Source organism: Papaver somniferum, chromosome 1 (assembly GCF_003573695.1).
Source record: "Papaver somniferum cultivar HN1 chromosome 1, ASM357369v1, whole genome shotgun sequence".
NCBI classification, from domain to species: Eukaryota; Viridiplantae; Streptophyta; class Magnoliopsida; order Ranunculales; family Papaveraceae; genus Papaver; species Papaver somniferum.
In genome coordinates, this window is record NC_039358.1 from 84750822 (window position 1) to 84822910 (window position 72089).

Below are 72089 nucleotides of genomic sequence, written 5' to 3' on the forward strand. Positions count from 1 at the left end.
GCATAGGTTATTGGTGGATTCAAGACCTAGTGCCTTACTGTTTTAACCCTTAGCTCATTATCAACATCTTCATGTCACTTATTGCCTCTGTCTCAGTTACTTTTAAGTTATTATTGTTGCTCTTGCTCACCACTGTCTTTGTCACTATATTACTCTTTTACTCACTGTCCTGTTTAGCTACCTTGCTGTTTTGCACCACTGTTACTGTTATAGAATTAGCTTAGGAGGATCTCAACACACACCAAGTCTCTGTGGATCGACCCGTATTTGCACATTAGCTTCAATCGACACCGTGCACTTGCGGTATTAGTTTGTAGGTCTTTTTAGAAACCTACCAAGTTTTTGGCGCCGCTGCCGGGGACTTGGCGTTGTGTGTTGAAGTTTCTTGGCTTGTATCTTAGCTATTCTTGCACTTTCTTAGCTGTACTTGCATTTATCTTTTAGCTTTTTCTCTTGCTGTTCATTTGCATCATCACTACATCTGCATCTTCTCTGCTCTAGTAGCATTTGCATTTTGCATCTTCTTTCCATACTGTTCTGCATCATAACTTGCATCCTTCAATTAATCTTACTGCCTCCTGCATTCACATAATCTCTGCACTCTCAACTGAGCTGAACTGAAACTGCCAACTCCACTACAGTCCAAGCATATTTGCATTCTGCATTTCTGAACTGCACCTGCATCTGGCATCTCAGTTTTTGCATTTGTGCATCTGGCAGCCCCTTATCAGTCCAACTGCCTGCTCACTTTGATATTCAACTGCATCAGTTAACTGACTGCAACTGCAGCTCTTTCATTTGGCCTGAACTGCACCTGCACTGCCACTGCTAACCAAGCAATTTTGCAGTTTTGCATTCCATTCAGCTCCATCTGCAACTGCACAACTGCATTGCAGTTCTTCAATTTTGCTCACTTTGCCTGTCTTTTTTTGTGTACTGATCACACACATTTGAGTGTACAGGTAGCTGGTGCTGTTACTGAGCAAAGGTGTGAGCTGAGGCAGAAATCAGCCAAATATAACCCAGTTTACTGGGTGTGGTAGTCCAAATACCCTGCTGGGCCTGTTGCTGAAGCCTGACCCTGCTTTGCTGATCTGCTGGGCTGGGCTGGACTTGGTGTTGTTGTGTTGAAGTGCTTGTGGTGCTGCTGTTGCTGTGAAGCTGCTGCTGCTATTGTTGTTGTTGCTGCTGCTGTGCTCCTGTTGCTGCTGGTGCTGAGCCTGTGCTGCTGCTGCTGCTTCCTGTTGCTGCTGCCAGCCTCTGGTACTGCTGAACTGTTGCTGTGCTGCTGCCTGCTGCTGTTGTTGTTGTGCTCCTGTTGCTGCTCCCTCCTGCTTGCTGCTGTCTGGTGCTGCTGGTGCAAAGCTGCTGGGCCAGTTAAAAGCTAAGGAAGATCCAAAGCCCAACTGGGCTTTTGCAACCAAACTGAGCAGCTGGGCTGTGCTTAAGCAAGTAAGCCTAAACCCATTAAGAGAACCCAACCTGTGGGCTTCCATTTTTAATTTGTGGGCTTGTAATAATTTTTTCCATTTTTTTGTTGGGCTTGTAATTTAAGTTAACTTTTGGGTTTGTATTTGGGCTTAACTGTGGGATTGTCCCTATCAAAATTTTGGGTTTCAAAAACCCAACAAACAACCTAAACAAGTTTAACTGAACCTACCAACTCAGCTGGGCTTCGTTAGTTTCTGGGCTTGCTGAAGTCGTTAGTGGGCCGTGTACCCAAACTCTAGGCCGAAAATTGGGCTCTGTTGCCCAACAATTTTTCCAAAACCCAACAGTGGGCTTGGCCTTTTATCCCATAAAACCAAAGTTTTCAAAACCCAATAAACCAAAGTGTTTTCTTTTCCAATTAGGTCCAAATTTTCTAAAACCCATTAAAAACCAAATTTCTTTTCAAACCCGATAAAACCAAATGTTACCCATAAAAACCAAATTTTTCCCAAAAATCCAAACCCATTAAAAAACCAAATTTTGGGCTTTGTAACATATTTACTTAGCTTTTGAGCCAAATCATGTCTAGATCTTGGCCTACAGTTGGGGAATACAACAAATCCCTTAGAGAACTTGCGTATGGACATACTCCACGTTATGAACCTCCCATAGACCATGATGTCAATAGTTATAGGAATTATTATGGACATTTTCAAAGTCCCGAGCCTCAATACATGAACCCTAATAACTATTCACACATGCATCATTCACCACAACGTGAAAATGAACAGTTTGCTAGTGCCTCACTCACACAATCATCACTGATCGATCAATTAGAAGCTCGAATCGCAGCTTTAGAAATGCAATCACATGAGGAATCTGTCACATCTAATTTTCTTAGGCAACCTGAAATCTATGCATGTCCCGCATGTGGTAGTTTAGACCACCCTGTTGAGAATTGTCATATTTTGCATAATTTTAGGCAATCTAGAGAAAATCCAAGGTATGAAATGCCCATAAATTGTGAGAATGGTAGTCATTGGGACCATAATCAATCCTTTGAGGGTTGCGATCAATATTTTGTAAACCCTAATGACCATGCACACATGTACCATTCACCACAATTTGAACATGAAGAATTTTGTACTCCCATGAATTTAGACTCCACCACAAAAGCTTTAAGACTCAGTAAGCAAAACTTTGATAGATCTACATCACGAATTCATGCATATTTAGATCAGATTTTGCTTCACCTACAAAATGAGGAAATTCATGAGGAAATGTATGTCCCTAATGAAGTGTCTAGTCCATTCATGTAAATGATGTTGAATATGAACCTAATTTAGAGGAACATGAATCGACTAATGACACCACCACTGTTAATGAGGACCAATATGCATGCTACCATGATGATGATTATGATGATTATGATGATATGTTAGAAGAACATGAAAATATTGTGGAACCTGTTGGTTCAATAACATATGGCTTCTCGCCCTCGACCTTCATGAATGTTGTTTTTTCTAATACTCATTGTAATTCATATGATTTTGATATTGACATGGGATTCGTACAATTATTCTGCGAAGATGAGCATGACATAGGAATAGTTGAATCTTCTGTAGACACTAATGCTAATATGCATGAAAATATATTTGATGTGTCTGATTCTCTACCTAGGTCACATTGTGATATTTCTCCTGATTTGCCGATGCATGAGAATAAATTTGTTGATGATGTTGATGACTCTGATTGTGATCTTGCCAATTTGTTTGATGATTGTGAGCATGTTGTGACACGTGTAGAAGACTTAGGAGATGTTGATGTGATTAGTAATGATGTGCCTATCGTCCTACATAAGTCACAATCTGATGGCCTTCCACCCAACCTAGATTTGGTTTGTACCCATATTGTCAAACCGATTTTTCTGAGAGTCCCTAATCTAGGTTTGGAACTGTGTGCTTCCCAAGTCCTTTTGGACTATTTTGCATCTAAGTATAATATCTTTGAGGAGCCACAGTTGCAATTAGCATGTTTCCCGTCCCTAGCACAATTCACTTTGAGTTAGACCTTGTACATGATGAACCCCCAAAACTGCAAGATTTGTTTCCAAAATTTTATCCATTGAAAAATCCAGGTTTGGGGGTAGCTCATTTTGTTTCACAGTTTCACTTGCGTTTCTTTCCTGTTATATTTGTGTGAAGCTGTTGAAACCTCTACACTTTGTCTTTTGGGTTGATCCTCAACTCTTTAGATTGTTAGTGTATGGTGAATTTTTGTATATAATCCAGTAGATAAAATTTCTTAAAAACCTTTTTGTTCCTTTTGTATATATTTTGCTAATCCAATATGATCTCGGCTGACATATGTTGGATTCTTGCCTTGAATAACGAAGTTCTAATATTGCTTTCGCCGAAATCGGGTATTCTCTTTCCTTTTTCTCTACTCAACATGATCCTCTTCATATGTTGTATTATAATTTTGTTCATATTTTGAAACATTGAGGACAATGTTTAGTTTAGGTTTGGGGGTGAAAAGTAGATACTTTGATAATATGCCATAATTGAAAACAAGAACTCCTTCTTTTTGAAAAAAATGAAAAATGAAAATAAAAATAAAAAATTGAAAAAAAACATAAAAATGGAGCTCATTTACCTTGAAATGTTGACTCTTGTGCAAATATGTAATTATTAGGAGTCTTAGTCTAGATATTTAGGCACCCTGATTCTAGCACAATTCACATAGTGATAAGAAATTTGCACGCGCACGATCTACCAATACATGTATAGCCTCGATCTTCAAGGTGTTTGATAGGAAGTCACGATTTCCAATCACTTTAGAATACTGAACGAAACTTGACTAGCTTGTTCTTTGGTTGGTTGGGATAGAAGGTGGAGGTTACATTAAGAAAGACAACCATCGAATTTAACTGGGTGCATCAAAAAGGGCTACCTCTTGCAAGTGTCATGTAATTTTTTGTTTCTTTTTGTTATTTATAAAAAGTGTTTCCTTAAAAAAAAAAAAAAAAAAAAAAATCAAAAAAAAAATCCAAAAAAAAAAGAAAAAGAAAAAAAGAAGTATTTATCAATTCCATCCTCTCTGTTCCAAAATAAAAGAGAGTAGTCATTGTAAATAAGAGTCATGTAAATAGTCAATTTGTTGATTCATTGTAATAAGCAAGGAAGGGTGTATGCCATTGATGTACAACGCGAGTAATTGTGAAATACCTCCAACTCATTCACAATTCTCGTAAAGTCCGGACAGCTAGCTAGATTTCGACCTTGGTTCTTAGCCTGAGAAACTATCTCTTGGTGATTAGTAGTCATAACATCCGATCTTTCTTTACACATGTGTAGATACACTTACATCTTATCACATGTCTTTATTTGTTATCAGTGCTAGGATTGTGCCTTTGATAGCTAGATTGACATCTCCATTTTGCTGTGAGCTTAAACTGACTTGCACATGTCACATTTGATGGAATCTGAGCTTATATTTTGACCTAGAACTTTGTAGGTACGTTCTAAGCAAACCTTCACGAGACTTCACTCGTCCACTAGGGACACTTAGTGGTTTAAAAGGCTTATTGCATTCGCTAAATGCATTCGAGAGACCAGCGACAGTGGTATAGGTAGGATTTCCTTAGTTTTGTTTTACTTGAGGACAAGTAAAATTCAGGTTTGGGGGTATTTGATGAGTGCTAAAAAGTACATATTTCTATATATTTTTCTTGGCATTTAACTCATCTTTTGTGCATTAATTCTACATTTTATCCCATATTCTGTGTTTTCGTTGTTTTCAAGAATAAATACTTTTCTTAATTAATTTTGCATTTTTAGGTACTAAATAAAGCCTGGTTAACTCACGGAGCGAAAAGAGCAAAGGAACGACAAAGACTCTCGCTAGGAGGAAGCGAAGAATGATGTTTGCAAGAGCCGGATCAACTAGAAGTGGGCTTGAAGAGGAAGAATTGTTCTTAAAGAAGATATGGGCTTGGCATACCCAAGACCCAAAACCCTTACCCAAATCCATTTCTATTATCCATACCCATTTCCATGAGAGCCGTCAGATTGGATCCATCTTGTCATCCAACGGTCGCCTCATCATTGTGCATCAAAATCCGAAGCTCCTGTCAAACACTGTAGTACCTAACTCCATCTGAAGCCGTCAGTTTTGTTGTATCTCATCATCCAACGGTCGTTCCTATCGCGCCGATGGATCATTCCATCACCTTTTCATCCTACACTTTAGCTTCGCTGAGCATCAACCTTTGATACATCCGCCTCACACCCTAGCATCAGAAACCTATACCCTAAACCAAACACACCCTTCTTCCCAAACATCGAGTTCTTCTCCTCCACTCCGTCTGCAGAGAAAACTCTGCCATCTCCATCACCACCATCTCTTCCATCACCACCTCGAGCTTCACCATCCCCATTCTCTCGACCAAATCAGAGCCATCACCATCATCCAGCTCCCTAGTATTTCCCTTTCTTGTTCTTAGCATCAACCCTAGGTGCTACATATAAGAAAGAGAAAATCTAGGGCATCAGTAGACGCAATTGGGAGCAGTTCGAGTTGAGGAGGAGCAGAGGGAACAGCAACAGGGCATGGGTCGAGCAGAATTCACACATGGGTGAGAGAATTTGATTTTCCCCAAATCAATTTAGGGTTTTCAAAATTAGGGTTTTTAGAAATTAGGAATTTGATGTAAGCTATAAATAGAAACTGATGTAGGATGTTAAAAATGTTCTTGGGTCATCCGAGAAACTCCCTAATTGGGTTAATTTGATTTTTCAATCCAATGCATATCTTCTTCTTATCCACTGTTAATGTCTGTTGTGTTAGTGTTCAATGTTTTGTTAATATTTAAGTTTCAAGTATGTTCTGTCATGTGTAGTTAACTTTCTTGTTCTATTTCATTATGTTCTAAATCACTGGTGCTAAGGTTGAGATGAAACCAATGCCACTGCTAGTTAGTTGAAATCATAGATATTGTTCTTGTTGTGCTAGAACTGTTTAGGATAAATTATCCTTCAGGATTGCTTACTCATCTAAGTTTGATCTGCGGTTAGTTTGTTTTGTGAGAGGACAGCTAATACTAGGATTAGATAATTATCTTAGTGATACTAAACCATCCTCCTGAAACAACCCTTTGATGAGCAGCAGGCTTGAACCTTCACTGCCATCTAGATAGTCAGCAAGCCTAGAAGCTCACTGATATCTACACCAGGGACAAGAGTGATATTGAAATTGAGATTGCCTTAGCATAGGTTATTGGTGGATTCAAGACCTAGTGCCTTACTGTTTTAACCCTTAGCTCATTATCAACATCTTCATGTCACTTATTGCCTCTGTCTCAGTTACTTTTAAGTTATTATTGTTGCTCTTGCTCACCACTGTCTTTGTCACTATATTACTCTTTTACTCACTGTCCTGTTTAGCTACCTTGCTGTTTTGCACCACTGTTATTGTTAGAGAATTAGCTTAGGAGGATCTCAACACACACCAAGTCTCTGTGGATCGACCCGTATTTTCACATTAGCTTCAATCGACACCGTGCACTTGCGGTATTAGTTTGTAGGTCTTTTTAGAAACCTACCATGAGCGTGGTGCGCGAAGGCGGAAAAAGGAAAGCTCCGGCAACCGAACAACAAGCCAAGCGTGCGGCTCCAACGCACACAACTTCGTCTCGAAAAGGAACGAGAAAAACTCCTGCGCAAGACGCTGAAGATACAAGCTTCCCATTTCCGATGAGTGAGGTAACGGAACTCTTGGAGGCATGGATTCAGGACGACGCTATCAAGCTGCCCCCTGTCAGGCGCCCACCGACTGAGAAGGACATGACGGACCCCAAGTACTGCCGCTTTCATAGGTTTGTCAATCACCCGACCAAGGACTGCAACAAGTTGAAACAAATCTTCAGAGAAAAAATAGAGGCAGGAGAACTCCAACTGGGGAACAAAGGTGTTCATAGAGATCCTCTTCCCATCATGAGATGCATGATTTCTGGAAACTCTGTTCGCAAGAATGTAAAATCTATGATGGAGCATTTGTGCGAAATCTTATATCTCTCCAAGGCACAACGTCAGGATATATTCGCAGCCCTCAATCATATCGTATCAGGCAGGCGTTTGTATCCAGAAAAGGAAGCTGTCTCGGAACCTCGGTCTTTTCCGGAAGACACCTCCAGCAAGGGAAACTGGGGACTCTTGACCGTCACTCATTTGAAAGACATCAAGTTCGATAGCACATTGATCGATGCAGCCTCCGAATTCAACATCATCATTGTTAAGACTCTGAGGGCTGCAAAAAATTCAAAGCAAGAAGCTACCCGTAGTCCAACCGTTATCATGAGCTCAGAAGAATTCATGGAAGCCTATGGATGCATTGATCTTGACGTCAGAATCGGTGATGCTCCAACACTGGCCAAATTTTACATAGTCAAGGAATGTTCGAATTACGACATGGTCCTGGGACGCCCGTGGATACACGACAACAAAGCAGTGTTGGGGACGCGTCCTTTACCGGTTTCGATACCCGAAAGAATCTCCAACAAGCCGTCTGAACCTGAAGAAGACTGTCTGTTACTGTATCTGCAGCTTACCGGTGTGACGCAACTTCCCGGAGAGAGCCCATCAGCATACATTAAAAGGTTCCGAGAACAAGTAAGTCTCGTCACACAACCCTTTCTGCAACCAATCACTCCTCCTTCTGGTAAGTCCTGGGGACTCGCTCCAACTGACGACCCAACCCTCGCTAGGAGATGTGAATGGGAGGCCGGTCCCTTTAAACGTTTCATCAAGAGTTTAGAAGCTGTCTCGATCAAAGGCGACAAGGCCAAGGACCGGGTATCTGTACAACACCCAAACCCATTTCACATCGGAGATCTGGTGACGAAGACAACTGCGTTCAAGGTTGGGAGCATGACGGTGAGAGTTACCACTCAGCCCGATTCACCCACCGAAAAGGAGGATGAACCATACCTGGTAGCCTATGTTGCCTTAGGCGGCTACTGTAAGATCACCAACGCTGACAAATTGGAAGGCGTGACAGTTCACTCACTGTGGCTCAAACCTTACAGTACTTAAGACGATGTGTTACCATTTTTTCCAGCGTCCTCCATATTTGAAACGTTGTGCTTTTCTTTTTTCCGGCGTATTTCTTCTGCAATTTCCTTTTCGTGTCGTATTTGTAATTCCTCCAGAAAATGATTGCACTGCTTGCATTCATAATTAGGGTTTCCATTTTCAATTTTCAAATTAATCAAAATATTATTTCCATCTAGGAATTTCTTTACCCCTAAAAGAAGAAACAGAATTCTGAGTCAGCCTAAATCATCATTACCCACTAGAGCAGGCCTGGAAGGAAACCCTAAACAAACATTTTGCATTCTCTGGAAGATGTCTGGGAAACAGGATATGTGCAGAAGAATGAAGTCGTTTTGGGCCGTTTACCCCAGCAAGACCAGGGAGATCTCGCGTCAGGAGCATACACAGGTCTGTGGTATTTCATTATGGCATTCTCTTTTTCATTGCAAGAAGAACATATGATCGCACCCTATATGGCCATGTTGGAAGATTTTCATCAAGAAACAGTGTGAAACCCTTATTCAATCAAGCAATCAAAAAAGGACCTTAAACTCAGCCGCCACTGAGTGCAAGGAAAATGTTCGCAAGTTATGGGAATATATTCGGAAAAAAAACAACAGGGAGATCCAGTCATCAATAAGATTGATTGTGTCTTCACCGCCATTAGAACCCGCTTCAACACCATCACTGTGGGTCACTTCCTTCGGAGACTCTTCGTTCTTCTTTTCGGATATTTCTTCAGCAACATTCTCCGCTTCAACATCCTCAGCAGGGACAACCTATGTACCTTCCTCAGAACTCACTGCAACATTGGACATTGTGCCAATCACTTTCAGACGTTCGGGCTCATCTGTGTCGGAATCAAGGATTATTACACCGTCGTGGATTGGATAATCACACTTTGCATCACCTGGAGGCCGTTTGTGTTCAACCCTCTGCCTCTTTAACCGTGCTGCAAACCTCTCAGCTCTCGCGTTCACTGGTACTCGCGACGCTTTATCATACCTCCATTGCTCCTCCACATCGATTGCAGCTGAAAGGGCCCAAATACGTCCCCTGGCAATAAGCAGATGCAGAATGGACATCCCTTGTATAGCACGACCAATTCGCGAAGTGGGAGGTTGATTTTAGCCATCACTTCCTTGTGCGCATTAGCCTCAGGATTTTGACTTCGAAACTTTTTTCTGGAGAAGTTACAGAGTGGTCATCACCAACTGCTTCCATGATGTACTGCAAAAAAGAGGTTACAATTGCATGTCAAAAAAAAAAAAACCATCGTGGTCAATCATAGGATCAGATAAACACGGAGCACTACCTGAGATATCGAAGAAAGCGATTACTTGATAGAAAGAAGGTCCTTGGAGTCTTCTTTATATTTCACGATCCAACAGGATCCCAGGAGAAAAAGGAGTCTTTGCTTCTCACCTATAAAGGCTACTGATCTGGGATAATGATCAACAATACTTATCAGATATACAATGCTTGTCGGACGTGTTTGGGAGAAGCTGCCGTATAATGAGAGTAAGCACACCCAGTCCAAGAAGCGGGCCGAGTTCCGTCCAGGGATATGCGGAGGGAGTCAAAGAAAGTCAAAGAGGCTCGACTAACCAAGTCGTACTCTCTTCCAAACCCTAATTAAGATCGTAGAAGACTGTTGAGGAGGAACGGCTCAACTAGCTCCGGGACGCTTGGGGCATATGACAGTCTTCTCTCACGCAGTAAATATATATTTACTTTAGCTTGGTCATTTCGATATGTAAATTGTCACCATCTCATGCCTACCCCGCAATAGTGTAACCATTGTGTGCTAGGCAGGGGACTTAATGTTGATGGTGGATTTTTGTTTAAGGCTAAAATTGTAAAAGCCGAATTTTAATAGGCTGACATCTTGTAAAGGATAAAGCCATTTGAGTGATGAATACTTCTTCACTTTATTAATTCACCTAGAATGGAGCATGTGGAAACAATCCCTGTGAATTAAGTACACCCAGAACGGAGCATGTAGCAACAATCCCGATTTTCGGTGGATTTATAGCATTATTAAATAATGTTTTATTAGCCTTGTAGTTCCTGTGTTGTTCCCGGGAACCCTCACTGTTGATGCGGCATGAGGACTGAGTGTTGCTTCTAATAGGGTAACACGAATCTCCGAGTGTCAATAGTGAGGCATGCACGAAATGCCCGTACAGGCTATCTCTCGGTATGTTATACTAGCCCGGTTGAGTAAAGTCTCTCGGTGTGTTATACTATCCCGATTGAGCATTCCTCTCGGTGAGTTATACTATCCCGATTGAGTATAATCTGGACTGCCCGTGCCAGTCTCAGAAATAATCATGGCCACGCAGGTTGGCCTCATGATTCGATAGCCTAGACGATCCTCAATAGGAGCAGGCTATCACCACAATGACCACCAGCGGGACCGGTTATGCCCTGGCTAGTCGAATACATACCACGCCCTTCAAATGGACACCGAACGCCAGCCAATAGTTGGATTACAGGTTGTTGTGGAGCATCTAAAAAGGATCGCGCGACAAGGGACGGCCAAACTAGACTTAAAAACAGTCTTGGCCGTCCAACTTCACCGGCACGGTTGGACGACGTAGATTGTTCCAGGTCCGGTCGGACAAGTACCGTGGTGTACACCAACGGGCCCCCTTCCTACTTTCATAATCGATCCTCCCCTGACTTAACCACGGAATGACGTGCGGTTGCCTGAAGTTGGGCCGACGTGAGGCTTAAAGGGTCGCAGGAAATTCCACAAAGGGTCTCAGATTGATCACGACCATCCGACTTCACCAGCATGTTTGGATGGCTTAGATCAGGCTTATGACCATCAGTCAGGTATCACCATGTTCACCACCGGACCAATGTAGGTCCCACGTGGTCGGCCAATCCAAACGAAGAGCATAGCATGCAAATTCTTCCGGCCAAAGCAGCATGCGCGCGACCAACATAAAACCCTAATAAGGGTTTGCGGCATATTACATGTGTCGTAAATCGATCACGAGCGTCCATCTTCGCCAGCCTGGATGAAGGGTGCAGGAATAAGGAGTTCCAGGGAGTATCTACATGATCAGCTTGGTTAGGCAGCCCATGCTAGGAGTTAAATGGCCAATAAGGTGTCATGGTGATTACCATCCGTCACCCTACCACATCATGTGATCGTCCAAGGGAGGTCTTGCATGTGCAACCTCCAAACTACCATTCGAAGATAGCTAAGCATGCATCTGTTTTAAGACGCTAAATCCGCGACTTACTCCATTAAGCCTTAAAACAACGATGCTTCATACACATTGATTCGATGCGTTACATGTATAGAATACACACGATATTTCATGAATATCGACTTCCTAAATAACTTAGTTATTTAACCTAGCACCGTATGCTACCTTCTGTGGGTCCCACGATCCACACAATCGAGACATCAAGCATGTCACAAATTGGGGGATACATACTGGGTTATTGGTCTGCCGGTTTACAGCGTGCAGCGTGCAACACGCCATCACAAGAACGTGTCAGGAAGACATGGACGGTTAGTGATGATGGGAGGAGTGGCTCATACCTGATCGTGTGACAATCACTAACACGACTCCACTTCCTCCACTTCCCACGAGAGACGTGGGTTAGACTCAATGACTTGTATAAATAGGTTCTCCTCCCTATTTTCAAGGTAGACAAGACAGAAACCAAGTGTTGATAAAATTCGTATTCAAACACACAGAGCTGATTGTTTACATCTTGCAAGCCAGTTCAGTATTCTGATACAAGTCATAAACAGCCAACACATTCACAATCTCAACACCTTCTTCGCTTTCCCTCCCTAAGATCAACCCCATCTCCTTCACTTTGTGACCGAAGCAAGTCTGGAACGACCATTTTTTGGTTTAGGCCAGAATTGTACAGATTGATCTCTCGAATCAGAAAGCACTCCCTTGCAGTGCATTTGTTTAGGGTTTAGATTCATTTCTCATCCACACACACCCCAAAATTACCAAAACCAGCAGAAATAGTTTTCACCCATAAACACCCTTAGTTGTTCTTTGTCTTCAATCGATGAACGCCGTGAAGTCTAATGCTCAACTACACTTTCTATCCTAATCCAAGATTTAACTATAAGTAGACTAGAAATCAAGACTTATAGTTTTGGCAACTAAACTTGACAAATGATAGACACATTTTTGTGTCTAATTTTTCCTCAATGTCCGTATTGTTGGAACTCTATTTTTGTACTAATATTGTGTTTTTATGTATTTTTAGGAAATAAACATTTTTGGAAAATTCGGCTCGAAAAGTTGATTTTGGCACCCGGAGGACAAGTGTCATTCGGACTCTCGCTTTTGGATAAGGGGTAACCTAATTACTAAGGGGCACCCCAGGTCACCCCCAAGGCAGTTGTTATTCACACCCCTACTCTGGATAGGGGACTACCAGTTTCTTCCCCATTTGAAACGATTTTGGCGGGAAATTTCTAAACAGTTCTGGCAGAATTTCGATCGTTAAAATGAAGGGGTTATGGGTCGATTCAATGGCTGAAATTTGGTATAGAGATGTGATATAGGTTAAGGAACATAGTATGGGTGACATGATCAATCAAATTTGGCTGGAATTTTCGGTATGATTCACACACCCAAAACAGAACACGTGTACTGTAACACGAGCAAAATTGAAGTTCTTGTGTGCATGGGGGAGTTCTGCTGGCGTTGGAAGAGTGTTGAGGCGTGAATAAGTCGAATGGGAGCGTGCATGAAGCAAGTTGACGTGAGAAAATTCTTTAAATGACAATTATTCTCTATTTTTGGCAGCGAGGAATAATCGAATTAAAGAGAGTATATACGCAATCAATGGTCGGATTTTTGGCCTCAATTCACTATAAATACACGTACAATTGAAGTGAGCCGGGGTGTCGAGAGTTTTGGGAGTCGATAGGAGGGTCAGAGAAGCAGAAATCAAGAGTTTTCAGAACTCTGCTGCTGCTACTGCTGATGATGAAGAACGTGAAGAACACGAAGAGCGGACCTGCCAGAGCAGTCGTTCTTCAACTATAACAGCGACGGCGGAACGTGGGTCGTAGTTTTCCAACGACTACAACACTTAAGAGATATCGTTCTTTGTAACGGGTTATGCAACGATTATAAACGTTGCAAACACCTGATTTTCACCATTTTCTCTCCGTTTCATCATTGTGAACCATTTTTGAGCCATAATAAATTATTTTGAGAGCATTTTTACTATGATGAGTTAATTCCCTCGTAACCAAGGCAATGGAGGAAGCTATTCACGCAACATAAATGGGTAACTATTTCATTTAATTATATAATTCACCTAATCGCTGCTTTTGCAGAGTTTTAAATTGTTTGAATGATTGTCTTAATTATTTGTTATTCAGTTTGATAGGTTATGCTTGGTTTAATCTCTTGATAATCTATGCTTAAGGTTTACAAATAATGTTTGAGAATCTGTATGATTGATAGTGAATTAAAGATAAAAGAGGACTTAAGAATTGAATAGAGTTTTGAAATATTTATCATTCAATTTTGCATAATAGTGGAATCTAGTGTCTTGGTTACCTCTCGCACCCATTGTTAATAATTTTGTATATAATTTTATTAAATCTTTAAATTTATCCTTCACAAGTCCGAGAGTTTGAACCTCATTACTACAACCCACGAAAAATCTTTAATCATTTTGGCGCCGCCGACGTGGATTTGTGCTTAGGTAGAATTTTTAGGTTTTTATTATTTTTTTTACTGTTATTTGTTCCTTTTTACGTTTCTTTTTGTGTCTTTGATTTACAGGTTCGAAGTGGAATACTAAGGACTTGGGAACAAAAAGCTTAAAGCTAAAATCTAAAAGAGAAGAAAAAAAAGACATAATTTTTTTTTTAGGATTTGTAAATAGGCTTTATTTTTCATAATTTTTGTAATTTTTGGACTTTTTTATTTGGACTTTATTCTGGACAATTGGACTTTTTTTTAAAACCTACGGAAGGGTATTATTATTAAAAAAAAGAAAAAAATTTATATAAATTGTGTGCAGGGAAGGACGACGATTACTATATCGTCTCGGCCCCTCGGGTTCGTACATGACATAGGAGTCGTGGCCCGAGTCGACTTCAACGGTTCATCCCCCATCTGGTACGGGAGGTAAGTCCATCGAACACTCGCGAATCTCCTGTCAGCGGGTTTACTGTATTCCTTAAGGTGATTCATTGATTGAGGACGAATTTGGACTGTTTTTAAATTCCTAGTAAAGGGAAAGGCCTGGCCAATACAAGATAAGGGTTCGGATTTCATCACCGCTCCCTTCTTGCCCGCCTTAGGAAAACGAAACCTAACGCGAACCCAAGCTTTAAAATTTGGAATAGAACGAGACAGATAGGGTAACGAGCTTAATAGGAAACTCATTCGAAAAATATTGGTTTCTCTTTAAGCACACTTCAAAGTTCATGATGGTTTCTGTGAGTTGAATGCGTGACTGCGCCGCCTTCTAATGCGGTGAAGCCTTGGGTATCAAAGCTCTACTAAGCTTCCCTCGCCTCGATTCAACTTACATTATATCGGATTGATTCCAGAGGGGTGTGCTCAAATTGTAACGAATTCCTTTTCGAAGGAATATAAGCTGGTCTAGAAAACAATCTAAGTGAAGCCATCATGATTTTTGTTTGCTAGAAATCTTTAGGTTTGTTTTGGTAGAGTCGAGTCGGCCTTGTTTGTGGTTGTGTATAATTCCCTTGCAATTAAGAATGTCGAACTGGTATGATAGAAGCCAATACAATGAGTATCGACCTGAATTTGAATATGGACGTCATCAGTTTTACGACCATGGTGGGAATAGTAGTTGGGAACGCGAACCTTTTCAAGGTTATGGTTCATACCATGGTGAGCCCAATTACTATCCACACGCGAATTGGTCTTACGATCAAGAAAATCAGGAACACTGTAGTACTGGTTACTCGTTTTTGGAAACTAGTCCTGATTATGATATTTCTGAAACTGTTCCATCTCTAGAAGAGACCCAACAACGGATTGAAAGGACGTATAAACGTTTAGTTGCAATGAATAGTTCAAAAGAAGAGTGTACACGATATTCTGATGCTCAGTGAAATTCAGGCACGTCTAGAGGCAGAAAATGAACAGTTGGCTAATGCTGCTCGAAATAATCTAAATTTCCAAAATAGGGTTTCTAATTCTACCCTTGATATCAATAGTGAATATTTGCCTAATTTAGAGGACGAGGTTAGAATTGGTAACACTACTTGTTTTGATAAGGTTCGATCATTTTCATGTTAGTATAGTGATGATTATGATGAGGATAGTATTGATGAAGAACATGAAATATGTAGGCATAGTGATCAGGAATTTGTTACTCCGATTGAGCTTTATAATGATAGTGTTGTTTCTAATACAAATCCAAATAATTTTAATATTATTCACATATTCAAAAGGATGTGGATTTGACTAGAAATACCACCGTTTTAGACGATGTAGTTCATGATCCTTTAGCCTGCAATATGTTGGATAATCCATTATTTGATGTGCCTATCAGTGAATCGGAGGAGGTAACTATGATTAAAACCTTAATTTATGAGCCTTTCTCTGATAATCCTTTATATGATTGTGATGATGGTTTAGAGGAAAGAGTTTACCCTGAGAATACTGTTTTAGAATCTAGCGATTTAGAAACACTAGTCTTAGAAGATGATAAACTCGTAGAAATGAGTGAGGATGAACCCAACTTAGAAGAATCTATTGACCATTTCCAGGAATCTGATGACCTAGAAATTAGGGAAGTTGTGACTAGTCTTTCTAGAGACACAGAAAACTCTAAGTTTGGGGGTGATTATCATTCTCCGTGTGCTTTAACTCTTAGAAAGTACCTTCCTGTAGGACTTGACATTTGTGCCTCAACCATCTTACAAGATTATCTTCATACACGTTTTACCGAACCTAATGATGTCCAGAAAGAAGCTCAGTTGTTAGAAACCCATCCTCTGGTTGATGTGGTTAACCCAGGTTATGATACCAAGATTGACTTTGTTTTCCCACCAAAAACTTTTCAACCAATTGTGGGAACTTTTGATTTTAAGATGTGTCGGTTATTAAGTTTTGAGACTAAACCTAATCACTTTAGGATATTAGGGTCGACACATTTTCTTAAGGAAGACCACCTCTTTCACTGTGGTCAACTATGTAAGTCATATCTGATTGACTTAGAGGATCCGCAATTATTTAGGTTATTACTTCGTGATTCTAAGTTCGTATTTGAGTTTTTACAGACTCTAAGACCTAGTGATTCGGATCCCATCTATGAAGAAACGCAGCCAATGAAAATATTCTATTTAGACCCTTTCATAGAACCTGAACCTGAACCGCAATTAGCGATAGTTTTCAGGAAACTAGGTAAGGGCATGCTTTTCTTGTCCATTTTCTTGGTTCACTGCAGTTTCCTATGGTCAGCTCTATTTGGTTTTGAAGACCCACAGTTATTTCGACTGTTACTTTATGGTTCGAGTTGACCAATCCTTTTCTAAGTCTGGCTGAAGACTTTAAACTTAGCACTTCTTGGGAGGTAACCCAATCTCATGCAACACGGTAATATCCTTCCTTAACTCTTTTGCTTCAAATAGTAACCGTTTCTCCTTGTTCATGCTTTTAATTTCATCTTTAGAACATTGAGGACAATGTTAGATTTAAGTTTGGGGGTATGGGAGAAACTTTTTAGTTGCAATTAGTAAACTCCAGAGCCTAGAAATTTATGCCTATTAAGGTTTGCACTAACCAATCTAAGTGTATGGGAACATCTTGGTTATAAGAGTTGAGGAACCGATCAGATTAGATGGAAACATCGAAAGAGTCTATTCATAAAAGCACAGAGCTCAGGTGTTAGAAATAACATGATAGTTGCACAATATCTCGTTGAGTCCTTTTCATTTCTTTTTTATTTTTTTTCATTTTAAACTATGTTTCTCTAAGTGATTAGGTGGGGCACACGATTCAAGTTGTTACAACTGCTATGGTGAATTAGAGTGACTGAGTTACTAAAAAAAAATGACCGGACCAGTTAGACCAATCGGAATAAGTATTAACACTTGGATAGCAATATGCGTGTGTTCTCCCTGTTTCCGTCGCCTAAGCAAGCGTGGAATGCAGGACCTGTGGGAACTATCATGTAATCTGCTGACAAGAAGCATGCGCTTGGATCAAAAAGATCTATTCATGTCGTTAAGTGAAAAAAATAAAAAAAAATGTTATTGTTCTGTGTAGTCAACTGTTGGTTTCCTTGTATTTGCCAGTTTGTTGATCTAGATTTAAGTTATTGACCACTGGTTCCCTTGTATATGCCAGTTGTGTTGATATTAGTCAGACCAGTATCTCAGTCCATTAGGATAGGTTCATTCTGGCAGTGGCCTTCAGACAGATATGTGAAACATCGATCATTTGGTTAACATCAAAACCATCTACATTTTTCTATTTCCATCTCCTTTTGCTATCCATATGATTAATTTGACTCCGAATATGATGTCCATAGTGCAACTATCTGAGTAGAGCTCTGTCACTTTATATGAATTTTAGTATGCTTGAGTGCAAACTCGTGTACATCAATTGGAATTTCGCATTAGGGTACTTCCTCCTATAGTCAATAAGTATCCCAACCAAAGAAATTCTTTAGTGCCTTCCAAGGTTCTGTATAGATAAGCTAGGGTCTGGATTAATGGTTTTGTGGGCACACCTCTGGTAAACCCTCCCGTGATTAACTCGGTTTTATTTATTTTTTATTAGTTTTGCTCGAGGACTAGCAAATAATAAGTTTGGGGGTATTTGATAGACGCATTTTTGTGTCTAATTTGTCCTCAATGTCCGTATTGTTGGAACTCTATTTTTGTACTAATATTGTGTTTTTATGTATTTTTAGGAAATAAACATTTTTGGAAAATTCGGCTCGAAAAGTTGATTTTGGCACCCGGAGGACAAGTGTCATTCGGACTCTCGCTTTTGGATAAGGGGTAACCTAATTACTAAGGGGCACCCCAGGTCACCCCCAAGGCAGTTGCTATTCACACCCCTACTCTGGATAGGGGACTACCAGTTTCTTCCCCATTTGAAACGATTTTGGCGGGAAATTTCTAAACAGTTCTGGCAGAATTTCGATCGTTAAAATGAAGGGGTTATGGATCGATTCAATGGCTGAAATTTGGTATAGAGATGTGATATAGGTTAAGGAACATAGTATGGGTGACATGATCGATCAAATTTGGCTGGAATTTTCGGTATGATTCACACACCCAAAACAGAGCACGTGTACTGTAACACGAGCAAAATTGAAGTTCTTGTGTGCATGGGGGAGTTCTGCTGGCGTTGGAAGAGTGTTGAGGCGTGAATAAGTCGAATGGGAGCGTGCAGGAAGCAAGTTGACGTGAGAAAATTCTTTAAATGGCAATTATTCTCTATTTTTGGCAGCGAGGAATAATCGAATTAAAGAGAGTATATACGCAATCAATGGTCGGATTTTTGGCCTCAATTCACTATAAATACACGTACAATTGAAGTGAGCCGGGGTGTCGAGAGTTTTGGGAGTCGATAGGAGGGCCAGAGAAGCAGAAATCAAGAGTTTTCAGAACTCTGCTGCTGCTGATGATGATGATGAAGAACGTGAAGAACACGAAGAACGGACCTGCCAGAGCAGTCGTTCTTCAACTATAACAGCGACAGCGGAACGTGGGTCTTAGTTTTCCAACGACTACAACACTTAAGAGATATCGTTCTTTGTAACGGGTTATGCAACGATTATAAACGTTGCAAACACCTGATTTTCACCATTTTCTCTCTGTTTCATCATTGTGAACCATTTTTGAGCCATAATAAATTATTTTGAGAGCATTTTTACTATGATGAGTTAATTCCCTCGTAACCAAGGCAATGGAGGAAGCTATTCACGCAACATAAATGGGTAACTATTTCATTTAATTATATATTTCACCTAATCGCTGCTTTTGCAGAGTTTTAAATTGTTTGAATGATTGTCTTAATTATTTGTTATTCAGTTTGATATGTTATGCTTGGTTTAATCTCTTGATAATCTATGCTTAAGGTTTACAAATAATGTTTGAGAATCTGTATGATTGATAGTGAATTAAAGATAAAAGAGGACTTAAGAATTGAATAGAGTTTTGAAATATTTATCATTCAATTTTGCATAACAGTGGAATCTAGTGTCTTGGTTACCTCTCGCACCCATTGTTAATAATTTTGTATATAATTTTATTAAATATTTAAATTTATCCTTCACAAGTCCGAGAGTTTGAACCTCATTACTACAACCCACGAAAAATCTTTAATCAACAAACAAGCTTGAGATAACAACACTTGCGAGTTCGACCGAGCAGTGCTCTAATAATCTCCCCCTTTGTCAATTTTAGTGACAAAACTATTAATACATATGGAATACAAAATAAATAAACTTTGTAGCTCTCAATCCAAATGCTTGATTTCCTTGGTTCTTCAACATTACTCGAAATATTCGTCACTTCCAAGTACTCCAGTAATTCTGAATGTGTTCAACTCACCATCATAGTTGTTGAAGATCCGCAGCTATAATAATGAGAAAACAATAGCTCTTAATCATTGTTATACAGTGCCATAGTATTATTACACAGTATCAAAGTCTAATTGTATCACAACTTGGACAACAATACTATACTCCTCCTTAGTCAATACTTCATCTCACATGAAAACTACTCCCCCTTACACAATGATCCATAAACCATATGTATTTGTAGTGTGAACTACACATTAATTCTCCCCCCTTATGTCAATATGAATTGGAAAAGGTACGAAAACTAGTGGGATCCTAATGAAATTTCCATAGAGATACTTCATGACCAAAAGAGAACATATCAACTTTTTTTCGATGATTTCACATAATCGAAACTAGTGTATTCATCAAGGAGTTTATATAGATACAAGAAAACTCCTACAATATTCCACAGCCGTACTCCCCATAAAGATTTGGCAATTACGCACAAGTTCAGTTAAGAACTCTTCCCCATATTATGTCATTCTTGAAAGAACAACAAGAGTGACCTTAGTTTCACAAGAAAAGAAGGATTTCTTTGGACATTAACAAATCACATGAAACATGATTTTGTATCCAAAATACTCAATTAAATTAAACACAAGAGAACCCATGATTAATTTAATCGGAAATGCTCACATAAGAGAACTTACGGAGCCGCACAGTACTTACACAAAGATGTGGATCAGGGAAAGACCAATATTGCGGAATATTCAAAGATTCTTTCTATTTTTCATCAATATTTTCATACAGACATGTAATAGACTTAATATTTGTAGACAAAATTTCATCATATCTTCCATCAATATTTGCATAATGACACAATAAGCTTAACTTTTGTTGTCAAAAGTTCAATCTATCTTTTATCAATAAAGACATATGATAGACTTAACTTTTGAGCGAATATGGGACAATCACAGTTCAGGGACGCAAACACACATATCCCATAACAAGTTGCAATATACAAATCCATAAAGATTAATATTGCAAAAATCATCTTCCAAATAAACTTTAGAATTTAAATAAATAAATCTAAAAATATTGTAAGATGAAAATCATTGAAAATAGTTGGGTCTGGCTTCAGAATCCCAATGAAGTTCTCAAGTCGTTAACCTACAGGGTTTTGGAAAAACCTAAGGTTAAAGGAGAATCGACTCTAGTCACAACTAGTATCACACATGACGTGTAGGGTTAGGTTTCCCAGTTGCAAGAGTTCTCCTTTATATAGTCTTCAAATCAGGGTTTGCAATCAATGTTACCTTGGTAACAAAGCATTCAATATTCGTCGTTAGATGAAAACCTGATAAGACTCAAGCTAATATCTTTCAACCATTAGATCGAACTTAGCTCGTTACACACAAATGAAAAGTGACTTCATTTAGATATGAGTAACCGTACCTAAACGTATACACCTTTATTGGCTCAACAATAGTTAACCGAAGTTAGCCATATGAACACTTTCATATCAACCATATTCATCTTAACCATAACTAGTCAAATGACTCAAATGAAACTAGTTCTAGAGTTGTTCAATTGTTTATATTCTCATAGAAGTATACAAGACACAATTGAAGCAAAATCGATTTTGATTCACTCGAATCAAGTCATGAATACTATAGTCACGGTTTGCAAAAGATTGCATTCCTTATTATATAAATGTATTAGTTCATGAACAAACCGATTTTAGAACATAACCCACTCAAGTATGCAAACGGTACACATACCTAGGTGGCCGAACTAAGTTTGGGTTCAGCAATATGTGAACAGGTACGCGTACCACCGAACTCACTAAAGTCCCGGAACTTGAACCCCACGCCAGTACGCATACCGGTATGCGTACTTAGTTCCCGGACCTCTATTCAACCAATCAGTACGCATACGGGTATGCATACCATGGTTCCCAGACTTGGATTACACATATGCAAGTACGCATACTGTGCTTATATCAAATTGTTCCAAACTCTCATTTCAATCATTGAAACATTCTCGGAAGACGACAATAGCTGTCTCGCACAAACTATTAGCTTTAAAGCAATTTTCAAGTGATCGAATGATCAATACGAAACATTCGAAGTCTACATCAAATGACTCTTACAAAATCATGTAAGATGTTACCAGGCGATTTTCACATGATCATCTTTTGACTTTCGTCAAGAATATAAGATGAACTTGGTTAAAGCGAAAGCCTACCAACACATATTTCGAGAAATATGTAAGCGAGTTAAACTCAGCTCGGAATATCAAATGTGTATAATCGAAGTCTATATAGCTATACGACTTTTGTCTCAAATAGGAGATAGAGTAGATAGACTTTTGAGTGATAGATGAGTTCAAGTCACCACATGCCTTTTGTTGATGAATTTCCACAAGCTCCCCTTAATAGTTCTTCATCTTCAACCGATGAACGCCGTGAAGTCTAATGCTCAACTATACTTTCTATCCTAATCTGAGACTTAGCTATAAGTAGACTAGAAATCAAGACTTATAGTTTTGACAACTAAACTTGAAAAACAAGCTTGAGATAGCAACGCTTGCGAGTTCGACCGAGCAGTGCTCTAACAGTAGATTTTAGTGCCTTCATTTATCGTAAAATAATGTGAAAGATATTATAATTCTAGTGAACTTCTTCAAAATTTAAATAACAAGACTTTGCTCTTTCAAGGTTATACCGCACTTGTAGAGGATATGTGTAGGAACTAGATGAATCTTCAAAGGATTCTTCTCGTTTATCATGACACTCATACATTGGATATTGAGATTATTGATCGAATTTCATTGATTCTTCTTTCTAAAAATGAATTGATCATTAAATGACATTTAATGGGTTTGCCGTCTTTAACTATTGTAATACCCTGATATTCGGCAGTGGTTAGCCAAACGGAATATCCGTAATGCTTTGTTCTTTCCTAACACCGAGGTCTTTTCAGCACAATTGGATCCAGAGTTGGCAGAAAACTCTGCAGTTAAGCGTGCTCGGACGGGAGCAATCCTGGGATGGGTGACATCCCGGGAAGTGGCTGCTGGATTACCGCAGCGATTCCCGTTGAGAACCCGACACTGCCGGATGACCCCAGTGGATAAGTGGGGACAATATCGGTGGAGGTAGGGGTCATTACAAATGGTATATGAGCCGACGACGGTTCACCTGCCGCGGGTGAGAAGCTACATTGGACGGGGTTTCTCCAGGTGCTTGTCTCATGAGGGGCAGGGAACGTCGGAGATCTGAGTTTGTGTATATTCCGTATCAGAGGACGGCTCCAATTTAAGGTGGTGGTATTGTAATTCCCTGATATTCGACAGTGGCCAAACGGAATATCAATAACGCTTTGTTCTTTCCTAACACCGAGGCTTGACGGGTTCACTTGACTGAGTTGTGGGAAAAACTTCTCAGTTAAGCGTGCTCGGCCGGGAGTAGTCACGGGATGAGTGACCTCTCGGGAAGCTGCTGCTGGATAACCGCAGTAGTGCCGTTAAAAATCCCACACTGCTGGATAACCCCAATGGGTAAGTGGGAACAATATCAGTGTTAGTTGGGATACAATTAGGGATGGTTTGATTGTGCTCGGGTAGGAGAGTATGCTGGGCCGTTGAGCTAGATACTGGTCTCACAAGAGGCAATGAACGTCTATATTATACCGATGCCTTTCCAGCACAATTGGATCCAGAGTTGGCAGAAAACTCTTCAGTTAAGCGTGCTCGGGCGGGAGCAATCCAGGGATGGGTGACGTCCCGGGAAGTGGCTGCTGGATTACCGCAGCGATACCCGTTGAAAACCCTACAATGCCGGATAACCACAATGGATAAACGGGGACAACATCGGTGGAGGGAGGGGTCATTACAACTATCAAATCTTGATTCATCGTGTGGATATTGAGACTCATAACTATCAAGGTTAGATAATAAAGCTAACATGTCGCGTTATAAAAGATACAGATCTTGATGTTTAGCACCATGATCTTGATATTGAGTACCAATAGGATTATCAAGGATGCCATCACCAAAACTAATAATAATAATTAATTTTTTCTTCAAATTGGTATGAAAATTTGTTCATGCCTAAATGTTTATGGGTCTTTTATATTCCATATCCGTCAGTATTAGGTGGTACTCGTCGATGCGACACATATACAGTCTGTATTGGCAAATACTGATACCCGAAAATACAAATAAGCTGAGGATCTTAAGTATGCATCAAAGAGGGAGGATCCCCTTGCACTTTTATTCTCACACTATCTCACACATTGGACGTCATTTTCGTAAATAAAAACAAAACAGTTACAAGTTTGAAGCTAATATTTTGGGGATATGTTCCTCTTACAAAGCTCTATATTCTCACCAAAAATGAACGTATTCAACATCACCATTGAAAATCAACCGACTTTTAACCACTGAAATTAAGATCGGTAGATGATGGTGTTATACATTTCAGAATGCACCCATTTTCGGTAGGTATGTCGAGCTTTGCAAGAAGAACATATCCCAAAAATTTTAACTTCAAATTCATAACCATTTGATTTTTATTCACAAAAATAACATCTAATATATGAGATAATGTGAGAATAAAAGTGTGAAATGATCCTTCGTATCAGACATATATGGATACAAATTTGATATGGCAGATACGGGTCAAAATCGGCAGAGACGTCAAACCATTCATGGATGTTCTAACCCGGTTAGAAGGAAAGAGAGCCATGTTTTATTCTTGACCCACGTTACGGCTTGGTCGACATAACCACAGTCTCTGTCTGGATCCTCCAGTTCCATCGATTCCAACTCCCGATATTCTTACTGAGTTTTTCATTTCTTCCTGCAGAGTCTTCTTATCGGATGAGAAGTGAAACCCACAAATTTGCAAGTATCAAAACATATAGAAGCAACATTACTTAACAAATTTCATCAACAAAGATTCAGAATCAATCTTACTTCATTGAACAATCACAAAAAAGAGCAGAATAAAAATGTCTACTTTCTGTATTGGAAATCACTATAATGGTTTCCAATATCCTTCACCACTTAAACGATCTTATTCTACTAACTCTAAATCTCTGCCTAAGTCATTAAGCCAGAGGCGATTCCTAGGTCAATCAAATTCCCAATTTGGATCATCTCCCTGGGGAATTGATTATCTGAAATGGCGCAGAAAAGGGTTTCTTGTGAGAACTGAAGAAGAGGAAAAAAATGGTTCATTTTCTTCAACGGATAAGGCTGATGAACAGTATCAGGTATGTGTTATTTTCCCAATTTTAGTGGAAATGAAATGATTCTTTCTTTTTCCAAGGCAAACCTACATAGAGCTCATTTATTGATAAGACAAATGGAAACAGAAAAGAGGGGAGTGAAGAACCTGACATTCAAAAGAAAAAGCTAAGCTATATGTAGGTAGGACATTTATGTCCACCTTCATTACATTTTGGATCATACTAGGTGGTTCAAACTACCTGCAATGAACCCCACTTTGCTAAAATATCTGCACAAGCATTTCCCTATTTGTGGAAACATGAAATTACTTGATTCGTACTGTTCAGTTGATTGATAGTTGCATTTTCTGTAGGAATTGATGCAGAGGTCAAGGACATGTGATCCATTATGTTCAGTTGATGATGTGAGCTCCCAAGATTTTGAAGCGAGTTACCAACCAAAGACTGATTTCTTGAAAGCCTTTGCAATCGTTGGAGCAGCTGCAGCTGGGGCTGTGGCAATTAATCACTCATGGGTTGCCGCCAATCAGGTCCATCCCCATGTTTTGTTTGCCTGAATCGTTATTAGATTGTGCTTTCTTTGATGGATTCCATGCTTATGTGCAGACCTATTGCATAATAGGTTAAGTTTCTCTTTATCGTTGTCCCTTGTTTATCTCCATTGAAGTGCCTAGACATGCAAAAGAACCTGCTGACGTTGGTTTAACTGGAAGTGGTTTCATGGTACAGGACATTGCCATGGCATTGGTATTCGGATTAGGATATGCAGGGATTATCTTTGAGGAATCTTTAGCATTCAATAAGAGTGGAGTTGGGTTATTAATGGCTGTTAGTTTATGGATTATCAGAAGCATCGGGGTAAGATTCATTTTAACTTCTTGAGATTTCAGCTCAACTGGAAAAGTATATGGAAACTTAATACTGGCTATTTTACTTATCGAAAAAATCAGCTACTCTCTTCATTTCTAACCTCTCTAATCTAGAGGTTTTCTTGTTGTTTTATCCCCCCTGTTTATACCGTGTAAACAATTGCTTTTTTCAGTTCTTACTTGTTTGGTTGTGACAATTTGTTGTCTTTTCTGGTATAGGCTCCCTCAACTGATATTGCTGTGAATGAGCTCAGTCATACATGTGCAGAAGTCAGTGAAATAGTATTTTTCTTGCTTGGTGCAATGACCATAGTAGAGATGGTTGATGCTCATCAAGGATTCAAACTGGTTACTGATAATATAACAACTCGAAAGCCACGGACTCTTCTCTGGGTGGTAAGTATCCCTACTAACCATTGACTGATTCTTCTGATTCCTTGTTATGACATGGTGTTACCTCTGTTATTTCTTCCGAGTCATTTGCTCCAAAAGCATATAAGTATAGTGTGAAGTACTTTGTACTGTCAGAGTCCTACATATTATACAGATAAATTGTTCGTTGAAGATGGGTCAATATTACGTGTCCTTCCTTCTTAAAATCCGCAATGTCAAAGAATCACTGCCATATTTGATGGCTCATGTTATAACGTTCTGGTGGCTTCTGATTATCCCAGACATGGTGAAACTGAAATATTGAAGTACTCAAGTACATTATATTTAGACCTGCCTAAGTGTAGATTTATGATATTATATTCTCAATATAACTTATTAATATTTTCATGTGCTTGAAATACATTTGCAACTTACAAGACCTATTTACTCAAGCAACCAGAATTTCCTTCTATCCACTCCATCAGAAGTTAACTTTTGTAAACCAGTCAAGTGGTTACTTTACATTCACCAAATAGTTTAAACTGTTTTTTTTTGGGTGCACGTTACTCCAGAATCAGAATTTACAGATAGGTTAAATAAGCTTACACTTTAGATGGAGTGCTTCAAAAGTCGTGTCAAATTCGCAAAAAAGGAAGGTTTGAGTATAAATATTCACATATAATTCCAAAAGGAAAAAAAAATGTGTTTTTCTTGTCTGTTCCCTTGGACATTTAAATGTTGCTATGCATATCCAGATATGATAACACTATGGGTTCTTGCTGTACATTTCAGGTTGGAATTGTTACCTTTTTTCTAAGCTCAGTCCTTGATAACCTTACATCCACCATTGTGATGGTCTCGTTATTGAGGAAACTAGTGCCTCCGTCAGAATACCGGAAGTATGTCCTAATCGTGTCTTTTGTTTCAGATGTTTCTGGCTGTATTTAACGACATTCTCCATTAGATTATTTCTAAAATTTATATTGTGAATATCATTATGTTTAATTTGACATGTTTGGGTTTTGTGTAACTGAATTAGTAAGTAACATTGGATCCTGACATGACCTGGTTGTCGTTCCCATCACCCATTTATAGAGCCAAGGAACCACTCTACCCTACACAGAGCCAGGCAACCAGCATCATTTCTAATGCCTTGCTATCTACATTTTCCAACAATTAAATGCTCATCGTTTTGAAACTATAAATTGAAGTATGCTGCTAATGGTATTATACTTTGTGGATTTCTTTTGGTATACTGCCATTATCTTAAACGCTTGACCATGCTTTCTGTCAATGTTAAAAGAAAGTTGATAAGGAATACTCTGTCTTTGCGCATTGCATCTTAATGATGGCATTAATTTCCTGCTCAATGTTTTCCTTACCAGCATATTGTTTTTCATTTCTGTTCCTATTGTGGTGGTGGAACTTTTTGGTTGTCCCCTTCCAAATGACACAATATATTTATCATATCATATTGTTCAGATTGATTCTTGTGTAGTAAAGTTAATTAGAAGATGGTGCCTTTTGAAACCCTATCCCAGATGTTAATATCTTGTTTGTCAGGTTTCTTGGAGCTGTTGTTGTGATAGCAGCAAATGCTGGTGGTGCATGGACACCCATTGGTGATGTTACTACAACAATGCTCTGGATTCATGGTCAAATATCCACTTTGCAGACAATGAAGGTATTGTCTTGTCTTTCTTTATTGTATTGGTTTTGATTATCCTGTGATCCTTATTTATACTGTGTTATCACTAATCTTTTTTGAAATAAACCCTATGAATCTGTGGCAGTACCCCAAACAACAAATATATGCTCATGCATCTTCTAGTATCAGTTCTATCTAACTCTAGAATTTCCAATGACTCTCAGGACTTGGTCATTCCCTCTGCTGTATCTTTAGCAGTCCCACTGGCTCTCATGTCCCTTACTAGGTACTTATATTTTTCCTAAAGCTATTTTGGGGCCTCTAACCGGTCAAGTTCATGTTCTGACTGACTTTTTCCTTTTCTGCAGTGAAGTTGAAGGGGAAGGACCTGACACTTCTGATGTATTGGCATCGGAACAGATTGCTCCTCGAGGAAAGCTTGTTTTCTCTTTTGGACTCGGTGCTTTACTATTTGTTCCAGTCTTTAAGGCTGTTACTGGGCTCCCTCCTTATCTGGGTATGCTGTTTGGACTTGGTGTTTTATGGATTTTGACTGACGCTATTCACTATGGGGAGTCTGAAAGGCAGAGATTAAAAGTACCACAAGCTTTATCAAGAATTGATACCCAAGGAGCACTTTTCTTCCTGGGTATCCTTTTGTCCGTGGGAAGGTAAACAATTTTTGACAATTTTCTCTTGCAACCTATTAGATCCAACACAGAATTGAGTGGCATACTGCAGTTTATCGAGTAACTTTAGTTAGATATTTGCACCTACTTCTGCTTAATCTTCTCATATACTAACAAATTCAAATTTTGTATCTTCCCAGCCTAGAGGCTGCTGGGCTTCTACGAGAATTGGCAAATTATCTTGATGCCCATATCCCTAATATCCAGTTGATTGCAAGTGCAATTGGGGTTGTGTCAGCTGTTATAGACAATGTTCCCCTGGTCGCAGCAACAATGGGAATGTACGATCTTTCATCCTACCCACAAGATTCTGAGTTTTGGCAACTGATTGCCTATTGTGCTGGTACTGGTGGATCAATGCTTATCATTGGTTCTGCAGCTGGGGTTGCTTTTATGGGTATGGAGAAAGTGGACTTCTTTTGGTACTTGCGGAAGGTAAATGGAGTTCCTCATTGGTGTTATCTGTTAACCATCTATCATGTTTCTTGTCAACAGACAAAGAAAAAGGAAAAAAGAACAGTGGTGTACTGATCGAGCTTTTCTCTTTTGTGTAGGTGAGCGGATTTGCTCTTGCGGGTTATACGGCAGGTATTGTTGCGTACTTAGCTACTCATAATCTCGACATCTCCCTTCCGACATCTTTAGCCCAGGTTCCTTTCCTTCCCAGTTCATAGGCAAAGCTGTGCTGTTGTTTCTTGGTATTTATTACTTCTTTCCCATCCATACTGCTGAATGGGACGGATCCAAGCTGGCCGTATATCCCAATATTCATTCAGTGAATACAAGGAAGATCAATATATTTGGTGTCAACATTGGCCAAAACCTACCGCTCAGGGCCAATGATTGGGGATACTATTATGCATCAGCAGTGTGTTTTTACAATCAGAACTGCGTAATCCATCTTAAGTTGTACACTGGATCAGATAGATACTGCACTAGATTGACCAGTAAATATACTTGGTAGGTAAGGACTGGTTGTGGTGTAAAAATAGGGAACATCATTTCTTGTACTTCACCTGAATAATCAGCATGGGTTGAATCAACATCCAACCTCAAGTGTTATGTAATAGTAGTGTTATAGTAACGAGTCATGTAGACGATTTTACTGATAAATATCCTCACTAGATAGTTTGTTGTTCTCATTTTCTCAATATGTTGAGATCTTGTTATTTATAGAAATCACAGTTTGACTAAATTCAAATTGTCCATAGCACAGTAGCAATTTAGCACCCATGTCATTCCAGTCTTGAGTCTTAACAGTGTCCACTGTTTACTCTTACTTTCAACGTTGTTTCTTCCACTGTGTAGAGTTCAAATTTACGAAACTAGCGACTTAGCTTTGAAGCACTGCTGCTAATGGGACTACTTTGATGAGCAGTCCTTGTGAGATATGCCTCCGCTAACATCTGTCCTACACGGACTTGAGCTTTAGTTGAGAGGTGTATACCGTCTGGTCCCGGAGGCAGTCCATTAGCATCAACGGTCCAAACATTCGGTAAATCCAGCTCCAGTTGAGCTTTCCTTACAATTGCTTTATATGACCCTTCTGCTGTTGCCAAAGCAACCTGGAAATAAAACAAGACCGGAATTTATTCAGTATCATGATCTTGATTCAACATTTCAACCCGATATTATGGAGTCAGCTCATATTAACTTGAATTGCAATTACCTGAATGAAAGGGAGCATGGGAAGATGAAGATCTTGGCGAAAATTCAGTACGAAATTCTTCAAATTACGTCCATAAGAATCAGCATCTTTTCGACTAACTGTATCACTTTCCCCTTGATACCAAAGAACAGCCCGTATCCTTCCACCTTCCGTTAACGATTTCTGAGAGCGCGTTATGAACATATTATAGAGTTGAGTTCCACGAGCTCACTGACTAATACGAGTTCCACCAATAGCACAAGGAACCAATAGTTCCAATATTTCTGGAATCCTTCTGCCTGAGAGTATTTGCAAATGCCATACCGGGACCAACACCACAAAGCTTATTGACATCGATATCTGCGTGCAGTGGTTCTTGCGCTTTAACCCATTTCCGCTGTGAACTGAATCTGATGATTGACGGGTTTGGTTTACATTCAGTAGGAATAATTCCATCCCAGAAATTATTAGCAAACACGACGCCGCCTTCTCCTACCATATTACTCTGCCCTGCTAGAATAAATATGTTCTTGTCCTGCACCTGCAACAATCTCGATCCATTGGTAACAAATAACTCTGCAGATGATTTGGCTAAGAATCCAGTGTAAGCCAAAAGAAGAAGCAGAAAATGAGAGTACCAAAGAGAGAACATGCTTTCTCTCTTGGAACTAAAAGCTGCAGTAGGTGAAAGTTAAAGAAGTTTCGAGTGATTTAAGTAGTTGGGATGTACGGTCTCTATATAAGAAGTTTGGCTGCATTTGGCTGAAAGCAACATAAATCGGCAGATGGAGGATTTTTATTATTCAGTAGTATAGCAGTATAAAATTGACCTTAGGGGCCAATTATACATGTAATAGTATATGTTAAATTGGTAGCCTGATGCAGCTGGATTTTGGAATGATTCGGAATGCTGACATAGATTCATTATTTTTTTGTTATACTTGATAGAGAAATAAATCAATTGAAAAGGTGAATGAATAATAGCTTGGTGAATCCAGAAGTCTAAACTGAATTGAGGAGAGATGAAGTCGTACAATTCTCTCCCACTGTAAAGAAATTTTTTCTCAAAACCTCCTTTGACTGGTCAAATACCACTACTTGTTCTTCTAAATCACCTTATTTCTTCAAAAAACCGTCTTTTTCTTCTCTGAAACCGCTTAATCTGTTCAACTTTCTTTCTTAGTATTCTCTAGTCTTCTTGGTGGATTACTCAGATCCCCTAGTTCCTCAGTAGTAAATTGTTTCAAAACCCTTGGTCTCTTTCTTTTATTTCTTCTCCCAAGTTTTCTTGATGGTTTTTTGGATCTGTTCATTATTTTGGTTGTCTGTGCTCTGAATAGTGTTTTTGAATTCACTTTTGTTTAGCAAGTTTGATTTCAGTTATTTTCTTCAGTTTTCACATCTTTCTCCTCCCTCTTTTTCGAGTCCTTCTCCTTTCTCTTCTATTTTCTCATGGAGGAAGAGTTGGTGTGCCAGTTACTTAATCAATTGGAGCTCAATCTTAGTTCTCGAGAATCCATTGTCAATCAGTTCCTTAAGATCAATGCTCTTTGTGATCAGGCAGAAAGATTTGTTTCCTCAAGAAAATTGGTTCATGAAGTAGATAACTTTGTTGATGAAAGTACGATTTCCCTTTCTACTTGTGTTGATGAACTTTCAGGGAGTTATAACAGTTTTCCGGTTTCTGAAATTAATCCTACCTATAATCTCCATAAGACGGACTCGATTAATTTCAGCGTTGTCGACGAGAGGGAAAGAATTAAGGTGTCCAGTGATATTAAGATCGGGGTCTCAGGAGATAGTAGTTTGTTTGGCTCTGAGGAAACATCCTGCTCCGTTTCTACTGATTTGGTGATTTATAACAACTCCAATAAAGAGCTCAAAATTATTTCGGTTACTCATCTCTTCAGTTTTCCGACTTATGCTTCTGAGAATACGGAGGGTTACTGTGCTCCGGCTACTGGTGCTAATGAATACGATGACCTAATTCTCGATGAAGTTAGCGACGAGTATTGTCCAGTCAATACACGGTTTGTGAAGAATCAAAGGTTGAGCAAGTCAAGGGTTGGTATAAGTCTTTGGTCGGAACTACTAATGATATTTATCTGTCCGATGTGCCTGACGGAAGCACTCAAACAAGGTATTCTGTTAACCCCTTGCAGTACAATCTTTTAAGGACCCACCCTAACTCTCTCAGGATTTTTGGCATCTTATCTGACAATACAAACACTTATTTTTGTTGTTTTCTTCTCGTGATCTCTAATGTGGTCTGGTCTTCTGCACAAAGGCTATCATTATTGAACTATTATCTCTCTTTTATCCAGCAATATTTTTTCCCATCTCACGTCATTATCTGGGTTGTTGTTTCTTTTGTCATCTTATGGTACCTTCCCGTGTTATCTTGTATGATAATTATACTGTATCGGAATGGTAGCACTTGTAGAAGTAAGGTCACGAGTTCTGTTTTCATAACTCTGATACAAGTTCAGCGGGACCACTATTTATTTGTGCTTGATGTTATGGAAAGGTTTTGTCATTCATTGGGGATAATATCATTGAAGCCTAGTTACATAGCTTATTCTTACGAGGTAGGTAATTTTTGCTGGATGGTTGGTAAATTTATATGTTCAAACATGAAACATTCTCGCCTTGTTTCATACTTGATTGAACCAGGTGATAAGGGTTCAAACACTCAACTTTCTGTGATAACCTACTTAGGTATGATAACCCTTGGCCTAGCTCATCGATGTGTTTACCTTTATGAGACTATTGAAAGAGAAAGAGATTGGCATTTATCTAGAATGCTTTCTCTAAAGACCAGCTATCTAACATATCTGTATGAGGTGGACAAGTCAAATGATCTGCGCGATACTTACTGTAGAGGTGCTGGTTGGTCTCTGAAGATCGGTTTTATCCTTGAAAATGCCTATCGTTATTACCTTTATTGTGCTGACAAAAATGTGGTCATCTATAAACAAATTAGACTTGATCTCTAGTTGTTCTATCGAGAGTGGAAGTGCTTTAGCAGTCTGGCTCTTAGAATGAATGAGGAAATTTGTATTATTATATTGGAGGGTGAAGTTGGTCTATGGTTTTCGCTTTCTGATTCCCTGTGTAGATGCTTGGATGAAGCTTACTACTGGCTAGAAATGTTTCGGAGGTATAAATATTGTGTGCACTCCTGTGGGGATGATAAAGTAAATGAGCAGCACGTTGAAGATTGTTGTGGCTTGGATCAAATTGTAAGGCAGGGACGAACACTTATGTGTACCTTCAGAGCTTTCCACAAGCTAAACATCATTAAGGTTAATTCTTCAAGGCAGATCAAACTAGATTTATATCTGTTCTCTCGGGACTTGAATGGTTTATCTTCCGTTGCTCTTTTAGAGTGCAATACTGACTGTTTGACATCCTTTGAAGATAAGTATGCTGGCTGGGATCTCTTCTCCATGGGTGATTATAGTTCTACTAGAATCTGTAGTCAGTCTACACCTTTGGGAGTTTGGGATGAAAATTCTTATATATGGCATGGGTATGAGGAGTTTTCTAGTACTAGGTACAGTTGGTCTGTTTGGATGTTTATATGGATTCTATTCTCATTCTGGGAGGATTTGGAGGGTCTTTTAGCTATGTACTTCCCCAACAATCAGTCTGGTATCTTAAACACTTGTGATTGTTTACAAGATTTCAGTTTGCACTTTTATTTGATATACCTCCATGTTAGACCTTTAAGCCATTTTACTCATTCGGCGAGGGCTTGGGCAGTAAGTACATATATCTGTTGATGGTCGCAAGGGGATTGCTTGGATGTGGATTGAGTATGTAATTGCATTACTTCTTGGTGTCTTTCTTAGCTACTTGTTTGGTGTTAATTGCAACGTTGTGGTTCTTTCTTCAATTTATCCCGGGGATGATTCTGTTGCTGATGTTTATGTTCTTAGCTGCAATTCTTCGGATTTACAACATTATTATTACTATCATTCTTCTGATGAGAAGCGTGACACTTTTCCTTTAAGCCAGAACTCCTCAGAGGGCTTGGGAGCGGTATGTTGTGCGTCGTTTTCTCTGTGGTGTGCAATCTTTTGTTACCCTCAAGTCGGCCAGGCATTTACCTATCTTGATAGAATTATCGTGTGGTTTGGATTGTTCTCCTACAGTTGGTTTGTAGTGCTGACAATTTGTTTGGTCGTGGATGAAGCCCCCTTAGTCCTTGATGATGTTCCCTATTGTTTAGTAGCAATCTGGAACAGTAGTATCTATCTTTTTATTTCCCTTTGCTGTCTTTTATTTTTCTTATGTTGTTTCTTGCCATTGGCTTGCCTATTTGTACCAGTCTTGTTCTCCTATTTGGCTATCCCCAGCAGTTGAGGTAGACTGTCTGCCTTTTTGAAGGGCTTTGCTTAAAAAAAAATAGCTCAGTGAAGCAACTTCTTGGTTAATTTTACCCTTTTATTGTATTGTTCATCTCTTCATCCTACTTGTATCATAATCCTAAATTACCACCACTTTTTAGTCACGCAGACGTGCCACCATTACCAATGGCCACCAACTATTTTATCTGATTTCAATCCAATTAAAATTGTGAGCTATTGAGTTTTAAATTTGATCGTTAAATTACCTGGCTTGATTGGGGTATATTCAAATTAATTGGGGTTTACCTAATGAGACAAAATCCAGATCATTTTGAAGTAAAACAAGTCACCCCTTAACCTTATATTTTTTAAATGGCTAATATACCATTGTTTAATTAACACTAAAAATTATGATTAAGTTAATTAATTGAGTTTCGATGAATTAATCAAGTAGATTAAAACTTATGAATTTAAGTTAGAACGCGAAATTGGGGGATATAGATTACTTCCCCCAACCCATGGTGTGTGTTAAGGGGTAACTTTTGGGTATGAAAATACCAAAATACCCTTTGCTCAAAATAAAAATTAAAAAACTTAAAATCTAAAAACAAAATCATATCCCCCTTTATCCCACTCCCTTTCAAATTAGAGTTTTCCCCACTCCCTTTCAAACTCTAAATTTTTCCCACTCCCTTTCAAATTCTCTTCCCTTTTAAATTTTCCCCATTTCCCCACTCCCTTGAAAACGATTTTTTTTTGATTTATCATTCGGAAGCGATGAGGACCATGCCGGTAGTGATGAAGACCATGCCGGAAATGATGAAGACCAATGCCGGCATAGATGAAGACCATGCCGGTAGTGATGAAGACCATGCCGGCATAGATGAAGAGCATGCCGGTAGTGATGAAGACCATGTCGGAAATAAAAAAAAATACATCGCCGGAAGTGATGAATATCATGCCGGAATTGATGAAGACCATGCCGGAAAATGGTGCCGGCATACTTGGTAACTAACATTCAATGCCGGAACTGAGTGCCGACATGCTCGATAGAAATTTATCAATGCCGGTAGTCAAGTGAAAGAATTTGAAGTTTCCTGGATACTTTTCATCATGTGCCGGCATAGAAATTTAAGCAACATAATATGACGGCATAGGTACCGGCATGCTCGAGAATTAACTGACTGTGCCGGAATTGGACTGATTAAAACCAAAAAATTTAGGGTTTGAAGATCAAAACCAGAAAATTTTGTAACGAGACTTTGTCTCCCGGGAGGGGTTACGCCCCCCAGACCTCCCCGGATAGTGGCAAACATTTATGAAAATTTCCAACAAATGCCGAAACGGTTTTTTCGGTTGAATACAATGCCGACACCGAGCTATTTCAGCTGCAACAATGGTGGATTCAAAGAAAAAAAAAATTAAATTTTCAACCTCTTAGCAGCAATCCTCTCTTCACAATTTTCCTCCACTTTCACCAAAAAAAGTTTCCTCTCAAATTTTTTTTCCATCTTTCTACTCTCATCTCATTCACCCAAATACAAATACACACTGATCATTTAACAAATACTTAAGATTTTTACTAATTATTAACCACTAAACCTGATTAGTGAGAGGTAGATTAGGATTTAAAAAAAATACTTAGATAAGGGGTGATCCTGATTTGATATTTGGATCCAGTTTTTGTCTTTTTCTTCTATCCCCCAATTAGTTTTTTTATCCCCCAATTTCGCGTTCTTAAGTTATCAAATTTTGTTTTTGATTGAACTCATGTGGGAAGATATTTGATAAAAAAAAATTGTTTTGAGAATTTTTTTTTGCAACGGAAATGAAAACCTACTATCCAAACACTTCTAAAAAGGAGATTGCAAAGCTGATGTGTGAAATCATACTCAAAATTAAATAACAAATCAACACTTTCAGTTCTGAAACTATGAAAAGTCGGCAGGGTCGACGAATGAAGAACATGCCGACTATATCTGGCCGGCAAGGTCTACGGATGAATAACATGCCGACCATATCCGGCCGGCAAGGTCGATGAATGAAGAAGATGCCGACTTTATTATTTTTGACACACAGGAGACTGTTGTAAATGTTTCACTAGTCGGCATCTTATTGATTTTTTACCTTGCCGGCTACCTTATAGTCGGCAAGGTCACAAAAAATACCTTGCCGACTATAGGATTTTTGACATACAGAAAAAGGTGTTACAAATGCATAATTAGTCGGCAAGGTTTTAATTTCATAACCTTGCCGACTAAACTGTAGTCGACAAGGTATAAGGATGAATACCGTGCCGACCCTGTAAATATTACTTTCAGAAACAAAAACTCTTTGAAAAGTCGGCATGTTATTCATCTTATAACCTTGCCGACTAAAAATAAATATGAAAAGTCGGCATGCTCGACAAAAAAATACCATGCCGATTTTGTAACTACAATTCAACAATTTCAAATTTTCTGATCTAATTTGTCATTCAAATAACAAAACAAAGTACTAGAATGAGTTTGAAAGGATTAATCGACAATAAAAAAAATCATAATCGACTATATTTTTTCATTTGAAAATGATGAAATATAGAGTAGGAGAAAGGAATTGATCATTAGATTGATGATGAAGGAGAAGGAAAGAAATTAATAAGGTTTTGATCTAAAACCCAAAAGGGGTGGTTTTGGTTATTATTAGGAGAAGGGTAATTAGGTAACTTTACACATATTAGACATCCCTTAACCCTCTATTATGGTTGGGTACAAAATGGGTATAATCCAATTAATCCGGGTATACCCCAATTTGGCCAGGTTAAAATAGTCTTTTTTCCAAACAACAAATAATTTTAGTTGGGTTGTGGTCGAATAAAGGAGTTGGTGGCAATTGAAAATCATTTGTCCGAGTAATTGCAAGTCTGCAACCACTGGCGGATCATATAATTAAATTAGCTGGTCTGGCTTAAGCAAATTTAAATAGAATTAAGACGAAAACTATAGAAAAGATTAGTAAATTCAGTCTGTGTACCTTTCATCCCACTTGTGCCAGAAAAGAGATAAATAAAAAAATACCGAACCAGAATTCTGCTTTCATGATTTTTGGGAAAACATTCATTACCAAATCTCAACCTGTACTGCATGCTTCATCACCCTTTTGAGGTAAAGAAAACTAGCTTTCAAGATATACATCCATAGACCAACATAACTCATCTGTTTGCCAAGTCATTAAATTTTATAAACCAAAAGAAACAGAATAACAACCAGGAAGGAAACCAAAAAAATAAGCCCAAAGGATATAAAGCACACAACTTAACAGAATCTAAAGTATTTGTTTTCAGGCCACCCCAACCTTGATAAGAAAGGAGGTCTAGTAGAGCTTTCAACCTGTCAACTGGCTAACATAACTCCCTTTTAGCCTGCTTATTTGCAGAGAAATTGGTATCACGGAATCCATATCTGAACTGCAAAGAATAACAACAAACTTATTAATCTAGACTATCTAGCATATACAATGTAAGGCAGACTATCAAAGCAGAAAACACAAATGACTACCTTAAGAGTCAGATTGCAGGAAGATCCTAGTAAACCCATTCACCACTGCTCATTCTAATGCTTCCATAACTGCAATAACTTCTGCAATGAAGTTGGTAGCCACGTCTAAACCACCAGCCTCAGCACCAAAAAAAATCACCGATTTCATTTATGCATAAAAAACCATATCCTGAAAGTCCAGGATTTCCTATAGCAGCTCCGTCACAGCATAGAAGAATAGTACCAGGAGAGGGAAAATTAAAAGAACACTCTACAACACTGATGGCTTAGCACTTTTACAACTAATATCAAAGATATTCAAAATCAGTAAGTCATAGATTGAATTTCACATGTTTCCCTTCATCCTGAATCTGCGGTCACGAGTCAAATGCAAGAATGCAAGACTCTGTTCCTTACCTGAGGAATTGAAGAAGCAATAGCCTCAAATACAACTCTGTTTCTGGTAAACCAAATCTCCACCATCAAACAAAAAATTATACTCTCCAAATCTCCACCATAGACCAACATAAATCCATCACATGAAAGTTCATTGCAGTTTATGATGATTTCACTTGATGCTCATCACTGTAATCTAAGGTCTACTAGTAGATTTTCCTAATAATACTGCCTGTAACTCTAAAACTTAACTACTAAATTAATCAAGTAAACTGATGACAATATCCAATATAAGTTACATATGCACTATATTAAAAATAAAAAAGAATAAAGCAATCTTGAACCTCTGCAGATAAACACATAATTTAGCTCAACTAAGAGGTATATGTTAGAAATTCAGAAGAATCGACATTCCGACGGTGTCAATGGACACTAGCGGCTCACCTATTTAAGTAAGCTGGTCTTGCTTAATCAAATATAAATAGAATTGAGATAAAAATTGTTGAAAAGACTAGTAAATTTAGTCTGTGTACCTTTATCTCCCTCTTCTGCCAGGAAAGAGAGAACTACTGAACCAAAACTCTGCATACATATTTTTGGGGAGATGTTCATTACCAAATCTCAACTTCATTAAACTGTGTGCTTCATCATCCTTTTAAAAAAAGGAAAGCTAGTTTACAAGATATACATCCATAGACCAACATAAAACTAATAGTTTGTGTGAGATAGCTATTAGTGATATACATCCCTTGATCTCATTTGATGTCGACTCGGAATGTTTCGTATTGATCATTCAATCACTTGAAAATTACTTATAAGCTAATAGTTTGTGTGAGACAGCTATTGTCGTCTTCTAAGGATGTTTCAATGCTTGAAATGGGAGTTTAGAACAATTAACCTTTGTCTGGATATAGCATAGTATGCATACCAGTATGCAAAATTTTATAGTATGATTCAGGTCCGGGAACCAAGTTTGCATACCAGTATGCGAACAGTTTTAACTGCTAATATCCGGGAACCAAGTATGTGTGCGAATGGTTCTACCTGAGTTAGGTCTGGGACGACAATATGCATATCGGTTTACGAACACTCGGACAAGACCAAAGTCCGAAACTTAAGTACTAAGTGGTTAAAGTTCTAAAATCGGTTTAGTATGATTTCATACTCATGAACAAATACATTAATAAATTAAGGAATGCAATCTTTGCAAACCGTGGCTTAATGTTCATGAATTGATTCTTGAATAAGTACTTTGTACAATCATGAATCAAATCTGATTTTGCTTCAATTGTGTCTTGTATACTTCTATGAGAATATAAACAATTGAACAACTCTACGAGTAACACAATTAGATTCATTTGATTATCATTTGATCTGGAAGTGTTAGATGAATGTGGTTAATACAAAAGTGTTCATATGGATAACTTCGGTTAACTGTTATTGAGCCAACTCAATATACACATTTAGGTACGGTTACCCATATCTAAATGAAGGTATATTTCATTTGTGTATAACAAGCTAAAACCATTTAACTGTGGAGAGATATTGCTCTGGTTTTAAGGAAACTTAGCTTGAATCTTAAATCATGTTTTCATCTAACGGTGAATATTGATTGCTTTGTTTCAAATCAGAGCTAAGTTAGATGAAAACCTAATCCACACACTTCTGTGTGATACTAGTTGTGACTAGAGTCGATTCTCCTTTAACCTAGGTTTTCCCTAAAACCATTATAGGTTAACGACTCAAAGACTTCATTGGGATTCTGAAGCCAAACCCAACTATTTTCTCTGTAGTTGCGTGTTCTGATCTTACTTATTCTACTACCATATAGTTAAGTTATTGTGAGGTGATTGATATTTCTAGGATGTTCTTCGGGAATATAAGACCGGATTATCAATTGGTTCCTGTTCACCGTGATTTATCAAAAGACGGAATAAAACTTCATAGGTACTTCTATGGGAGACAAATTTATCTATCAGAATTTATATGTGCGAGACGGATTTGTTTATAAAGTCTTTGACCTTGGGTCGTAGCAACTCTTAGATGTGGATGGGATCAGCTAAGGGAATCAAGTGCGTAGAGTCCTGCTGGGATTCAGAGACGTAAGGAACGCGACTATACCTTAATCAGTGTGAGACTTGGTTAGGGCTCAACTACATTCCAGTCCGAAGTTAACTTGTAGTAGTCTAATGTCTGTAGCGGCTTAATACAGTGTGGTGTTCAAATCTGGACTAGGCTTAATACATTTGCGGTTTCCTCGTTGACAAAATTTCTGGTGTTTGTATTATTTCTTTTCCGGCATTATATTTGTTTATATAATTGAAATATCACAGGTTATGTGTAGTTCAATCAATTAATTGGTAAATCCAACCTTTGGTTGTTGATTGAAATTGATTAACACTTGAACATTGGTCTTTGGTACCGTCCAAGTTATTCTCATACTAATCAGTTCACAGATTCATTCTTGTAAATATGATGATTGATTTGAGAAAGAGATATAACTCTTGGATGTCTTTCCTTGATTGAGTCTGACTGTCTAGTTGATTCTCTTGGAATTATATTAGAGTTAGTCCATACAGATTGCCGAATGAAATATTGGGTGTGGTTGTTATACACACGCTTTTTCAATTGGTATCAGAGCAGGCAAACACGCTAAGACCTCATAAGTCTGTGTTTGTAGCAATTTGACTCTATGGACAGAAGTTCTATCTCTATAAACGTACCGCCAGTCTTCGATGGCTCGAATTACTTATGGTGGAAAATTACTGTGCGTGCCTTTCTTCAAGCGCGTGATTTTCAATCATGGATTCGCGTTGTTAATGGCTATGATCCTCCAATGGTTACAGAAAATGACAATGGTATCTTTCCTTCAATCCTGTGACTTTAACACTTGGGGTTTAGTTAATGATGGATATAAACACCAAAAAGTACTTATCAACAACTCAACTACTGAGTTTAGACTAAAGGAATTTAGGGAGTTCAACGAAGAAGAAAAATTACTTATCAAGAGTTTATTACTTTGGTTGCAAAGAGCACACACATTAGGAATATTAATGAATCTAATAAGAGTTTCGTAATCATTACGTTGTTGTGGTAGTCATTATGTTGATTGTATGGTAAGCAAAGAGTTTGGCTCTGGGGAACCAATTCATGTCCCAGATTTTCCTCTAATCAGAGCTAGTGGTTCCTAATAATTTGTTATTTTTTTGTATATGGATTGAATTCTAAAGATCCCTGATGGATCAAAGATCCATCTAATATGATCAGACCCATTGTGGTTATATGGATTAAGGTGATTACAGATACCACAGAGATGGGGAAACGAGTATAAAGAAGATTGATGTTCCAGTTTTGAGTTTCATTGTCTATAAGGTGGTTGACAAAGTAGATGTCACTTGGGTGGATTTGTTCTGATAAAGAGATTCAATGGCAGGATTCTGTATGTTCTCTTAAATGTGTATAGTGAATCCTTTACCAACTCTTCAGATGTAATGTATCCATATTTGGCTCAGAACACTCTCCAATATTCTTGGTTATCTGGTATCTAGACCATATCTACATTTTCTAAACCATTCGACTGTCAGAACCATAACCCAGAAAACAGTGGGATTTAAGAGGATATTACAAGCTAGTCTTCCTAATTAGCAAGGTTGTTGACAACTAGACCCTAAAGCCTTAACCACCAATGCGGGTGGGTTTATAGAAAAGGAAGCCCAAGCTACTAAGATAGGCCATTAGTTTCCTCATCCATCCCAAACCAGAAATCTCTTTGTATTGGCCCTTGGTTAGTTTCCAGACTAGTTTTCTAATCGCAAATCTCTTTGGAGCCTAAACGAAAATTTCTTTGGAGAGAAGTGAGTTGGGAAATGATTTTTTTTAAGATGATGAAACATTCTATTTGGTAGACTAGATGGGCATAGACTCTGGCATTGTGTTAGGCATTGAATTTGTTTTTGGACAGTCAAAACTTTTAATTTTAACAGAAAATGTTTGATGAACGGTGAAAACAAACAACACTAAAACTACCTCTCACGTAATTTTTCAGCTGGGTCCCATGACATTCAGTTTGGGACCCACAATTCTCCAAAAAAAAGGTTCCTCATTTCCCTCTTTTTAAGGGTATATTTGGGTTTGGCGGTTTTATTATTGTTATTTACGCAGTTAATTTAGAAGCATCGTTGTATTGTAACTTTAAACTAAGAGCATCTCCAATGTTTTAAGGCCACATAGGATTTAATCACTTTTTATCAAAATTTCTTCTCCAACGGGAATGTAGAAAGACATTGTAAGGATGAGTTGTAGTTAGACAGGCATCCGCTAATAGATCCTCTGAAACTAGAGGATCTCGTAAAGGATCTGAAGATTTTAAGTTAGTTATTCTGTGTTAGCAAAAGTATTTTTTAGATTAACAATTACGGAAATGCTTTTATGAGTCTCATATACCGCCCTAGTCTCCGTCCAAGATTATGTGGCAAGCATAGCTCTCACAAACTCACGTGATTCCTTCTTTTCGTACCTCCTATGTGGCATTATTATTTACTTTTCTCTCTATCAAATTACCTCCTCTTCTTTTTATTCCCATCTTTTGTCTCATCGATTCATTCTTTCCGTACATAGAAAAAATCATGAAAATCATTTTTCTTTCTCTAAGTCATCAAGAACTTAAGAATTTTAGGATAAATTAAAAGAGGCTAATCCGCTGCAATCAAGTTAAATTGGTTAATGATCCACGAAAATACATGACCCTATTGAAATTTTGAGAAAACCCAAATGAAATACATCAATCTAAGAGTACATGATGCAAGTGAAGGAAACATATTCCTTTTTTTTTTCCTTTTTTTTTCTTTCTGCAATTTCCTTATTCGTCGTCTTTTCTTCCAAACTTAAGACATCACTGTTATATTTAATGACTGAGATTATGGATTTGATTAATACCATATCCAGAGAACCTGAATCTAGAATATTAGATTTAAGGATATAGATCTAATTAAGGATTGATTGAGGGTAAAATAGGGATTTGGGGCTAATAATAACAAGATGCTGCTTCGAGAAAAAATAAAATAAGAGTAACAAGAAGAAATCCTGCGACGAGGAAATGGCCGAGAAAAACGAAAAGGAGTTGGAATTCTATCATTAATGTTTTTTCTTCCCCAATCTAAACTGCATTTAATGGGATATTGAATTTCTTCTACATCATCATCATTCTGCATTAAAAGAAAGAATAGAGATACTGCATGATTTTTCCAAACTTGTTAGGAAATTTTGGGATAAAGAAGATTTTAATTTTTCCAAACTCAAAATGTCCGTACCACAGTGGCAATCTAGCCGACACGTTATTCCACTATCTAACAGTGTCATTGACAATCCCACGCTATTTTCAAGATAGTTTTCAAGTGTTTTGATTAATATTTGAATCCAAGAATTGCTGGTCATTCTGAATAATTCCATGTCCCCCACAAAAATAGTTTAACAGCACAATGGCTTGTAAGTGAAATGAATGGCTCCAAATTTACATATCAAAGAAACTAGCGGTTTCTCTTTGAAGCATGGCTGCTGATGGGACGTCTTTGTTGAACAGTCCTCGTGAAAAACGCCTCCGCTAACATCTGTCCGAGACGGACTTGAGCTTCAGTTGTGAGATGCAAACCATCTGGCCCGACTGGGAGTCCATCGGCATCAATGGTCCAAACATTCGGTAAATCTATCTCCAGCTGAGCTTTCCTTACGATTCCTACGAACGGCCCTTCCCCTGACGCCAAAGCAACCTGAACATTAAACAAGACCCTTAATTGTCAACACAATTGTGTAAGTTATGGAGTTCAGCTCATAGAATTGTAATTACCTGAATGAAAGGGAGCATGGGAAGATGAAGATCTTGGCGAACATTCGATATGAATTTCTTCAAATTATGTCCATAAGATTCAGCATCTTTTTGATGAACTGTATCACTTTCCCCTTGATACCAAAGAACAGCCCTTATCCTTCCACCTTCCAATAACGATTTCTTAGAGCGCCTTATGAAGAGATTATACAACGGAGCTCCCTGAGACCACTCACTAATATTTGTTCCACCAACAGCACAAGGAACGAAACCAATAACTCCAATATTACTGGAATCCATCTGTAAAAGTGTATTTGCAAATGCCATACCAGGACCAACACCACAAGTCTTATTGAAATCGATATCTACGTGCAACGGTTCTTGCGCTTCGACCCATTTACGGTGTGAATTGAATCTGATAATTGACTGGTTTGGTTCGCATTCAGCCGGAATAACTCCATCCCAAACATCATTAACAACACCTCCTCTCCCTGCCATATTGCTCTGCCCTGCTAATATGAATATATTCTTGTCCTGCAACGATCTCGACCCATCGGCGCCAACTAATAATTCTGCCGACGAAAGAGATCCAGTGTAAGCCAAAAGAAGAAGCAGAAACTGAGAGTACCAAAGAGAAAACATTCTTGGAATTCTCTCTCTGTGCGAAAGTGAAAGTAGTTTTGAATGATTAATTGTTCCTTGAGTGGTTGTGAAGTACCCTTTTTGAATAGCTTAGCTGCACATGGCTGAAAGCAACCAATCTTTTGTAAAGGGAAGGTTTTTAATTGTACTTTTATTTTTAGGATTTTGGGGATATAAAAGCAAATTTGTGCAGCTGGATTTTGGAATAATGACATATAAATGGTAACACAGAGATCTGATCCAAGAGGAGAATGTTATTTCATTAATTTAAGAAAGATATCAGAGTGGGATACATGATGCAATTAATGTCTTAATTTAGGATATATTGGAATTTAAGGAAGATTGTTTGTCCAAACGTAAATCAACAGCCACCCAAATGGACCCCTACGCCTCCTCGATGTGTCTCAAGCGCTGTTGAAGGAGTGAAATGCCTTTGCTAAGAGTTTGCCTACTCGAACTTCAGCTGGTGTTGTCAAGTGGACGTAGTCTGTTGACAGTGGAACTCCATACGCATCAACACACCGGACATTCGGTAAGTTTAGTTCCAGCTGAGATTTCCTCACAGTTCCGAGGAAATGTCCTTGACCTGATGCCAGTGCTACCTGCGAGCATTAACATTTATGTCCATGAGAACTTCAAATGAAGAAGAAGATCGATACAACCGGTAAATCTTGAAGACTACTGGATCAGATAAAAACTGTCCGACTCGGTTCGACACCGGGGACATCCATCTCATAATCTTAACTTCAATGAAAGAGGCACCCATAACGAATAATACCCCCACCACGGCGCTATCTAGAAACTGTTATCCTCAGTAGAAGAAAACAAAAGCTTTTCACATGCTATTGTTTTCCCCAATGAAAACCACCGACGACAACAATTATAAGAAGACCCGGTGTTTAACTTCATGCGACTATTTTACTGCAGTAATTTAGTCCCAAATTATCCTACCTTAAAAAACAAATGATAAAGAGGATAATGAGAGAATGTATGAACCTGAATGAATGGGAGCTGAGGCAATTGAAGATCAGCACGCAAATTCAAGATGAGTTTTTTCAACTTCTTACTATACATCTCAGCATCTTCTGATGTAACCGTATCACTTTCACCTTGGAACCAAAGAATTGCCCGAATCTTGCCGCCTTTCGTTACAGACGATTTAGTTCGTTCGATTAGCTGATTGTAAAGAGAAGTTCCTTGTTCCCACTCACTTATCTTTGTTCCATGATAGCCACCAACTGCACATGGAACCAATCCGACAATTCCAATGCTGGGATCCAAGTCTCTGATGGTATTAGCAAATGACATACCAGGACCGATCCCACAAGTTTGAGTCACATCGATGTCGAAGTGGAGAGGTTCTCGAGCTTTTTCCCATTTGAGTTGTGAATTGAATCTGAGAATGGATGGATTCGGTTGACACTCTGGAGGAACGATTCTGTCCCATGTCTGATTCACAACTCCTCCTCTACCAGACATGTTACTCTGTCCAGCTAGAACAAATATGTTCTTTTCAATGACCGAATTTAACGATCTAAATCCATGGACAACTTGTTCTGTTGGTTTCACTAACCCGGCAAGAGACAGTAGCAGTAAACATGAGAAAGACAACAGCATAACTCTCTCCATCTTCTCAACTGACTGTTTCTAGTGAGCTGGTGACTGATGATGAGAAAACAAAGAGGGTAAAAAGAGATGGCTATATGCAAAATAAAAAATAGATCTGACTTCATAGAAAATGACTCGCATGATTTTGGACTCAACTTCTTGTCTTGAGGTGAGAAGCAATATACTAAATGAAATGACCATGTATCTGCTAAAACAATAAAAGATAGCAGAGATGTGTTTCCAATATAGTGGTAAAGTTGAAAATTACTGTACCGTAAAGCTTATATCATCCTAGAAAGAAATTTAAATTTTTACAACTCAGATTGCAGTGTGGAAGTGAGAATTCCCTTAGCACCCTTGGAAAACGAAAACAGCCTTCATAGAGAACACCTATTGATTCTATGGGCAGTCCAAGAAAGCAACATTAGTTTTTAAATTTCGATTACTGCCCAGAGAAACCATAGCTAGCACTAGCAAAATTTATAGGAAATATGTTGTCTTAGTATAATAGCAACCTACTAGTTTCACATACAAGTAAAAAGGAATAGAGAAGAACCACATCCTAGCTCTAACTGGCATATGGGCTTCCCAAGATGGGAAAACAAACTAACAAAATGAACATATGTAAACCTAATTCACCACACCATTAATATTTTATGAAAAGAAAACAATAGTTCAACCCCGATTACAGGGTGTTGATCAATATGACATAAGTGGAGAGCCACTGCAGTGAACATCAGAAGCATCTGATATCCTTTGTCTTGGTGATAACGCTGAGTTAGCAACATTGTCGACCTCAATAGTCAATATATTCTTTCTCTTCTGAGTGTCTGACTTTGGTTTTTCGTCTGACACCTCTAAAATAGGACTCAAGGGCTTGAGTTGCTTCTGTTGCTGAGATATCATGGCTTGAGCCTCAGCCACCACTGAGGTGCTTTCATCTGCAGCATAAAGTATTCTCTGTATTGCACCAACAACCTGTAGGTATTGGGAGTTAATAACTGTATTGTGGAGTTTTATAAGCAACTAATAATCAACAAAAGAAACAACTTACAGGTAAGTCTTCAATCTCAGGACACTGGCAAAGAAGCTCAATGTCCCTCAACTTTGCAAAGTAGAAATCCCTCTCTTTCTCAAGACTATCCACTGACAGTTTCAGCTCTGTAATCTGCAGTGGTTTAATATTAGAATCACAACCATCTGAAAGTCACTGAAGTAACCTACAAATCAATTTTCACATCAATCAACTAATATCACCTTTTCATCATAAGCAGGGCCGTCACTGGAGGTGGGTCTGGCCAGCTTAACAGTTGGATTCGTATTGTTGGAAGATCCATCATTCCTTCGGGTGTTGTGAGAGGACTGGGATTTTGAGGGAGCCGTAGAGGGTCTAGTTGATGCTTGGTGGGTCTGTGCAGTCCTCTTACCAACTTCCTTTCCACCTTTACAAGCTTCCCTTCTTTCCAAGGGCTTGTAGCTGTACTCAAATTCATAGTTCCCGGAAAACAGAAATCATAAATAGTCAGACTCAACCGAGATCAATTGACACAAAAATTGTGAATCAATTAGGCATAATAAGCGGTTTTCCTGTCCCTGTTAGGGTGGCAAACCAATATAAACACATTTTCAAGAGGGAACTAATTGCAAATTTACTGAGGTTCTCCAAAACTGAAATTGATCAATAGTCAGAATCATATGAGTTCAATGCACACAAAATTGAGAATCAAATTACGCGTAACAAGTGTTTTGTAGGGAAGCAAACCATCATAAACACGTTTCCCATGAGGAAACTGCTTTCAATTGTAGAATACATTCATTTCAAGTATCAAAACTTCTAAATATCATTTCTTTAACAACTGAAGATTAAACATAGTGGGGCAATGAATCAATTTCAAATAGCTATTACTGATTCGGAGACTAATTCTGAAACTTCCAAAATTCAAATGGCTTTTAAAATGTTGTTAAATCACTTGGACATATTCAATTGACAAATTAGATAAAAGCAAAATCGAAATCATCCGATTTAAAAGAACAAACATTCTAATTAAACGTCAAAAATATGCAAACAACTAGTAAAGGGAGCTAAAAAGGGCACTCCCAACAAGTAAGTAAACCCTATAAGTGAAGAGAATTATTTGGATTACCTGTTCATCATAGTTCCACCACTAACAGAATCACAGTATCTTTTCATCCACTGCATAAACTCTAAGTTATCAAGAGGTCTTTTCTTCACCAGCTTGCTCACCTCAATGTTCTACACACATCAAAAATGAAGAGTAAATATGTAAACCCAAATTCCTAGAAAACCGAAATACGGAGTACAGAAGTATAAGAATACATAAAAGAGATAGACAAACCTTGTTTATCTTGAGTTTATTGAAAACATCTTGAAGAACTTTATAATTGTTGATCATATCATACTCATTCTTTGCATCAAAATTAACCTTGTGCATAGGCACAATCCCTGGATGTACTGAATCCATCAATTGACAGTGAATTGCTCCAGAAGCAGCCTACATATATCAAAAACTCATCCAATTTTAGAATAAACAACAACAATCAAAACAGGAAATTTTAATAGACATGAGATCAAACATTCTAAGGTTTTAGGGTTAAAAAAAAACTACCTCTTCAACTTTGGAGATATTAAGATGGAGAGTAGAGTTGATCCAAGCCAGGATCTCATTTCTACCAACAAAATAAGCAGGATCCATCATCCCTATATTGGTTGCCATGATAACCTAGAAAGGAAGTTTGATCTTTCTTCGTTTGTTCTCTGAAAGGAAAAAAAAGAGAGAGACAGAGAAAGAGAAATTAGGAGAGAGAGAGAGTAAATGGGGTTTTAAAAATGTTGGTAGAGCGGGATACTTTCTGTGTTTGTATAAAAATGAAATTCAAATTGTGAGGCGCTGTATGAGCTGTCAATTGTCAAACTGACCGTTTAACTTGTCAGGCTCTAGAAAGCACTGACCTAACACAAGATAACAAGTGTTCGGATCTCTATTTCTTACATTCAATACGTTTTGGTTTAAACGAGAAACTATATTAACACGCGGCACACAACACCGCTAGTGCTCATATTTTTCTAGGCAAAATTGGGGCCCCGGAAAATAGTTGGAACTCACACTACAAGACAAAAAAAATCATCAAAATCTAATTGGGGTTATCCCTTATCCAAAAAATAATAATGACTAAATTATTCCTAGATCGTTAGTGTTAATAATTAGTTAAGTTAATTACTATGGTTAGATTAAAATCGAACCGTCCTAAGTTAGAAAGTCGTCGATTAATTGATACCTCCGTTAACAACTCAAACCTGCAACTTTTCCAGATTATGAAAAATCGTCATAGTAATATGATGAACACTGACGATTCTAGCAAAGGTCGTCATCTAAAAAAATTCACATTAACGACCCTCAAAGTTAATGACTCCAACAAGGATCGGTAATGGACAATTAATTCTAATATAAAGGCTCGTTAGCTTGTTAGCTACAAAGATCTTCATAGCAAAGGGTCGGTAGCTTGTTAAATACAAAGATCTTTATAATAAAGGGTCGTTAGCTTGTTAGCTTCTAAGCATTTTGGTCGTTAGCTTCGAAGAGTTCTTTAGTCGTTAGCTTCCAAGCACTTTGGTCGTTAGTTTCAAAGCTCTTTGTAGCAAAATCACTTCTTGACGACCCTTATTACTTGGGGCACCGTCTTTTTTTTTTTTCACATGGAGTCATTAACTTCTAAGATGAGATAGTTCGTAAAGGATCGTTATATGTTTCTATGTTTTGGTAACGACTCTAATTTGGAGCCAAAAAAAAAATGAAAAATCATAATTAGGGTCGTTATCTCCCTCCTCATATATCCTAACGATTTTTCATAGTCTCTACATGCATATGAAAAATCGTTAGCCTTTAGGATTTTCGGGTTAACGACCCTTTAACGGTAACTGATTATTTTTTTCTTCGTGTCGTCAGTGAGATAGTTGAGAGAGGGGGAGAAGAGATTCCGTTTTCTTTGTTAAAAGATGAAAATGAAATAGAGGCTTGGGGCTAAGGATGAATAGAGTTTAAAGTTTTATTATTAATGAAGTGCAAAATAGTATTTCACTGCATTTTGGAACCCCCTAACATAAATGGAGTGGGTATAAATTTGGTGAGGCCCCTAATTATTTTCCGGGGACCCCAATCAATTGTTCATATTTTTTCTCCAACTTTTTAGTTTCTACGAGGATGAGCGTAGCCACGTGTCTGTCAATGTAACATTTGGTCGCGCTGTGACGTGCAGTGCATTTTTTTTCCTTCGAAAACCAGAAGAGATTTTGTTACCATTTGCATTATCTTGGGTCACTTAGGTCATCCAGATGTTTCTAATTACTTCTTTCGTCCCAAATTAAATGAGCTAGTTGTAGTTTGCATAATTCTTAAGGCAAGGAGGGAAAAGGAGTATATTTAAATATTTTTTATACTTATACCCTTATAGATAATAACTAGTAAAACCTAAAAATGATTAAGGCAAGGAGGTAAGAGGAGTATATTTAAATATTTTTTATACTTATACCCTTATAGATAATAACTAGTAAAACCTAAAAATGATGAGCGTAGCCACATGTCTGTCAATGTAACATTTGGTCGCGCTGTGACGTGCAGTGCATTTTTTTTCCTTCGAAAACCAGAAGAGATTTTGTTACCATTTGCATTATCTTGGGTCACTTAGGTCATCCGGATGTTTCTAAGTACTTCTTTCGTCCCAAATTAAATGAGCTAGTTGTAGTTTGCATAATTCTTAAGGCAAGGAGGGAAGAGGAGTATATTTAAATATTTTTTATACTTATACCCTTATAGATAATAACTAGTAAAACCTAAAAATGATTTATCTCATACCACGATTTTTCGTAAATTTTATAACGTTGAAAAGCATTTTAAAACATCTACACAACGAATATAAACATGGCCATCAAATTATACTAATTTCTTATAGTAACAATAATCAATTAAAAAAGTAGTTTTAGAAATACCCCTTGATTAGTGAAATAGCTCATCTATTTTGGGACAAAATTTAAAACCAACTAGCTCATCTAATTTGAGACGGAGGGAGTATAATTATAGGTATCAGACACTTCAAAAACTTTAGGACGGGATAAAAAAATCTTGGATCACACTGCCAAAATAAAGGTCATGGTGCATATTTTGAGTGTCTAAATAAAATTTGATTACAGAGCGATTTGAGAGAGAATGTTACAAATTGGTATTGTATGTCGTTGTGGAAATTTTGGCCATGACTTATGAGGCAGATTGGGATAAATGGCCAGTGTATGCGGTGCGAGGAAGGTTTTTTTTATTGTACGAACAATATTTTTTTCGTTTTTTTCTCGAACAAAACAAACTGTATATATTATATAATAATGTTTTAGCTACAACAAACGAACCTGTTAAAGTATCCATTTCACAGAAAATTATTTATATATTCTTGCATAACATCAAAAAACCTAACCAGCTGCAGCAAAACAAACCATGTTTCTTAACCAAGGAAATGAATACATATGGTTTTCAGGTATCCCTAACAACCAACGAACATGTTAAGCATTTCACAGTAAACTATCTACATATTCTTATATAACATCAAAAAAACCTAACCAGCTACAGCGAAACAAATCATATTTCTCAGTAAAGGAAATGAGTATTTCATTCTGACATAATTGCATCAATGACTAAATAAAATTCATTATTTCCGATTTCCATTTACTCGACTTCTACTAGAAATCAATTTTCTTAAACCTAACATAATTTCCATATGTACATGTATTTGTTTCCAAGGTATTCCCTAATGGCAACAAACATGTTAAATAATAAAAAGTACAGTAAGAATGTAATTTCTACCTTGATGGGGCAACAATATAGTAAGTTATTCCACTAACAGGAATGAACTGAGAACCTGGGTATTCAAATTCTTTCCACTTCCCCAGCAAATTCACAAGGAAGTTTGTACAGCATCACCAACCAAGCTAAAGACAGAACCGAAGTACTTGATCTTTGGCGCATGCACTGAACCTTACCTTCTTTGGGAAGTCCGAGTAAAAAACAGTAAAAGATTAGCGAAGGTGTTAGGCATCAATATAGTATTGTATAAATTTAGTGACTTTTTAAAAATAGTATGAGCGGGTTAAAAAGGTGTTATTTTTGATGAGGGACCATCTAGTTCTGTCTGGGTGCTCGTTCGCATGTCTCCAAGTAGAAATTATCGTTTAATCCCATTTTGAGCGGGCTTTGGACGTTTTAATCCACTCATATGAAGCCCGAGACTCTCTAGTCCAAATATCCCCGCGTCCAACAGGTTAGTCCAAATATTGACGAGTTAGTCCAAAAGCTCGTCGATTCCCGATTTTCCGAATTTCTATTATACCCTTAATACCCTTGAACTGATTCCATATATATTTTCAGTGTTTTGACTTCGATATTTGTGGATGTGAGATATGAATTCAATAGAGGGAGCAGGCCAGAGATAATTTTAACAGGCGATTTAACTGTCTCGGAGAGGATTTTGTGGATTTAATCGTTTCTTCAACAGAATTTAACTTCGGTTACTCTCAGATTTGGTGGAAGTGTTCTGAAATCGATTTTCAAGGATCTCATAGTTGAATTCACGAAAGATTGAGAGAGAGAGAGAGAGATTCTGAAATAAATTTTGGATTCGATTTAACGGATTCAGAGAGGTTTTGGTTGATTCGGATTCAGAATTTATTATTTCTGCAACATAATTCAACTTCAGGTTACTTTGAATCTTTTATTTTTTTTTATTTTTTTTTCTGATTTGATTACGATCTTTTTTTTTTTTTGAGTTTATGATATGAATACGATTTGTTATATCTTATTGTTGTATTATATTGATTTGATATTGTTATTTCTTAGCTTTTGATTTTCGTTAAACGATTTTGATTATTGTTTTTTGATTTTTCATTTTTTGTGTTATGATGATTGATATGAAATCGAACTGATATTTGATCGTAGACTTATGGTTTCATTAAGATTAGCTTATATCTTCGATTAATTAATGAAGTATTTGATTTAGGTTTATTGTTATTTGATGTTTGGCTACGGTTAAATGTGTACTTTCCTGTACACTGTTTACGTTTTAGGTTGTTCAAATCTGAAATTGTGATTTGAAGCTTCAAATGTTTATTATTACTTCTTTTGTAATATGTAGAGGTATCAAATATGTATGAGAAGGTTATTCATGCTATTTTGAGTCATGGTGAGCATTCTGCTGCTTTTCGTGTTAATATTTAGAGCATCGTAGATGAATTGAAGAATTTTGAAACAGTGAAGATCTTTGTTTCCTGGGAGTATACGTTTGAGATATATGAATAATGATCAAATATTTTTTGTACAAGGTGATATACAACTGCAAGATTTAATTGCTTTTGTTATTGTTATTAACAATGAAGATTTCTATTTGAATGTTGACGTGATTCTGAAGCATACTTCTCGTTCTACGTCTAGTTGTAGCACTAATTCTGGTTATATACTGCAAATTCTTGTGTAACTGAAAGTCCTAAGCTTGTAAGGGTGGTATATCATGATGCGGACAAGGCCAAGCCTCTGATTTGTGATGAATGGATTTATATTTTTGACAAGATTGTAGAGAATTTATGGGTGGCGTTAAAGCGGTTAGACTTGCTGTTGATAAGTACAAGATGGTTACTGGTTATAAGATTAGTATTCTTAAAATGACAAGACTCGTTTTACTGAAAAGTGCCAAGAAGATGGTTGTTCTTGGAGGATTCACTTTGGGCCTGTGAATGGTGACATTTCTTGGTTCGTGCTGAAAGGTTTTAATGTTCTTCACAGGTTAGTGGCGTTCATATTAGTCCACATTACTAATTCTTCTTTTTGTGATCCACGGTACTTATTTTTAGGCTTTTTATGTGTATGTCCATAGTGGTGTACATAGTTGTGCACCTTATATATGTAGACTTGTTTTAGGTGTACTGTGTGGTGCACATTACTTGTTGTAGGCTTTTTAGGTGCACATTGTGGTGTAAATTACATATTCTTGCTTGGTCTGTGTCTTCTTTCTGCATATGTGGTGTTGATTTTAAGATCTGATTAGGTGTACATTGTGGTGGACGCATTACTTATTCCAGCTTTGTTTTTGCTGTTGTGGTGTTGGTTTGAGGTTCAAGAGTCCTGCGGTGACAACCAAGTTAGTCAAGCATTTGATCGCTGACAATATACGGCGGGATCCTAGTTTAAAACCCAATCAGATCATGTCACTTTTTAAAAAGACTTATGGGTCCAATATTAAGTATCACCATGGCCGTAGAGGGAAAGAAGCCGTATTTGAACAACAGTTTGGTGATGACGAGAAATCGTATAGAAATTTAGCTTGGTATGTCAAAGCCATTGAGGAAACTAATCCTGATAGCTATGTGAAGTTTGAAGTTGATCATGCAACCAGAAGATTTTAGAGGATTTTCATATGTTTCGGTGCCTGCAAGCATACTATAGGTATCCTAGGCCCATGATTTACTTGGACGCTACTTTCCTTACTGGTAGATTCAGGGGTGCTTTGATAGCTGCAACATGTGTCAATGGAAACAACGGTTTTTACCCATATGCTTTTGCTCTTGTTTCCGCTGAAAAGAAAGAAAATTGGTTTTGGTTTCTGGAGAATCTTAAACAAGTGGTCGATGGTCGTCAGATTGTTTTCCTTAGTGATCGTGGAGAAGGACTTTTGTAGGACATTCCAAAAGTATTTCCTGGTTCATACCACATCTAGTACAATCTTCCTATTGGATCATGTGATGCAAATTCCAAGGTCGTTATTGATTTGTTTTACAAAGCTGTTTACTCTTACACAACAGCTAACTTTGAAGAAGCTTTGCGGGGCATGCATGCAATTGGATGTGGACATGTTGCTAATTATATCAGGACTATTCCAAAGGAGAAATGGAAAAATGCATTTTTCCTTGTATGCAGATATACTACTCACTCTTCAACTCTTTCTGAGTCATTTAACAACTGGATTGTTGATATCAAAAAGTTGCCTGCTTTTGCTCTTCTTGATGCGATACGGTGAGTTTAATGTTTAGGGTTTCATTCATTATTTTTTTTTGATGTGTACATCTTCCCTTGTATACATGTTTATCTATATACATTGTTGTACACATGGATTTGCTTGATGTGTACATACTTGTACACATGTTTTATTTGTGATTGTACAACTATGTGTACATTGTTGTACACATGGATTTCCTTAATGTGTACATTGTTGTACACATGTTTATCTGAATTCCTTCTAGATCATTTTTGATTTATATTTTGTGTTTTATTATTTTAGTTTGAAGATAAAATTTTCAACACTAGGCTCACTCCCATATATGAGGCTTTACTAAAGGAAAACATTGACATTGGTTGTACTTGGAGTGTTACTGAGTCCATGTAAAGATTGTATGAAGTACATTCTCCCAGGTCTCATTTTGTATATCTTTTGCAGTAAACTTGTACGTATCACAGGTGGCGAGTTAATGGTTTTTGTTAGAGCAATGCTCGGTCGAACTCGCAAGCGTTGCTATCTCAAGCTTGTTTGTCAAGTTTAGTTGTCAAAACTATAATTCTTGATTTATAGTCTACTTATAGCTATGTCTCGGATTAAGATAAAATGTGTAGTTGAGTTTTAGACTTCACGACGTTCATCGATTGAAGACGAAGAACTACTAAGGGGAGCTTATGGAACTCCATCAACAAAAAGTATGTGGAGACTTGAATTCATCTATTACTCAGAAATCTATTCTATTATATCTCTTATTGAGACAAAAGTCGTATAGCTATATAGACTTTACATTATACACATTTGATATTTCGAGTTGAGTTTAATTCACTTACATATTTCTCGAAATATGTGTTGGTAAGCTTTCGCTTTAACCAAGTTCATCTTTTATTCTTGACGAAAGTCAAAAGATGATCATGTGAAGATCGCCTGGTAACATCTTATATGATTTGTGTGAGACGACAATTTGATGTAGACTCAGAATGTTTCGTATTAATCATTTGATCACTTGAAAATTACTTTGAAGCTAATAGTTTGTGTGAGACAGCTATTCTCGTCTTCCAAGAATGTTTTAATGATTAAAATGGGCATTTAGAACCATTAACCATTGATTGGATATAAAACAATATGCGTACTTGTATGCTAACTGTTGCAAGTGTATTCCAAGTCCGGAAATTTAATATGCATACACGTATGCGTACTGATTCAATAGTTGAAGTCCGGGAAATATAGGATGCATGTTGATTCAACAGTTGCAAGTGTATTCCAAGTCCAGGAATTTAGTATGCATACCCGTATGCGAACTGATTCAACAGTTGAAGTCCGGGAACTATGGTATGCATACCCGTATGCGTACTAATTTCAACTGAGTTCGGTCATGAACGACAGTATGTATGCCCGCTTGCATACTGGCGAACAAGACCAAGTCCGGGAACTTAGGTGTGCGTACCCGTTTGCATACTTGAGTGAGTTAAGTTCTAAAATCGGTTAAACATGTTTACATACTCATGAACAAATACATTTATATAATATGGAATGCAATCTTTGCAAACCGTGTTTATAATGTTCATAAATTGGTTCGAGTGAATCAAAACCGATTTTGCTTCAATTGTGTCTTGTGTACTTCTATGAGAATATAAAAAATCGAACAAATCTATAACTAGTTTCATTCGAGTCATTTGAACTAGTTGTGATTAAGATGAACAAGGTTGATATGAAAGTGTTCATATTGCTAACTTCGGTTAACTATTGTTGAGCCAACTAAGTGTACACGTTGAGGTACGGTTACCCATATCTAAATGAAGGTACATTTCATTTGTGTGTAACAATCCAAGACCATCTAACGGTTGAAAGATATTGGCTTGAATCTTAAATCAGGTTTCATCTAACGGTGAATATTGAATGCTTTGTTACCAAGGTAATATTGATTGCAAACCCTGATTTGAAGACTATATAAGGGAGAACTCTAGCAACTGGGGAACCTAATCCCTACACCTCCTGTGTGATACTAGTTGCAACTAGAGTCGATTCTCCTTTAACCTAGGTTTTTCCTAAAACCATTATAGGTTAACGACTTAAAGAAATCATTGGGATTCTGAAGCCAAACCCCCTTATTTTCTCTTTAGTTGCGTGTTCTGATCTTACTTTGTTCTATCGTATTGAGTACTATCTTCTATAAGATTTGCTCGAGATTTATCTCCGATAGGTAAGATATAAAAATCAATCACAAAGCTCTTCGTCTCATTCTCTGTGGTTCCACAATATCTTGTTCCGCTACCATACAGTTAAGTTATTGTGAGGTGATTGATATTACTAGGTTGTTCTTCGGGAATATAAGACCGTTATATCAATTGGTTCCTGTTCACCTTTATTTCTCAAAAGACGGAACAAAAACTCGTAGGTATTTCTGTGAGATACAAATTTATATGTTCAATAGACTTTTCTGTGTGAGACAGATTTGTTTATCAAGTCTTCGACTTTGGGTCGTAGCAACTCTTAGTTGTGGGTGAGATCATCTAAGGGAATCAAGTGCTTAGAGTCCTGTTGGGATTCAAAGACGTGAGGAACGCGACTGTACCTTAATCAGTGTGAGATTTGTTAGGGCTCAACTACATTCCAATCCGAAGTTAACTTGTAGTAGGCTAGAGTCTGTAGCGGCTTAATACAGTGTGGTGTTCAAATCTGGACCAGGTCCCGCAGTTTTTTGCATTTGCGGTTTCCTCGTTAACAAAACTTCTGGTATCTATGTTATTTCTTTTCCGCATTATATTTTATATATAATTGAAATATCACAGGTTGTGCGTAGTTCAATCAATTGGTAAATCCAACCTCTAGTTGCTGATTGAAATTGATTGACGCTTGGATATTGGTATTTGGTACCATCCAAGTTATTTCTCATATTAATCCGGCTCACAGATTCCATCTTTTCGATTGTAGATTGATTTGAGAAATTGAGATACAACTCTCAGATATATTTTCCTTGATTGAGTCTGACTGTCTAGTTGATTCTCTTGGAATTATATTGGTGTTAGTCCATACAGATTTCCTAAACGAAATATTGGGTGTGGTTGTTAGACCCCCACTTTTGCAATTGGTATGAGAGCAAGGAAACACGTTTAAGACCTCATAAGTCTGTGTTTGTAGCAATCTGACTCTATGGACAGTTGTGTTATCTCAAATAACGCATCACCGGTTCAGAAACATTTTGATTTGGTTCAAAGCTCTGCTTCCCCCTGAGAAATCTTCCTCATCCTCTCCATGGTCGGAAACTATGTATAACTGGGAAACACGTCTAGATGAACTGTTGGATGATCTTTCGGATGAAAGTGATTCAGACGATGGATACGATATTGATGAGGAAGTCTTTCAATACATCAAGCTTTTTGACCATCTCATAAAGAAAAAGAAGTCAACATCTTGCTTGGATCAGTGTCTGACTCCTCTCTGTCTAGAAAACAAGAAAATGAGAAATCTCTTTAAAGGCTATGATTGTGGATATAATCTCCTACAATCTCTTCTTAAATATCGAGAAGAAGATGTGCGTTCAAAGAATTCTGAATGTGAAAATCTTCGTCGAAATATCTTTATGTTGAAAGAAGAACTTGCTGAATCCGAAGCTAAATGTAACTCTCAACAAAGTTGTTTTAGAGACAGAGAGAACGTTTTTCTCTCCCAAGAGAAACAATTGGAGGATGAGCTTTCTGCTTCTCAGAACAAGGTAATTATGCTGGAGGAAACCTTGAAAAAGTTTAATCTTAGTTCATCAAAATTATCCACTATGCTGGGAGCCTGTATGAAACATCGTGATACATGAGGTTTGGGATATGAAGGAATACACGCTCCAAGCAGTAGCAAGATTAATTTTGTTTGTACTAAAAGAAACTTCCTGCAGAAAACTTGCTCTAATAGCAGTAAAAAATTACCTTCTGCAGCAGAAGCCTCAACAGACAAAGGAAGTCAACCTCCTACTGCTATGAGAAAGATTAATAACATTCCCTTCAGATGTTATTATTGCGAAAACAAAGTCCATCTTGAGAAGAGATTTCGTTTTCGTTTGTCGAATGAAAAACTTCATAATATTCTTATATGGATGTCTAAGGAAGTAATCAAACCGGTTTCTCATATTACTGGTCTTAAATGTCCAACTCTCAGACAAGAAAAGTGTTGTGATAAAAGTGATGTGATGAGCCAAGCCTTGCCTGTAAAGATAACACAAAGGCTTTCTACAATTGTAAAAATAATTGTCTTATACGGACAAATGACTGCTTTGTTGATCCAATGAGTAAGAAAACTTCTTTAAACTCTTCTTCCGTGACTAAAGGAAGTGTTGGATCAAAAGCGCCAATCGTTCCTGAGTATACTCATATCAACAATCGTGTTTCGGAACTAAAGACCAGTATAAATAGACTCAAGCGCAGCATTAAGAAGGCAAGGAAGGCGGCAACTACATGTATCTCTTGTCCTCCTCTCGTTAATTCTCTTGAGACTAACTCTATTGACTTTCCTGATAATACTCAAGAAATAAAAAGGGAAAATGTCAATACCCTTGATGAGCTATATGCTCGTTAAATTACAACTTGACTGCTTACAAATATGCATCCTCTTTGAGACCGTGTGAGGATGCTCATAATTCTCAAGAAGCTCTTCTTCTTGAAAAAGTGGTCTTTGTTGTATCTGTTTTTCGGTTTATTTAAAAAAATAAAAAAATAAATGATCATCTTACTGTTGGGCCTTGCTCAGGTTAATTATTACATGATGTAATATAATTGATCAATAACTCTTGAGAAAATTATCTTTGTTGCTCACTTTGAGAATCTTCGTTTCTCTCCTTAGTGACAGTTGATTTGTTGACTTCAACAATTACCTTGTGCTCTATTTCTGAGATAAGTTGTTCTGTCTTTAGAAGTATGAAAATAGGCTCCATTTGGTTCTTTGGTTTTGAACCTGGTTCATAACCACGAACGTTCGTGCACCCGACCCTTACCGAACGTAAATGAGTAACCATAGGGTTTCCCTATGAAAAACTCGTATATATATCATGGACTCCTTCTGATATATACTCACTCCGTAACATCAAGATTTCTTGTAGTATTATGGTGTGCACAATGGATGGATGCAAAAAGGAAGACAAAGTTGAAGAGGGCAAAGTCATTGAGTTTCACCAGAATCCTGTTTTCATAACCTGCTACCATGCGGTTTATCATGAAAACGATCTTCCAGTTCAGATGTCATCTCAATTGGTTGGAAATCTTCTTCAAGATTTTGAGTTTGTTCATGGTCAACTTGAAATTGCAATAAAGAATCTTGAATTTCTGAAGATTGAACTGAAGAAAGCAACTAATGAACTTGTTTTTGTCCGATCCCTGGTTGCTGATTATATCTAAAGTTTTATTTTGTCTAGGAAATTTCTTATGAGAATTTATTCTTGTGTTTTAAGAAGGATAACAAGGGTTTGGAATAACATATATTGTGATTACACATAGCTATTGACAATGACTTTCATCTTGCAATGTTTTTAGATTTATTTATTTAAATTCTAAGTTATTTGGAAGATGATTTTGCAATATTTAATCTTTATTGGTTTTATATATTTCAAATAATGTCATGGGATATGTGTGTCTACGTCCGTGAACTATGATTGTCCCATATATGTCAAAATTTAAGTCTATTATGTCATTATGCAAATATTGATGGAAAATAGAATGAACTTTTGATGTCAAAGATTAAGTCTATGGTATCATTATGCAAATATTGATGAAAAATAGAATGAATCTTTGAATATTCCACAGTATTGATCTTTCCCTGATCAACTTCTATGTGAAAGTATTGTACGGCTCTGTAAGTTTTCTTATGTTGAGCATTTCCGATTAAATTAATCATTGAGGTTCCTTTGTGGTTAATTTAATTGAGTTTTCTGGATACAAATTCATGTTTCATGTGATTTGTTAATGTCCAAAGAAATTCTTCTTTTCTTGCAAAAGTAAGGTCGCTCTTGTTTTTCTTTCGGGAATAACATTTTATGGGGGAGAGTTCTTAATTGAACTTGTGCTTAATTTCCAAATCTTTGTGGGAGTGCGGTTATGGAATATTTTAGGAGTTATCTTGTATCTTTATAAACTCCTTGATGAATACACTAAGTTTTGACTATGTGAAATCATCGAAACAAAGTTGATATGTTCCTTTGAAAACGCGGGGGTATAACAACCACACCCAACATTTCTCTTAGCAATCTGTATGGACAAACTCCAATATAATACCAAGAGAATCAACTAGACAGTCAGACTCGGTCAATGGAAATATATCCAAGAGTTGTATCTCTGTTTCACAATTTAATCAGCATATTAAACAGATAAAAATCTGTGAGCCTGATTATTATGTGAAACAACTTGGATGGTACCAAAGACCAATATCCGAGCATCAATCAATTAATCAACAACCAAAGGTTGGATTCACAATTGATTGAACTTACGCACAACCTGTGATATTTCAATTATATAAACAAATGTAATGCGGAAAAGAAATAACACAGACACCATAAATTTTGTTAAAGAGGAAACCACAAATGCAGAAAAACCCGGGATCTAGTCCAGATTTGAACACCACATTGTATTAAGCCGCTAAAGACACTAGCCTACTCCAAGTTAACTTCAGACTGGAATGTAGTTGAGCCCTAACTAATCTCACACTGATCAAGGTACAGGTGCGTTCCTTACGTCTCTGAATCCCATCAGGACTCTACGCACTTGATTTCCTTAGCTGATCTCACCCACAACTAAGAGTTTCTACGACCCAAAGTCGAAGACTTGATAAACAAATTTGTCTCACACAGAAAAGTCTATTGAATAGATAAATCTGTCTCCCACATATAAACCTATGAGTTTTGTTCCGTCTTTTGATAAATCAAGGTAAACAGGAACCAATTGATATACCGGACTTATATTCCCGAAGAACATCCTAGAAATATCCATCAACTCACAATAATCTTAATCGTATGATAGCAAAACAAAATATTGTGGAATCACAAACAATAAGACGAAGATGTTTGTGACTACTTTTTATCTTGCCTATCGGAGATTAAATCTCGAGCAAATCTTAGAGAAGATAGTACTCAATCACGATAGAAAACAACAAGAGCAGAACACGCAACTACAGAGAAAATAGTTGGGTCTGGCTTCACAATCCCAATGAAGTCTTTAAGTCGTTACCTACAGGGTTTCGTAAAAAACCTAAGGTGAATTGACTCTAGTCGCAACTAGTATCACACATGAGGTGTGGGGATTAGGTTTCCCAGTTGCTAGAGTTCTCCTTTATATAGTCTTCAAATCAGGGTTTGCAATCAATGTTACCTTGGCAACAAAGCATTCAATATTCACCGTTAGATGAAAACCTGATTAGACTCAAGCTAATATCTTTCAACCATTAGATCAAACTTAGCTTGTTACACACAAATGAAAAGTGACTTCATTTAGATATGAGTAACCGTACCTAAACGTGTGCACCTTTGTTGGCTCAACAATAGTTAACCGAAGTTAGCTATATGAACACTTCCATATCAACCATATTCATCTTAACCATAACTAGTTCAAATGGCTCAAATGAAACTAGTTCTAGAGTTGTTCAATTGTTTATATTCTCATAGAAGTATACAAGATACAATTGAAGCAAAATCGACTTTGATTCACATGAATCAATTCATGAACATTATAGCCACGGTTTGCAAAATATTGCATTCCTTATTATATAAATGTATTAGTTCATGAACAAACCGCTTTTAGAACATAACCTACTCAAGTATGCAAACGGGTACGCATACCTAAGTAGCCGTACCTAGTTTGGGTTCGTCGGTATGCGAACGGGTACGCATACCTTCCAAACTCAGCAGAAATTCCCGGACCTGAACCTCATGCCAGTATGCGTACCGGTATGCGTACAAGGTTCCCGGCCTTTGACTAAACCAACCAGTACGCATACGGGTATGCATAATATGGTTCCCGGACTTGGATTACATATATGCAAGCACGTATACTATGTTTTATCCGATCATGGTTAAGTGTTCTAAACTCCATTTGAATCATTGAAACATTTTCGGAAGACGACAATAGTTGTCTCACACAAACTATTAGCTTCAAAGCAATTTTCAAGTGATCGAATGATCAATACGAAACATTCTGAGTCTACATCAAATGACTGTCTCACATAAATCATGTAAGATGTTATCAGGCGACTTTCACATGATCATCTTTAGACTTTTGTCAAGAATATAAGATGAACTTGGTTAAAGCGAAAGCTTACCAACACATATTTCGATAAATATGTAAGCGAGTTAAACTCAGCTCGAAATATAAAATGTGTATAATTGAAGTTTATATAGCTATACGAATTTTGTCTCAAATAGGAGATAGAGTAGATATACTATTGAGTGATAGATGAGTTCAAGTCTCCACATACCTTTTCTTGATGAAGTTCCACAAGCTCCCCTTAAAAGTTCTTCGTCTTCAATCGATGAACACCGTGAAGTCTAATGCTCAACTACACTTTTTATCCTAATATGAGATTGAGCTATAAGTAGACTAGAAATCAAGACTTATAGTTTTGGCAACTAAACTTGACAACAAGCTTGGGATAGCAAAGCTTGCGAGTCGACCGAGCAGTGCTCTAACAATCTCCCCCTTTGTCAATTTTAGTGACAAAACTATCAATACATATGGAATACAAAATAATAAACTTTGTAGCTCAATAAATAAACTATCAACATAAGGGCTTGCGGTGCAGCTTGTTGCGCGTTTGCCTATTTCGTCGATGCAATTTTCTCAATACATATGGAATACAAAATAAATAAACTTTGTAGCTCTCAATCCAAATGCTTGATTTCCCTGGTTCTTCAACATTACTCGAAATCTTCGTCACTTCCAAGTACTCCAGTGATCCTGAATGTGTTCAACTCAGCATCATAGTTGTTGAAGATCCGTAGCTATAACAATGAGAAAACAGTTGCTCTCAATCATTGTTATACAGTGTCATAGTATTATCATACAACATCAAAGTCCAATTATATCACAACTTTGAAAATAATACTATGGTGATATGTATCACTCCTCCTTAGTCAATACTTCATCTCACATGAAAACCACCCCCCTTACATAATGATCTGTAAACCATATGTATTTGTAGTGTGAACTACACATTAATTCTCCCCCTTTTTGTCAATATAAATTGGCAAAGGTACGAAAACTAGTGGGATCCTAATGAAATTTCCATAGAGATACTTCATGACCAAAAGAGAACAACATATCAACTTTGTTTAGATGCAATCATATAGACGAAACTAAATGCATTCATCAAGGAGTTAATAAAGATACAAGAAAACTCATAAAATATTCCACAGTCGCACTCCCCACAAAGATTTGGTAATTAAGCACAAGTTCAATTAAAATCTCTGCCCCATAAAATGTCATTCCCGAAAGAACAACAAGAGCGACCTTACTTTCACAAGAAAAGAAGGATTTCTTTGGAAATTAATAAATCACATGAAACATGAATTTGTATCCAAAATACTCAATTAAATTAACCACAATAGAACCCATGATTAATTTAATCGGAAATGCTCACATAAGAGAACTTACGGAGCCACACATTAGTTACGCAAGAATGTGGATTAGGGAAAGACCAATACTGCGGAATATTTAAAGATTCATTCTATTTTTCATCAATATTTGCATAGAGACATGTAATCGACTTAATCTTTGTAGACAAAAGTTCATCCTATCTTCCATCAATATTTGCATAATGACATAATACGCTTAACTTTTGTTTGTCAAAAGTTCATTCAATCTTATATCAATATTTGCATAATGACATAAGAAAGACTTAACTTTTGACATATGTGGGACAATCATAGTTCACGGACGCAAACACAAGTATCACATAACAAATTACAGTATATGAAACCATAAATATTAATACTGCAAAAATCATCTTCCAAATAAACTTTAAAATTTAAATAAATAAATCTAAAAATATTGCAAGATGAAAATCGTTGAAAATAACTATTGTAGTTACCTAAAATCGGTGAGAGGTTAGATATGGGATTCTAGGGTTTCTGAAAGTGAGTTACGGGAGGTTGAGAATGAACAGTCTTCCCCTAAACCACGCAGAGTGGCCGTTCCAAGGCTGCTTCAGTCACAGGGAAGAAGGATTAGGGCTGGTCTTAGCGAGAGAAACAGATAAAGAGAGAGATCAGAGAAAAAGTTATTGCTCTGAGAGGTTATGAGAAAGATCCCCGTAGCTTGGAAAATAGATGACCTATTTATAGATGGATTCTCTAATCTCAAGTCGGTGAAGATAAGGATTGCTTTCCGTGCCGTGTGGAACAATTCTCCCGTCTCTTCAGGAATATGGATAAACTAGGTTGAGTTTATCTCATTATTCCACCGCATTTATTCTCTTCTGCGGTGAGAAATAAGCCGGATATTTCTCACACGTATCGTAGACCGCCAGACAAAAACCCTAATTGATATCCCCCATTTGTGTGAAGTTTAGTCAGCCTTTGTGATGATGTGTTGAGAGAGAAATATTCTCTTTAGCCGAGTTGGCCAAGATAGAGAGATATTTTCTGATTTGTGAGAATGACTAGGATGAGTCACGTGAAAAGGCATGGAATTCCTTAAGAATCGTGTGCAGAATGTGAGAGGAGATGAGGCTGATCTCCCTCTCTCCATGGCCGGTCACACGTGTCATGTGAAAATCATATTATTGTTTGTAGGTCCCTTTGTTGAGCATGCGGTGCTCAAGAGAGCTTATCCACGTTTTTGGATAGCCATGTGTAGTTCAGGCTCAATTTACTGGTCGTGAGTGTACTTGAGAGGATGAAAAATAGGCTTAAGTACTAGGTAAGGCGTGTGCCTATCATTATGAATTTCTCCGAGATTTTGAGGAGAGCTTTGAATCTCTCCGAGATTTTGTGAACGGCTTAGAAATCTCTCCGAGATTGTTGCGGACAGCTCAAAAACAAGGCTTAATTGGGGGCCCTGAAAAATAATTGGGGGCCTCAACAAATTTATACCCACACCAGAAAAGTCAAGGGGCTTCCAAAATGATAGTGAAAGTACCATTTTATCCTTCTCACAAAAATAACCCTAAAATCCTATTAAGACTTAAGTAAGGCCCCCATTTCATTCCATCACAAAACTGTTTCATCTTCTTCTCTCCCCCTCCCTCTCACAAAACTGTTTCATCTTCTCCATTAACGACCGTGGAGAATTTTTTTTCCATCCGATTCATCGTCGATGCGAAAACTTTAATCGACGATTAACTTCTTCTACAAACATGGCGTGTGCTAAGCAGACTGCGAGACTAGCCAATGAAATTATCAATATCGTTGATACTGTTAAAGCGGCGAAGGAGTGTCCGAGAACAAGCAAGAAATCAAAACCTCCGGACAAAAAAATGGCTCCAATTAGATGGTATGTCCTTTAAAACCCCCTACTCTAACTTGGGTTTTAGTTTAATTTGATGTTCTGCTGAAAATTAGGGGTTGAATCCGAGAAATTGATTTCTCAGAATGTGAGTCGTTAATCACGAAGTTTGAATGTCTAGCGATTTTTCATATGCATGTTGTGCTTCGTAGAAATCGTCAACCATTAGGGTTTAGGAGAAAACGATTCCTGCTGTAGTAATTTGTTTTTTAGGTTAGAATCTTTAACCAGTTTTGATTTCTTAACGATTTTTGACATGCATGTTGATATAATCTGGAAATCGTTAGCCAATTGTTTAGGTGAAAACGACCCTGTGTGGTTTTTTCTGACGACCGTTTTTATTAATCAACGACTCCATGATTTTCCAAACCACCATTCTGTCCCAAATAATGAAAAAGTCGTCCACATAATTGGAATCAGCTAACGACTTTTATGGACGACCAATTTTAAAAGTAAACGACTCTGTACCACACATATTTGGTCTTTTGCCTAAAAAATAGGAAGAATCGTTAAGAAAAAATGCTTGAATCGTTAAGACGACAAATGAGAATCGTTGATGATATACATGGAGTCGTTTGTTTTTGTAAGAGTCGTTTGTTTTATGATTTTTTTCTGACGAATCATAAATATATTTGTTGTTGGCCTTTCAGTAACAAGAATAAAAAGGATAAGAATGTCTTGGTAACTCCTCCATCCAGACCTCCTCGCAACCAAAAATACCTAAATGCGGGTCTATTACGAGGAAAAACACCGAGTGAGGTAGCCTTAATTATCCGTGAACCTAGAGAACCATGTGTTGATTCCTCTGTATCGTCGTCTTCATCATCTATTGTTGTATCTACAACCCCAAGCGATGAAGAATTAGAAGTCGCAGAACATGAAGAATTAGAAGTAGGTAAATATGATGCTTATGATGATGATGAGGATGGTGATCAAGGTAATGGTGGTAATGGAGGGAATGGTGGTAATGGCGGTGATGGATTGAATGGTGGTAATGAGGTGGCAGAGATTGAGGAAGAGGGGGATCAAGGTAATGGTGATCAAGGTAATGATGAGGATGAGGATGGAAATGGTGGTGGTAGCAGTGATGAAGAGGATAATGAGGATGATGGTAATGATGGAAATGGTAAGGAAAGAAATGGTGGTAGTGGCGGTGATGATGATGATGATGATGATGAGGAGGAGGAGATTCAGGAGGATGTTGCGCAACCACAGCAACATCAACAGCCTAAGCCGAAGGAGAAAGTCCCAATTAAAACAAGTGCGCGACACATTCCACCCATGCGTTTGCAGCTTACTCGTCTACCCGGTGGGAAATCCAGAGGTGAACCTAAAGATGGCGGCAAAGTTCTATTCGGATATGATAGCTCGTGGGCACGTACCATCAATGAGACAATTTTAACAATCTCACCTTTGCTTTTCATATGATTTTTTGATATTTAATTTCTTATGTTTTAATTCTATTTGTTTGTTTTTCGTAGGATCATAAGAATGCCACACGTCTATTTAGACACCAATCTTCTTATGCAAAAATGAAAAAATGGCCCCTAGAAGGTGAATCACCAAGAGTGGGATCCATTGTTGAAAACTCAGGTTTGTATGCTGCCGTTCAAAACTCTGTGATTGCATATGACAAGGCTGCAGTATCATGTTTGACTGAGAGGTTTTACGGCGAAGTCGATGCATTCCAATTCCCTTTTGGCGAGATGGAATTGATTTCAACCGGGCATATGCAGTGTGTCCATATAAACTTTTGGGTGGATCATGGTTGTGACGACCGTTCAGAATACTATACAATCGGAATAGATCGGTTTCATGACGTCTTTTGAAAACAATCCTGAACGGGCATTCACACTTCTTCGATTTTTGTTCTGTACACCCTAGTCGTCTTCTTTTCATACTTGTAATTCTTGACTTTGTGACTTTCACCCTTCTTACCCGCTCTCTCGCATATCATTTCCATCTTGTTACAATCGACGTGTCTACTTTGAACATATATACACCATTCTGCTAAGTTTTCTTCTAAAGTCGTTCGGTTTTATATGTCCCACCTGACGACGAAAAATACAGACTCTAAGAGTCGTTTAGTTGTAAATGTAACTTATTAACGACTCAAGATACTACTAGCATTTATTGGGGAATTGAACTCTACCAAATGTGGTTGAGGCAGTTGGCTCGTTCAATTCTATAAATACAGACCAATATCTCACCTCTTCCTTGCCAACACCATAATTATCAACCTTCTCTTCTCTTTCTCATTTATTCATCATCCAAGAGGAAAAAAAGAGAAACACCATGACTCCCTACACTCCTGAAGAGAATTGTGCCATTACGAGAGCTTGGTTCACAGTCACAAACCACTTTCAAAGTCTAGACAAAGACATTAATGAAACATCGGATGCTTGGTGGAACCGCGTATTCATCGTTTTTGTGGCGTTGGACGGAAATCGCAACTCAAGGTCTTTGAAACAAGTCAAGGAATGCTTCAAAGAGATAAAATTCGAGTGTGATGTTTTGAAAAGAGAATTTACGGCCGTAAGGGAAGCCTTTCCGGATATGCTGAGTACTTTAAGAGTAAATATTTAAACAAGAGGTAAAACTTATCCAAAGCTTTGATCGATACTAACTAAGTATGTTTGCGTTTGCGTTTTCAGATGAAGAAGGCGTATGGATACTACGATCTGCTTCGTGGGAAAAAGTTTGAGTTACACGATTGCTACTTTATCTTCAATGGAACCATGTATAATTACATGCTTTATGATTGAGTGTAGAAGCGCATCGTTATCATGTATTGTATTTAACCTTATGAAAGATGTATGACTTTTAGGATTCAATGAAATGTTGCTATGAAATCAGAAATTATAAAAAAAAAAATTGAGTCGTCAATTTTTTCAGACGTACGGAACAACGACTCTCAGTTAATATGAAAGGGTCGTCTGTTTATAGTAATGGTAAACTAACGACCCTTAGAGTGATAGTTACATAGAGTAAAAGGTTTTTTAGTCGTTGGGTTCTAAATATATTGAGTTAACGACTCTAGATGACCTAAAAGATGGAGTCATCATCTTTTTCAAACTAGATTAACGATTTTTCATAACTGAAGATTGGAGTCGTCAATTGTTTCAAACTTGGTTGACGATTTTTCATAACCTGCACATTGGAGTCGTTTATTTGGGTGCTAAGTCACTGACGACTCAACATAGTTGTTAGTTAATTATACTCTCGACCTAACGACCCTCACACTGACCTGTTGCATATTGACCATGAATCGACCACTTGGAGCACCATTCATGCGATTTGAAGAGTATAGGAAGTTTACCTGATTGTTTTGAGCTCCGGGTTCTTCATATGGAGAATTGGTTCCTTCATTTTGACCAATGAGATCTTCATTTCCACCATTATTCAAGGCTTCCTCTATTAACATCTCTTTATCAAACATCCAATCCATAGGATTAGTTGAGACAATCTCACCATCAACATAATCATGTATGTTGTTTGAATGTTCACCTACATCATTTCCTCCACTAGAATCACCCATTTCAAATAACCCTAAATTTTCCCCCCAAAACTCACTTTCTTCCTCTCTCCAACACAAAAACACAAAATTTCTATTATCAAAATTTAATCCTTAAAACTGATTTTAATCTAACTAAATTAATTACCAATTAATTAACTTAACTTAATTACTAATTACCACTAATTATTAGGGGTATCTTAGCCATTTAAAAAAATGGGGATAAGGGATAACCCCCAATTACTATTTCATGACCTTTTTTGTCCTGTAGGTAGGGGGCCCAATTATTTTTCAGGGCCCCCAATTAAGCGTTCCTAAAAAATCCCTCTGTGATTTTTGCAGAGAGATTTGAATCTCTCTGAGATTTTTGCGGACTGCTCAAAAATCCCTCTGTGATTTTTGCAGAGAGATTTGAATCTCTCTGAGATTTTTGCAGACGGCTCAAAACTCCCTCTGTGATTTTTGCAGAGAGATTTGAATCTCTCTGAGATTTTTGCAGACTGATCAAAAATCTCTCTGAGATTATTGCGAACGGCTCAAAAATCTCTTCGAAGATTTTCTTAACGGATCCGTATCTCTTTGCGATCAGCTGGGACTTGGCCTAGAGAGAGAAAAGGCTTTGTACGCCCGATTTAATGTCTCTGCGAGACTTTGGCTCACTCGTCTTTGATCAGCATATCTTGCAGAGATGTGCTAGGAATCAAATGTGTCTCCATATGATGAGCCAACCAGACCAGTGTATCTCGAAAGGATGTTCTAGGAGTCTGTCAAAAAGGCTCAGAGGTAGAATAACCAACGTATCTCGCGGGGATGTCTAGGAGTTATCCGGAAAATCAGTAAGTCGAGTCAGAGCCTAGAGCAGACATGACCAGTGTATCTCGCGATGATGTACTAGGAATTTGTCTTTGATCTCAAATAGGGTGAGTCGTGCTTACAGGAGATATGCAAATCTCCGCTTTGGGTCATAAGTCCGTCGGGGACGTATTTACGCATCTATAGAGCCTATATGACCAACAACATCTCGTTGGGGACGTATACTAGGAATCATGGTATCACAATCAGCTGCGTCTCGCGAAAACATGCTGGAATTGTGGTTGTTCTGGTTCATAAGTCTGTCGGGGACGTTTTACGCTCTACAGAACCTACGTGACCAGCAATATCTCGTTGAGGATGTGCGCTAGGAATCACGGTATCACGACCAGCAGTATCTCACG

General features: G+C 37.7%; 5 protein-coding genes and 1 pseudogene across 5 annotated transcripts; 2 read left to right on the forward strand and 4 right to left on the reverse strand.

Annotated features, from left to right (window-relative positions):
- The first annotated feature begins 24810 nt into the window (after window positions 1-24810).
- LOC113292988 (sodium/proton antiporter 2-like) lies at window positions 24811-30011 on the forward strand. Its single transcript, XM_026541783.1, has 10 exons — window positions 24811-25315; window positions 25645-25821; window positions 26021-26149; window positions 26380-26556; window positions 27325-27431; window positions 28096-28216; window positions 28405-28466; window positions 28549-28851; window positions 29010-29304; window positions 29424-30011. The coding sequence occupies exons 1-10, from the start codon at window positions 25052-25054 to the stop codon at window positions 29541-29543; spliced, it is 1755 nt and encodes a 584-aa protein (XP_026397568.1). The 5' UTR covers window positions 24811-25051; the 3' UTR covers window positions 29544-30011.
- A 78-nt stretch (window positions 30012-30089) lies between these two features.
- On the reverse strand, window positions 30090-31169 carry LOC113346810 (annotated as a pseudogene).
- Window positions 31170-44040: 12871 nt separating this feature from the next.
- On the reverse strand, window positions 44041-45350 carry LOC113293012 (probable carbohydrate esterase At4g34215). The gene is made up of 2 exons (XM_026541797.1): window positions 44623-45350; window positions 44041-44545 (listed from the first exon to the last, which is right to left on the reverse strand). Exons 1-2 carry the CDS (start codon window positions 45241-45243, stop codon window positions 44306-44308), a joined length of 861 nt encoding a protein of 286 aa, XP_026397582.1. The 5' UTR covers window positions 45244-45350; the 3' UTR covers window positions 44041-44305.
- Window positions 45351-45479: 129 nt separating this feature from the next.
- LOC113293021 (probable carbohydrate esterase At4g34215) lies at window positions 45480-46985 on the reverse strand. Its single transcript, XM_026541805.1, has 2 exons — window positions 46240-46985; window positions 45480-45845 (listed from the first exon to the last, which is right to left on the reverse strand). Exons 1-2 carry the CDS (start codon window positions 46870-46872, stop codon window positions 45648-45650), a joined length of 831 nt encoding a protein of 276 aa, XP_026397590.1. The 5' UTR covers window positions 46873-46985; the 3' UTR covers window positions 45480-45647.
- Window positions 46986-47476: 491 nt separating this feature from the next.
- On the reverse strand, window positions 47477-49696 carry LOC113293000 (microtubule-associated protein RP/EB family member 1C-like). Its single transcript, XM_026541788.1, has 6 exons — window positions 49479-49696; window positions 49209-49364; window positions 48996-49105; window positions 48109-48328; window positions 47906-48019; window positions 47477-47829 (listed from the first exon to the last, which is right to left on the reverse strand). Exons 1-6 carry the CDS (start codon window positions 49584-49586, stop codon window positions 47551-47553), a joined length of 987 nt encoding a protein of 328 aa, XP_026397573.1. The 5' UTR covers window positions 49587-49696; the 3' UTR covers window positions 47477-47550.
- A 4791-nt stretch (window positions 49697-54487) lies between these two features.
- Window positions 54488-55917, forward strand: LOC113346821. The gene is made up of 4 exons (XM_026590350.1): window positions 54488-54633; window positions 55015-55227; window positions 55347-55521; window positions 55618-55917. The coding sequence occupies exons 1-4, from the start codon at window positions 54488-54490 to the stop codon at window positions 55915-55917; spliced, it is 834 nt and encodes a 277-aa protein (XP_026446135.1).
- Window positions 55918-72089: the final 16172 nt, after the last annotated feature.

What these genes read in the sequence shown, in the direction of transcription:
- LOC113292988 (XM_026541783.1), top strand. Translation starts at nt 25,052, where the DNA reads ATGTCTACTTTCTGTATTGGAAATCACTATAATGGTTTCCAATATCCT. An exon ending in CATGGGTTGCCGCCAATCAG is followed by an intron (nt 25,822 to 26,020) that starts GTCCATCCCCAT and finishes TTCATGGTACAG; the next exon opens with GACATTGCCATGGCATTGGT. An exon ending in CACGGACTCTTCTCTGGGTG is followed by an intron (nt 26,557 to 27,324) that starts GTAAGTATCCCT and finishes TGTACATTTCAG; the next exon opens with GTTGGAATTGTTACCTTTTT.
- LOC113293012 (XM_026541797.1), bottom strand. Translation starts at nt 45,243, where the DNA reads ATGTTTTCTCTTTGGTACTCTCAGTTTCTGCTTCTTCTTTTGGCTTAC. An exon ending in CCATGCTCCCTTTCATTCAG is followed by an intron (nt 44,546 to 44,622) that starts GTAATTACAATT and finishes TTTAATGTTCAG; the next exon opens with GTTGCTTTGGCGTCAGGGGA.
- LOC113293021 (XM_026541805.1), bottom strand. Translation starts at nt 46,872, where the DNA reads ATGGAGAGAGTTATGCTGTTGTCTTTCTCATGTTTACTGCTACTGTCT. An exon ending in CTCAGCTCCCATTCATTCAG is followed by an intron (nt 45,846 to 46,239) that starts GTTCATACATTC and finishes TAATGCTCGCAG; the next exon opens with GTAGCACTGGCATCAGGTCA.
- LOC113293000 (XM_026541788.1), bottom strand. Translation starts at nt 49,586, where the DNA reads ATGGCAACCAATATAGGGATGATGGATCCTGCTTATTTTGTTGGTAGA. An exon ending in ATATCTCCAAAGTTGAAGAG is followed by an intron (nt 49,365 to 49,478) that starts GTAGTTTTTTTT and finishes TGATATATGTAG; the next exon opens with GCTGCTTCTGGAGCAATTCA. An exon ending in CTGAGATTGAAGACTTACCT is followed by an intron (nt 47,830 to 47,905) that starts GTAAGTTGTTTC and finishes CAATACCTACAG; the next exon opens with GTTGTTGGTGCAATACAGAG.
- LOC113346821 (XM_026590350.1), top strand. Translation starts at nt 54,488, where the DNA reads ATGGGTGGCGTTAAAGCGGTTAGACTTGCTGTTGATAAGTACAAGATG. An exon ending in GGAGGATTCACTTTGGGCCT is followed by an intron (nt 54,634 to 55,014) that starts GTGAATGGTGAC and finishes TGTTGGTTTGAG; the next exon opens with GTTCAAGAGTCCTGCGGTGA. An exon ending in TTCTGGAGAATCTTAAACAA is followed by an intron (nt 55,522 to 55,617) that starts GTGGTCGATGGT and finishes TACCACATCTAG; the next exon opens with TACAATCTTCCTATTGGATC.